Genomic DNA, 72,089 nt, shown 5'->3' with positions numbered 1-72,089 from the left:
ACCAATCAATTAATAGTCTTTTTCTTAACTATTAAGAAAAAATATTAAAAATAAATTTAATATGTAAACAGTCAAAAGAGAAATTAAAAAGGCATGATAATATTATTCATACAAGGAAAGTCCCATTTACTACAAAACAATCAATCATATCGTCGTACGATCAGTACGGAGTAGAGTAGAAAGACTACCAAAGATGTCACTTTATTGAGTACTAAAGACTATCAATCGTATCGTCAGCATTATTAGTTAAAAATTAAATTTAATAAATATTTATCTATTAGAGAGTAAAATATATTCACATTAGATTAGTCAAATTTTAAATATTTTGAATTTAGTTACAGTGACTTTAAAAAATTTTTTCAAATTTGAAAGTTATTGTATATACATCAAATACATATTTTATTAATTATTTCTCTCTCCCTTTCTTTATATCACATATTTTATCACAATTGATATATTAATTTGAGTTAGTGATATATTAATTTAATAAGAATATGATTATTAATTAATATATAATAGGTAGAATAGTAAAATATGATAAAATAAAATAAATTAATAATTAAAAAAATTAAATATTTTTAAAATTATTAGTTATTCATTACTATATAATGAATAAATATATAATCTAATGTGGAGATTTGATATGAATAACTAAAACCAAATTCATCTTAATTATTTTATTATTATATAATAATAAAATAGCTATTCTAATATAGAGATTTATGTAAATGAAATAGCTAACAGTCAAATTTTTCTTACATTCATAAAAAAATATCCTTTTAACTTTAACTAATCTAATAAGAGTGCTCTTAGCCCCCTCAACCTCCTTCTGCAATTTGTGATGCCCTCTTAAAAACCAATCATTAAGATCATACATTATCAATTTCTCATTTATTAACAGTCCTATCTATATATATAGATACGCGCGCACACTTAATTAATATCCTTTGCTTTGTTGTTTATTTTGGTAAATTAATTAACTTCTTTTTTGTTTGTGATTTGTTTTATTTCTAATACAAGAAACTTATATATATATATATATATATGTATGTATACTAGGACGGAGTAACATGCAAAGCACCTTTGTCTAGTTGGGTAAGACAAGATTTTTAATAAAAAAAAATATGATTTTTTACCAAAAAATAAATTAATGCATAAAAAAATAAATTTTAAGAAATATCTTTGGATAATGATAAGTTAGTGAAGTTTAATAATTACATGTTTTGATAGATTTTCCAACAAAAGATTTGATCATTCAATCTTTTTTGGGATTAATTGAGAGTACATTCAATTTTTTGTGACGTTGTTGCTTGAGTTGATCAAGGTCTGCACCAAGTTGAATCACATATTCTCTTTGTGAAGTCTGTGTTGCAACGTTCTCCAAATATGTTAAATTTATATAAGTTTATTGCTGGCCACTTTTGTGCATTATGCAATGCAGCATATTAACTTCTTTCCTCAATAATCATGTGATCACAATAACTTTTGTTAATTAATCGTCACTTATAACACATAGAAAGTGTATTCAATTATGAGTTAAATTTCAAAATGCTATTTATTGATCAATGATATATTGGATGGGACTTCCAAACATTTTTTCTTTTTTTAAGAGAAGAGGAGAGGGGAGGGGAGGGGAGGGGGGAGATGCAACGTAAAGCTATATATTCTTCTCATTTCTAGTTTTAAATGCTTTTTATTTAATTATGTGAGTTAGGAGTATTTCCATAGTTTATATATGTTTATGTTAGACAAGAAATGTTATGTCAAGTTTTATAGAAAACTACTATATATTCACAAAATAAAGTTTTGAACTCATTTTTACTCATCAAATGTTTGTGCCCCAGGAAAGATCTCTCAAAAGGTTAAAAAAAAGTTTGGTACTACCAAATGCAGCCATCATTTTAAGACACCCAGATTACAATATATTCATAAACACTGGCTTAAGAAAGGAAAGGAAACTCAACCACTCATAAATTAAAAACATGTCATCCAGATTAACATTAAACTCTCTTCTATTCGATCATGAAGCCAAAATTCTATCATGTACCTCTAGTGGATGGACAACCCCAGTGTAATTGTTTGAAAAAATCTATTAATGGTTTCTTGTAAATCTTGCTCGATGTACTATCTTGAAAAAATTAATAAAAAATGGCACCTACGGGCTTAGTTTCAGGAAAAACACTTGAATAAAGATAGCAAGTAGAAAGGAATAAAGTAAACAAACAACAACTTTTTGCTTGTTTACATGAATCATACATAAGTGATATTTATTAGACTCAAGAGGTAAATTAAATTTGGAGACAATTTGATGAACGATGCGAAATGTGAGACCCCAAAGATTAGTGTGTTTTAATTTATTTATTAGTATTTTTATTTTTTATCTTGTTTTATTTTTATTAATCACTTTTTAAGTTTGGGCCTTTTGTGTAGTGGGTTAAGATAGGATTCTTTTTGTGTTGTGATCTGTTATGGGCCAAAGGGGGTGGAGAACAAGCCCAGCCCGTGGCAAGTGAGCTCAGCCCCTCTTAAACACTACCATTTTAGCCAAAGGGTGAAAAGTTAAAACCTTATCTTATTTCATCTCCTACCTCCTACGTTGCACCCCCCAGCCTCTCTCTCCCCTTTCTTCTTCCTGCTGCAGAAAACCCTGCACGTCGTCCACCACCTCGAGCCGCTGCCGCCACACCTCGCCTCGACACCCCCACCCCACCTCATCTTCTTCCATCTCCCCTTAGGTCTCTCTCTTTCTCTCTCTCTCTCTCTCTCTCTCTCTGGTTCACCCAGCGGAACCCAGCGCCGTCTCAGCCAGCCCACGCCAACAGCATCACCAGCTTCCCTCACCAGTGTTATCCCTTTCCCCCAGCCACCATCCCTACAAACATAGAAAGGTTACAATAATCAGCACATAAGAAGTCCTAACAAAAGAAGTGCTTGCAAAATTTAAATGGCCTTCTTGCTCAACCAAAGGGTAGATAACATAAGAATCTGGCCAGTAACAGTTTGGGCATGGCATGCACGATGTGGCCCTTGGGGTTGTAGGTCAATTGCTTCGCATCTTATTCACTATTACACTATAACACCGCCTTCTCGTAGGCTATGAGTGTCATGTATCTTTCATAAAAGTTTACTCGACAAGAGATATTATATTTAATAACATGAATTTAGCATTTATTTCATAAAATATTTGTCTAATAAAAAGTCTTCCAAAAACTTAAATGAATAAACTGAATAAATTTATGTCATAAAAGCAATTTTATTCTAGAAAGTCTGAAACTAATCAATTGCTCCTTCTAATCCTGGCATGCCTGCTCGTGTTCATCATTCTAACCTGGGTAGTTAAAAGACATGAAATAAACTAAAATGAGTTGAAGACTCAGCAATAAATCCATCACAATGTAAACATAATAAACATAAGATTTTCATAAAAATTTTCATGATGAGAGCTTAAATTCATGAATGTTCATACTGATGTTTATGCTATGCATGACTGATTTATCTGAATTAACTGACTGATCTGACTTAACTGATTGATTTGACTGATCTGACTGGCCAACACACCTAACCCTGTGTGCGAGGCTGTGCACCGGCCCCATGTCTCGTGGCCGTGAGGGGAGCCGCTGATAGTATTCTGGCATACTATGGTAGACCACGCTTGAGTCTGTGGCTTGCACATCCACCTTGATCTGAACTGCATTGGTACAATGCATCTGAATGGTCATCTGATTAACTGATATGATCTTATCTTGCACTTGAACTTGAGAAAGCTTACGTGTCTTAAATACATGAGATGCATAACATAATACTTACATAATTATAATATATGGAATGAAACATTAGCCTAATTTAGATCCAATAAAATTATCCATAACTTATCCCTAATAATATTGGATCGGGTCGTTACAAAACGTTAACGAAAAAACTAAAGTTAACAGAAAGAATGAAAATTAACGGAAAAACAAGAAAAAATCACTGTAGTAGTTAGATAGCCACTTATATATATATATATACTAGTAAAGGGCAAACACGTGCATTGCACGTGTGCCCAATTGTGAAAATATAAAAAATATTTTAAAAAATAACATTTATGAAATCTAAAAATATGTAATAATAAAAAATAGGTTAATATATATAATTATAAAATGTAATAGTTTTGTCTATATTTTATAATTCTCATTGATCATAAAAATAATCACATATATTATTTGTAGAATATCTATGATTATAACATAGAAATTTGCACAAATATATTTATAATTACACAATTTTTTATTGTAGATAAAAAAGTGACTATTGAAATTAATGCGTTATGATCATAATTACAAATAAAAAGCAAGAGCTATCTCATAATTACAAGATAAAAAATTATATAAATACATTTATAATTACATACAAATTTCTTATAGCTATACGTGTTTCTTCTTTCTTCTCCTCCGATCGAGCACTATACCAATTTTTTTTGTAGCATTTTCTCTATATTCTTGAGAATTTAATTTTAAAGAATGTTATATACAAATTAGTTAGGAAAGTTTTAATAAAAATTGAATTATTTTTAAATAAGATCAGCCTAGTAGTTGGCATTCTTACGACAAGATAGGAATGTCGCAGCAATCTTACAAACTAATAAGAAATCAATAACAATCTGTCAAACACATAAAATACAAAGACTAGAAACAAGATAATAAAAAATAAACAATAGTACAATTATCTACATTTAAAGCATAAATAAATATCATCCAATCAATAAAACATGCTTAATATTAAAATCAAATTATTTAATATGATATTGAACTATTTACAATTAAAAATCTCAATACAGATACAATGAATATTGAGCAATTCTAATTAATAATCACAATTCCATATATTTGCAAGATGCCTTGTAGAAATAAATGCATTAAATATTATAAAATATAAATAACAACATCTATTTGTATAAATAATATAATAATACATACCTAGAGATAGGGGCAAATAAAATATCAGTGAAATTAGAGCCAAACGTCGAACAGGAAGACAAGCACAAAGTGACAAAACCAAAATGCCTGTTATAAAGAAATATATTATATAAGATCATATGATTATTCTAATAATACATTGTCGTTTGTTAAATAAAGCTATACTAACATATTAAAATATAATTTGTTAATATTTTTTATTTAAATTCAATTATAATAAGTGACTATCTAACTGTCAAAAACAAAAATAACTATATAATAAGAATAAAATTTGTGAGATTGCAAATAAAAGTTGTGTAATATCCTAAATTTTTTTTCTCTTGTTTCTATATTTTTTTTTCTATAGTTTTCAATCGTATAGCAATAATTGTTAAATAAGTGTTAAATAATTTAATCATATAATTATTTAACACATGAAAACATATGAAAAATTGATTACTTGCCACTTCACAATAAACAACAAAACGATAATTTAGATTTATACAATTTTTAATTTTAAATATTAATGAATAGAGTTTCATCTATATTTTAAGTTTTTATTTTTTATCATAAAAAAATCACATTTGTTATGTGCAAAATATTGATAACCATAACATAGAAATCTTAACTACAAATGGAGTATAGATTTATGTTTATATTTTCAGAATTTATTTTCTTATTTACAATACATATTATACACATGATTTGCATAATATTTATAACCATAATATAACAGTAATAAAAAACAATAAATGAAGAACAAGAACAACAAACCTGTAAAAAAAAATTGTAATAGAATATAAATTTTTACATCATGAAGTTTTATAATTATATTAGGGAAATTAATATTGTTAATTTTATTAATAGTTTTAATTTTATTAGGTTTTTTTTTCCCTCACTTGAAGCCCAAAAGAAAACAAAAAAGGAAAATCAGCCCTACAAACCCAGCCCAATCATCAGCCCAAGTCACCTAAACGGCGCCGTTTTCAGCACAGCCGTGTAATAGCCCTCGATGACATATACGTGATAGAAAACGACACTGTTTTGAGCAGAAATTCATCTACCCACCCCATCCCAGACTTAGAACGGCGCTGTTTTCATTAAAAAAAAAAACTCTAACTCTACGAGCAGCCCTATAAATACATCCTTATGAGATTGGCTGCCCTCATTTTGCCGCCTCTTTCCAGATTCTTCTTCCCTCTCTCTCCCTCTCTTTCTTTTTCTCACCTTTCTTCTTCTCCTTCTCTCGTCTCTTGTCTTTCCGTCTGCACTGACTCTCTTTTCTTATCTTGTTCTCAACAAAGAAACAAGATATGTAGAAAAAAAAATTTAATTTCTTTCGTCTGTGTATCTCATTTTGGTTTTTATTTTTTTATTTTTTTTCTTTCTTGCATGTCACTGCAATATGTTTCATGGGCCTGTTCCAGATTTCCATCAGAAGGCAAGGCTACAAGCGAAAAAAGGAATTTGATCACGACATGGTCTGTAGGTTTTTTTTTCTTGCGAATGTTTTATTTCTTTGGTTTTTCTGTTTTGTTTGTGTTTTCTACATACAAATCGGAGTCGATGTATTATTTTTTTTTGAGGTTGGTCCATCTCTGTATTTTTTTTCTCTATAGATATGAACAAGTCTTCATATATTTGAGGACATCGTGTTCAGATCTGAGTGGCGTCATTCGTTGATCTCCAAATTTTTTTTCCTGCTTACGTTTTCTGTTCTTTCACTTTTTTGTTTTGGTTTTTTATCCTTCCATCCTCCTAAGTAAATGAACAAAGAAGTGGAATTTTTTTTTTCTGATTTTACCTAAATTTTTATTTTGTTTATTCTGTTCCTTTACGATTATTCTGTTCTTCTCTATTTTTTCTTTGTTCTGTTTGACCTTTATTTTGTTTATTTTTTCTATGTTTTTTGTTGTATTTGTAAAAGTTTTGATTTTTTTGTTCGGTTTTGTAAATCTCTGCATCTATTATTTATTTATTATATTTTTTATTATCTGAAATATGAGATGTTTGAAGTCTTAGATGTTAATAGCTTTGAAGTTTTGATTCTTTAGATGTTTGAAGTCTGAAATCTAAAGATCTAAACAGATCCTTGTATATTTGAAGATATTTTGTTGAGATCTGAATGATGGTTTTCTTTTTTTTTAAATTTCTCTACATATCTAGAAATCTTCAAATCATAGTCAATGTTTATAGCTTTTTCATATATTTTTTTGTATTAAATTACTTTCCTATAGGTCGGATTCGATGTATATTTTTTTAGGGCGCTTTATTTGTTTTTTTTCTCTCTATATGCATGTTATGAATGTAAAAGTAATTATATCATGATGTTATAAGTCTACAATATAATTTTGCTAAGCTGTAATTAATGGTTTCCGTAATCATAAAAAAGATAAAAAAAAATTTCACATCTATAAGTATTTACTATTTAATGAAAGCAAAGGAAATTTCATAATTAATAGAGCATAAAACCAAACGGAAAGCATACTGAATTTAATCTGAAATTCGAAAGCCAAGCAGAAAAATTTGACAGTAAATTTTAAACGCTGAAGCAAAGAAATAGATTTCAAAAATTTAGAGCAACGACAACAGTAGAGAATGAGACGGTGACAATTTCTTTTATAGTAAACCGGAAGCGGTGGAAAAAAATTAAAAATAGAATCTGATAACAGCTGCAAAAGCAGTGTGAAACTTGAAGAAGTAAAAATCTGAGTAGAACAATACTTTCCTACAACAGGATAAGAATTGGAAAATAATTCAGCAGAAAGGTGAAATCCAGAACATACGAGAGTAGAGGGCAAAATGGGAAAGAAATGCTGACATATTCAGAACAGGATAACAACGAAAATAATTCGGCAAAATCCATTCGGCAAAATCCAAATTAAAACTGACGACAGACAGAGCAGGAAGGTAAAATACATAGATGGTGGAGGGTAAAATTGGAAAAAATAGTGGACGACAGCTACTTATTGACACTTATTACATATAAGATATATATATATATATATATATATATATATATATATATATATATATAGAAGAACTTGTTCCAAAGTCCCATGCTGTAGTCGCACGTTATATTAGTTCATCATGAGTACTTGACAGCCCCACTCAGTACTTAATATATAAGTCTTACCCAGTTTCAATACATAAATCCATCTTATCTCATCTTATCATTACAACTTTCTCAAACTCTCACATAAAATATAATAAATAATTCAATTTTTTTAAATCTCAAAATAAAAATTATATTAAAAAATTATATTCTAACAATATTTTATTCAACTTTTAACAAAATATTTTATTTCATGTGAATTGTATAACCAAATGATGCCCGATCTATGGCCAACTAATTTCTGACTTCTTACTATCGACCCCATCTTTTGGGAGCTAGGTTGTTTCTTGATTTATTCGCTTGGGAATGGGCATGGGTGTCAAAAAACAACTAAATAAAGAAACAGATCATAAATCATGCCTATCATTGACACTCTTGCTTTAAAAAATACGAAAAGCCTCAAGTAGATATTCAAGATTAGAGACCGACACATAAAATGAATTTTATAATATTTGTTATTATCGATGTGAATATTCCATATGTATATATACTATTAAATGATTGATAAATATTATAAGATCTCTACTACATATGCCTATCAAGTTTGGATAAATACGTTTTAAGTATTTAACTTAAGTCGTGTAGATGACCATAATCGTTATTATTATACCCATATCATATAATTAAAGTACAAAAAAAAAATGGCAATATTGAAACACTTTAGCAATAAGTTGGATATATGGTCCATGCGGGGCTGACTTGTTAGATAAAGGCATGGTTAGATGATGAGATGAGATGATAATTTTTTAAATAGTAATAAAATTGTTTGTAAATAGTAATGAAATAGTTTGAGTTAAAATATTTCATTGAGTTTTGAAAAATGAGATAGAAAAAGTTAAATACAAATATTATAAAAGTTAAAAATTTATTTGAATATAATTTGTTATTTTAAAATTTGAAAATATTGTATTATTTTTTATATTTTGTTTGAAAATTTAAAAAATTATAATAATTAGGTGAAAAAATTATAGATTTTAAATTAAAAAATATTTTATATTTAAGTAATATATCTAAAAAAAATTATAAAAAATTTTGAAATAAAATGAGATGCACTCATCATCTCACTTTCCATATATGGCCTAAGTATTAGATATGATTTCGTGCAAGGCTTTTAGTACGCTCTTAGTACGTACTTCCTAGCTAGCTAGGTAGTTCAATATTTGCCGTAGTACTTTCTTGTTATTTATAGTATTAGTAGTGGAATTAATAAAATTTAACCAAAATATAGTTAGAAAATTCACTTCATAAATTTAGCTAGTCACTTTTTAATAACACTAAATAATAGATTCAATAAATCTATCATTATTCTATTAAAATATTGATTATGATATTTTCATTTATTTTATTTCTAACACTCACTACAAGAAAATAGGACTTTTCTAGCGATTTTTAGATCGCTGCAAACAAATTCGCCGCAAATAATGACTATTGCGGCAAATTTAAATTCGCCGCTGAATTCTAGCACGGATTTGGAAAATGATGAGGGAGAATTCACTATTAAGTTTTTGAAGTGACTTTTATGTCGCCACAAACAACTTTTGTCACTGTGGAATTATTTATTGTGGCGAAAATTGTTGCCGCAATAGATATTCTGCAGCCAATTCATGTTTATTAGCGGCAATATCTGAAGCGCCAGAAATAGTATTTTACAAATTTATGGGACACGGTACAAGACTATTTGCGGCGAATTTTTGTCGCTGCAAATGAGCAGTGCCAACAATTTTTGTGACTTTTTGATTTATTGCGACAATTTGATGTCACCGCAAAAAACTAATAAAATCTAATTGACCCGCACGTCTTCCCTCAGTCATTTCCCTCTTGTCCCCCCCCCCCCCCCCCCCCTCCCACCTCTCTATCTACAATCCCTATTCTCCCTTAAGCCACCGCCACCGCCACCTCACCTCGACGGCCACCCCTCCTTCTCCCCTAGCCCCCCACCGATCTCTTTCCTTTTTCCTCCAAATCTGGCCTCACCTCTCTTTCTCTTGGATTTCTGTACATCGCCGCCGCTAGGGGCGTTGTTTGCCACCACCCACACCTCGATGCCATCGCAATCCTCTGTCGGTGCCCCTTCTCCTCCATGCAAGGTCAAGCGATACAAACACGCCCTAGAGCTCTCTCTCTCTCTCTCTCTCTCTCTCGGAATAAACCATCACCCTTCTCTGCGCACTCTTTATTTTTTCCAAGTTTATATTGTGGGTTATTGTCATTTACTTATTCATGTTCAGTTTTGTCCTATGGAAGCATTTAAAATTGTTGTTGTTAGAAACAGGGTCTGGGTTTTTTAAATAAAGAATTTTTTGGAGTTCTTTATTAATTTATGAAAAAAGATTTGCATTTCAAGTTGAATGTTGCGACTTTCTTTGGTTTAGCGCCAGCAGCTCGATGGTTAACATAAATGTGGCCATTTATAGTTGGTTCTGGGATCAAGTTTTTCTTTGCTTCTTATTATTGGAGAATGTGGCTCTCAAATGTCGAGCTATATTTTGGTCGGTTTCAATTGTGCACCATATATAAAAAGTTTTGAATCCTTTACAAATCTTTTGATATAAGTTTTGAAATCCTGGTTTTTTAGTCTAATAATGCTTTGTGTTTTTGCTTAATCTATATATATATATATATAGATTGGTGCCTGCAAGTCCTATGGATTATTATCTCTTGCTCAAGGAACCCTAGTTTCATTTGTTTTTGTTTGTTCCACTTGCATGCCTATGTGTGAATATCTTTATTATGCTTCTTGTGCTGCTTTTAATTTTTAACCAATTTCATCATAGTTATGGTATAGCTAAATATTCCTGTTTTGTTACATTTTGTCTATTGTCAATAATTAGTGGTGTCAAATTGGCAAGGTTTCATTTGCTGATCCTGTTGTAATCAAGCATGCATTGGAAATTCTCTCTGAAAGCTGTATATGGCATCTTATGTTATTGGGCGTAGTTTATTATTATATGTGTTTTAGGTTGATTTTATATGGATTACTTGGTTTGTCCTCCATAAAGGTTGACATCACTACTAAAAGAGAAGTTTAATTCTATTCTACTCATGGTAGTTTGATATCCCTAACTGTACACAAGTGATGTAGATGGTATATCATGGAGGTGGGGAAAATATTGAGGCTGCTCCTCAGGAAAATTAGTATGCACTTGGGTTATGTGCAATTAGTATTACTTTTCAAAAAAAGAAATATTATGCCTTAGTAAGTTTGTATTTTATTGATGAAATAGGTGCTCAATTGGTCTGAGTAGAATGTGAGGAGTCAAAACTAACAACAAATCCAACCTTGGAAGTACTAATTAGTAATTTATATTAAATTTATATTTAGATTATTGCAAATGCTTTTACCACCATGATGATACTACGCGTCTGATTCTAAAGTACGGAACTAGATTATTTAGATTCTTGATTACTCATCACTATGCATTTTTTACTTAATGTGCAAAACATATATCTGTTAGGCTATGATGTAGATAATTGCCTATGGATAGATCATATTTATACTACTTGGGGATTAGATTAGAAACATTACAAATTTAAAGAGGTTAATTGTAAGAACCAAAATGGTAATATAGGATATTTTACCCTTCTATATACATGTATATGTATATATACATGTGTGAATGTGTGTGTTTTTACTGTTTGTGGCATGCTGACAACAGTGGTGGAGATTGTACGTGCATATAGTTCAAACTATAGTATTATTTCTTTGGAGTTTGTAATTTTTTTCCTTTTGGAGCTAAATATTTAGGATGTCTGAGATGTTTTCCATACACAAAAAGTTTCTTCTCAACTATATTAACCTTGCTGTTATAGCTGTTTCCTCTAGTTCCTCATGTTAGAGTTTATTACAAAGAGTGCTCATACTTGTGGATAGTTTGGGCATGATGAATGATAGAACTTATATCTAAATTTTGTATTGCTTTCTTGTATTGAAAGTATTTTCATGCTTATACTGCTATAACAAAAAAGTTAGTATTGATTTAAAATCTGGGCTATTTTTGTTGTAGGTTGTTGGTGTCGACCTAGTAGAAATTCGGGCATGTATGTTTATAGCTAGAGAATAGTAGCTATAAATAATAACAAGTACTTAAATAATCTTGATTGAAGTTTCCAAACACTAACGTTATTCCTTTTTTTTTTTTTTCATTTTTGTCAAACCAACTCCAGGACTTCCTAAAGAACTATTTTGGCTATAGAATGATGAGGTTTTTATCTCTCTCTTTATATATATATATATATATATTATATATGTATGTATGTATGTATGTATGTATGTATGTATGTATGTATAAGTCATCATACACTTATATCCTTGCATATATATATATATGTGTGTGTGTGTGTATATATTGAAATAAGAGTTGTACAGATCTCAATATAAGAACTCTCATCTCCAAACTTATTATCTCTTAAGGTGCTTGGTTTACTAAGGGGTAGAATAGAGTAGTTTTAGTTTCATGAACTAAGTTAGAAAATTGCAATTATAATAGAAATGATGATAATAACTAATAATAACTAAAATTTCCGAGTCAAATTCTTTTTTAACTTAACCAACAAATGCTAGCCAAGGCTTTGGCACCTGGATTTTGAGTCAAAGTTGTTGTTGCTTGATTTCAGTGTTTTTCTTTAAAGGTAACATTTACAGCTTCTAAGAATGTTACTTTTTTCCGTGAAGTTGTAAGAAGTTGCCTAACTCTAATTGAAGAGTATTGTTCAGTACTTCCAAGTTATTTTCTCAATGTTTTTATTCAATAACTCATGAAACCTGACCTTTTGTGAATTGAAATGTTAGGAGTTCGAATATTGGTTCATTGTAACAAATAGCTCTTGTATTTTGACCAGGATTTTGCTTCTTATAAATCGGAGTGCAAATATATATATAGGTTAAGTAGACTATATGATTTTTTTTATAGTTATCAAACTTACACTACTTCCTGTCAAATATTAAAATGGATTTATTTTGTTGTGAAATTGGTAATCACTCTTTCTTGGCGATTTACTTGCAGAATTCATGAGATTTCTAACATTCTTAAGATTTAAAGTGGGAGATAAAATACATAAAAATTAGTGGCTTTTACAATATTTATGAGCATTTGATGCTATTAAGAAAATTCAAACTAGAAGCTAGATAGGGATTTAGTTCTTTTTCAAAATTATAGGATTTGAAGAAGAAGACTAAATTGAGAAAGTGACTAGTGATGGAGTTGAGCTAATTTCTGTATACTCTTCATGAATCAAGTTATTCTTTTTTCAGTTCATAAAGATATACTAATGCTAATTTACTTCTATAGTACGTGGTTAGTTGATCTCTCTTTAGATGACACATTGAGTAATTTCAACACTTGGTCACTCAATATTTTCTCATTGATGTAATGTTTTTAAGTTTTGATTGATATGTACTTCTTTTTGTGCATTCTTAAGTACTGGTTGCAAGAAAGGAAAGCAAAATACACATATATTTCTTCTACTTCCACTTCTAAGTATTTATTGCTCAAGTACTTGAGGACTTATTTAGGTAATCTGTAATTTTTAGTGGCAAATGTGTTTCAATCACATAATACTCTGCTATAACTTTTTTTTTCCTTCTCTCTGCCTCTTTTGGTTAGAAGCCATACACCTTCATAAAGTTTCATGCTCAAAATTGGAAATAAAATGGCTCTTTCTCTGCACTTACTAGGATTGTGTAGAGATGTGAATACAAAGATTTTATACAAGCTAATATTATTACAATTATATAATCACTTCAATTTATCTCTCATTATTGAAGTGTGAATACAAAAATTGTAAGCTGATAGTCACATGAACTAAATATTAGTTTATTTATGCAAATATTTCATGTTTAATATGGTTCTCTATTTATCTCCTCTGCAACAATGACTATTCACTTGGCAAGAAATGAGATGACATGTATTTTATGGATGTAGGTTCTTAACCAACAACTCATTAAGTGGGGAAGTACCTTAGTAGGTATTGGATAGGAAGAAGAACTTGTGAGTCTACTTTAAGTTGAGTATCTTTGGCTGTGTAATTTTCTATACACTAGTGGATTTCTTGCTGCAATTACCTTTTTTTTTTTTTAATTTTTGTTTTCTGGGCTGTGAGATTGTGAGACTCATTTGATAAATTGTGACATTTTATGCGATTTTCATTCTTTCTCAATTGAAGAGGTACTACATGCCTTCTTTGGATCATAATGACCTTTTGGGTTTGAGTTGGAAATAACATACATTCATACATTCGTATTGATGTCTATGGAGTAGTTGGTTGCTGTCATGTTAAAAAAGTACACATGAAAAACAGGAAATATTATGGCAAGTGATATGCATTAAGTTTAAAGGAGTCAGCTAAGAAAATAAATGTAGGCTTATTGAATATTGATACTTATTTCTAATCTTTTTAATATGAGAAGATCTTCTCTTTTTAATCTTTTCTACTTAGTGTATTTACAAATAAACCAGATTATTTGTAAGTCTGTTTTGTGCTTCTCACTTGGACAATTGTTTATTTGAGCAAGAACATATAATTTGGATGTGTATTATATTTTTTCTGTATTATGTTTTGTGCATTTTTTTATTTTCTGAAACACCTTTTTCGACGAGTAAAATTCGTCAAAAATAATTTTTTCGTGGCATAAACGTATTTGCGGCGATATAATATCACTGGAAAAAGTTTTTCTAACGAAATTTACCCGCTGGAAATCAGTAATTGCAACGATAATTCAAAATCACTAGGAAATATATATTTCTAGCGATTTTATAATCGCCACAATTGAGTTTTCAAAACCGATTAGTCAGTTGCAGTGATGTTTTGAAAATACTGAAATGATGTATTTGCTGCGATTTTAGTCCTTTTGGTGATGATAAAAAATTGCCAGAATTAGTTTTTCCCAATTATTATGAACTGAATCATAGATCATAACTACGGCAATATTTTGTACTTTTAGCGACAAATAAAATCGTCGGTAAAGATAACCTTTTAGCAGCAATTTTTTGCTTCCATTGGGATAGATCAGAAGTGACTCTCGAACATTTGTTTTGATAGTTTCTGGTCTTCTTCTGTAATATTTAATTCTGTTTTAGTTCTCAACCCTCGTATGAAAGAAAAGTTGAAGCTCACAAACGCTCTCTGCAGTGATGCTAGGAGTTCAAACAGTGCTTATAGAAATGCATCCTGATATACATGCTCACGTCGGAAAACTTGATGGAGAATAAATGAACTAGCCAGGTGAGTTTTTTATTAAAAATAATAATTTTTTAGGAGTTAATGAAGATGAATTTTTTATGATAAAATAATATTTGGCGCCAGGGCTGGCCAGATTTGGCAATGAAAATAATGAGAGCTAAAATTACTATTCATTTGTTGAGTTCATTATAATGGATTATTATGCAACCTATCTAAACCTTAGCCAAAATTTGGCTAAGTTGAGTCCACTACTAGTGCTTTAATTATAATAATCAATCTGACTCTGCAGAACTACTCTGATTTCAAAATTAACCGAATTAATTAGAGATCAGCCTATGATCATATATAATTTATGTATTGCCCTAGCCACACCATGTGTGATCAGACACTGCGATATTGGCAATGAACACAGAAATTAATGTAATGATGTTTCTTGTACAAGGAAAGAATATGCTACCATGATATATGATCATGTACAGATCATACAAGATAATAATTTATAATTAGCATATTTCTTATTTATAACTACTTTCTTTAATTAATTTACGATCGAGCTATTGATCTACTTGTAATTCCATATACGTATAATAAACGTCATATTTATCAGAGTAAAAATACGAATCCTTTTTTATATTAATAATGTGTTTAATAAACAAGATTTACAAATATATAGATTATTTCCTTTACGTTAAGGAAAAAGTTATACTTACCGTTGGAGGCTCCCGCTTGGAGCTCCCGCTGGGCTGTTTTTATTTTTTATTTTTAATTTTTTTTACTTCGTGATTAAGTAAATATTTTTTTAATAATATTGTGAATTTTTTTATTTCTTAAAAAATATTTAAAGATATTAAAAAAATCATATAAAAAAATAAATAAAAAAACATAAAATGCATTAGCGGGAGCTCCCAGCGGTGGGCGTAAACCCACCCTTACGTTAGAGCATTGGCAATGGCCATTGCCAACGCCAAGTGCAAATTTTACCCTTTTTGGTCACAAAATTCCTACATTGATCTAGCTATAGCCATACTTTTTAGTTTTGAGCTACAATAACTTTCCCCACCTAGCTATATTTGGCTAGACACTATTAAAGGGCCAAAGGAGTTTTTTATTATTTTTCCTCAATTTCCCTCCCTTTTCCTCCCTTTCTGGTAAATTTTCTTGCCAAATTACTTTTCTTTTATGATGAGGTTTCCAACTGTGGGTACATTTATTTTCTATCATTATCAGTTTAATACACAATATAAAAATATAAATAGCAAAATATACTTATTTTCTATCATAGTTTTTCTTAGTTTTTTTATTTTTTTGGTTAATACTGAATAATTGGTTTGTGAATCTCACAATGCTATGAATGTATATAGCAATCTGGGTGCGTAAAGTTAATGTGCATCCGAGTGACTTACCGTACTACAAATTAAAGTTAATGACTCTACTTGTTGGCAAAAGAAGAAGTGTTGACAAAAATTAATTTGTTGGTTTTAAGAATTGTTGTATAATTGTTTTTTTATCAAATATTATTAAAATATATGAAGTGTATTTGTAAAATATAAAAAAAAATTTATCAAATATTATTAAAATATATAATATAATATTATTATTTTAATTTTAAAATGACTAGTTCAACGTGAATTCAAATAATTAAAAGTTAATACTATAATTAAAATATAAAATTTTAATTAAATTTTAAACTTGACAATGATTAGAGTATTGTTTATGCTCTTAAAGGGACTTTGATGGCTAAGATGTCACGTCGTCCCACAAACTTTAGTTCCACCTGTCAATGTTTGTACGTTTGTGTCGGTAAAATTTGGATTTGCACCATAATGGCCTTTGGATTTGCACCATAATGGCCGGCAGGCATGACATGAATCAACAAGCTGGTAAGTAATATTGGCACTACCTCAACCTTTTTGCCTTTTCTTACCTCTTTTAAACGTCGAACTTTTACCATAATCCCGATTAATTAATTAATGCTCACCAATTGATTTGCATGCATTCGACTGTTTAAGCCCAACGAATTAAAAAGGCATGCAAAATCATGAGATCTATTGCTTGTTAATGTGTCTCTTCTTGATCACGTCCCACCCAAATCGAGAAACAAGCCGAGGAACAAGCGCGTACGTTAAGAGCTGGCTGTACGACTACGTACGTGGAAATTGCATGTTGGACCGAGCTGATCCAAGACATGGGCTAGGCTAATTAGCTTCGGCATGTACAAATGCCTCGAGTCTCGACCCAAATTCCCGCCCTCCTAATTTTCTTACGCATATTTGGGCAGTACTGTACGTGGCTTTCCATGCAGTTTGATCTGAAGAAAAATGACACTTATAATTGTAATGATTTTTATATTAAGTAATGTCTTTAATTTACATCAAAATGATTTATGCTATTATTTAAGGTGTGCAAACTTTATACACTTTTTTAAAAATAAATAAATAAATTTGACACTCCTATTAAAAAAAAAAAAAATTCTTTAATGTTGGACACATGACTACTTTTTCTCAAAATAAGTATGCTTGCATATCTTAAGATTATATCTAACATTACTTTTAATTTAGATAATTTGTAAGCACTAGAATTATAGTAAGTCATGATGTGTTTCCCTAATTTTTCATAAAATAATAAAATAATTTGTATAAAAGCTATAGAACTATACCAACCATCACATTAATTTTATCTAAACTCCCCTACAAAATATATATAATTTTAAAAGAGAAATGATTTATATCAGCCTCAAATAGATAAGTTCCGCACAAATTTTTGTAAAAAAGTAGATCACACTTTAAAAAAGTGTAAACAAAATATGTTTTATTAATAAGATCTAATTTTTCACAAAAAACTTGTATAAAGTTTATCTATTTAGAACTTGTACTTAGGCATTATTCAATTTTAAATTTATCCAAAGCCTTCTTGTTTTGAAATACACGCCTCAAACCTTTTTGGAAGAAGCGGGATTTGGCACGTACCATATAAATTAATGAATAATGATAGGTTTACTACTTCCTACTACATCTTTATTATTGCATAGTATATTTGAATTTTTTTTTATTATTCTATTTTAAGTATTTTTTATAACATCTTTATTTATTAAGAAAAATTTTAAAAATATATAATTTCACTTACAGTCACTTTCTTAACTAGTGAAAGAAAATAATAATAATAAAAATCTAAAAAAATAAAAATAATAATAAAGGCGTAGTATGAAGTATTGTATAAAATAAGGACACGCACAAAGAAGTTGACACGATCGGCGCAAAGTGGGCCCGCGAGGGCGCAGTAGGCCCCACAAAATCTTATTTCAGCTTTTTTATTGGCGAAGGAACCTACGCGAACCATCTGAGACTCCGACTCCGAGTTGAACTCATGTATTATTCTTCTATTCCCAATTTCCCATCCTCCGTCTTCATCTTCATCTTTATCACTATATCTTTAAGTCGTTCTTCGATTCATTTCTGCTTCAGAATAATTTTTTCGAAGGCTTCTGCTATCTGCTCTCACACCGGAGACATGTATGTTTCCCAGTTTAATTAGCGTTCTTTTTTTTATATCTTTTTTCTCCTACCCAAGTTTCCGACGTTCGCTTTGTGTTGTCAAGGTTTCTAGCTTTTTTTTTTTCTTCGTTGGTTTGTTGTTGCTTTCGATTTGTAGAAGTTACTAGTTCATGGGACTTAGTGAAGTAATTATGTTGGACCATCTTCACGAGAATCTCCTTATGATTGATTGTATTGATCGTATATGCTAGTTTTTACTGGAATCTCAAAGATTCATATTCCAGGAAGAATCCGTTCATTCAATTGAGCATCGACCCTCACGAAAAAATATGCTGTATAGTTGGTTCTAAATGATTTGTCTGTCCTTTCTTGGTTTTTCCCCCTGTTCTGTCCCAGTTTGAAGCTGATTGGGTTCTGGAATTTTTTTTAGTCAGCCGGTTTTGAAAAGAAAACATTTTCCAGGAAAACAAATGCCAAGACAAGAATTCTATCTGGAAGAATCGAAAAAATCATTCTTCCTACTAATATAATTAATTTTATATACCGTTGCAAGGTAATATTCACTTGAGGATTAAAAAATTCCGGGAAATTTTCAGCAAACTAAATGCAGACTCGAATAATTGTTGTCGTTGGACGGTCATCTTGGCTGTTTACTGTTGACTTCTTATATGTTCTTTGAATATGTTCTTTACACTGGTATTGAGAAACTTATTTCAATTTTGCTAATGAGACGTTAATATGTCTTGCAGAAGTCCAATCTGATCTGTAGAAATTGAAGCCTTAAGATGGAATCTTTTTTTTGTTGCTTTCATGACAAGGATCCAGGAGAAACTGCTAATGTATCCAGTCAGGGAAACTGCACTTGTCCTCTGTGCTTCACTCGTAACTCATTCAGCAAGGTATCATGTCCATGGGAGTCCTTCTACATTGACCTTTTGTTTCCTGCGGAATAGCTATTAGCAAAAGGATTCATGTAGATCTCAATAGTACTTATATTTTTCGTGAAGCCTTCAGTTACTAGGAATGCTTGTTCCATGCATCTCAATGAATCACAACACCTGTGAAATAGCAGAACATTGTCACAGCTAGTAAATGCAACCAGTGATATAGTTAGAGGAATGCTAGATACATTTATAAGGTGTTTAAATTTCGCGTAATTCATTTGAAAAAAGTAGAATCCACCGTTAAAAGTAAGTTTTTTCACGTGGCTCTCATGTTTGCCCACGTTTTTCAAAGAGAGTGTGAGCTTACACACCCTAGCTAGACTGTACAAATTATTTCCCATATAATCGTCATAAGTATTTGAACTACTGGCCATGTTTGTATCATTCTAAAGTTTAAACCTTTTGTTGCTTTCTAATAACATTCCATTACGAAGAAGTAAAAAGAAAACTATACTTTCCACCCTTAATTAGAAGGTGTTTAACGCTTTGCATCCGAACTATCGATGCTTAGACATATTGCACTCCAACTACCACTTTTGGTCAAAATAGCGTCATTCGTCCGCAAGTCTAACGTACAGTACGTTAAGATGAAAAAAATAGGTGACATGGTGTAATCTTGACTGTCAAACCACCCCTCCCAATTGAACTACTTCCCATATAAGACTTCAGAGAAGAGCATTGCTACAGACACGGATCCCTGCACACAAACAAGAGACATGAACAGTGATTTTATCATTTCTGCTTCAGAGAAATGCTAGTCCTAGGTCATGGTATCTGGATTGTATGCCTGCTGTGGTGAAGCTTATTGTGACATGATTTCATTATGAGCCAGTCCTTAGATAATCAGAAGCATGGAAGTATCTTGCCACATTTTCTCTATAGATGTGAAGTTAATTAATTTTCGTAGATCATTTTGTTTAATTCGATCTTGACCTTGATAATTGAATGATGGTAGTTCATTGAATGCTTGGAAATTCCCCATGATCTGTATCCAGCTTTTCTAATGTAATTATGTACAGTTTGCAGCATTTTTCAGAGGTGGTCAAATGCATGCCCTGCATTCGTCCCCCCAGGAGGCAGCTTCCTCAACTCCAAATGGGGCACCTGCATATACAGAACCTGCGACTATTTTATCTCATCCTGGAACTTTGGTATCGAATATCGATTTTAGATCCTCCAATTTGCAACAGGATGAGCTGGTCAAAGGACTAAACAAAGGTAAAGGTGATTCGAGCATTCATTCAGAGCTCAGTTCTAGTACTCACACTGGAGAAGAGCTTTCAACAGATTCCTCACTGAAGTTCTCATTGGAAAATACGAAAGCTGGAGACCTTTATGATGACCGTGCATTACCAGAAGATCATGAAGATATATGCCCTATATGTCTTGAAGGTAACCTCTTTTTTTTTGGATCCAGTACCTTAATCTGGCAAGGTGATTATGTGAGAACAAGTGGTCAGTTTATCCTGATTTCTTTGTCCAACTTCTGAGCAGGATATAATCTGTGTCATCTAGCTAGAAGATAGAAATTGTTGTATGTCAAAGAAAAAGTTTTGCTACTCTCATTTTCTCCGTGACTCTTACCATGCTCTTCTGTTGACAGAATACATACCTGAGAATCCTAAGATTTTAACCCAATGTTCTCATCACTACCACCTTAGTTGTATATATGAATGGATGGAGAGAAGTGAGACCTGTCCCGTATGTTGCCAGGTAATTAAGCAATTTCCTCTTCATACTTCTTAGTAAGATATTTAGTTTCATAAATCAGATTCGTCACTCGTGTTGCTAAGAACCAGAAAACTAAGCAGGGTTTGCTTTCATTCTAACGTTTTCGATTGTTCCCCAATTTTTCATTGAAGTGCAAATGTTACATTGCACTGAACTCTGAAATATGAACTGGTTTTCCAGGTGTTGATACTCGATGAAACAAATTAATCTCAACTTTCTCATTGCATGTAAAGAGTAGAAAATTGAAGATGATGAAGATACATGAATTGCAGAAGCAGAAGAGGTCGAGCGGAAACATGATCCTAATAAGTTCTCATAGTTCAACAAATGTACGCGAAAGAGACTAAAATCCAGATTCTTTTAATACATGCATGCTGAAAGACCTTCCTCTCTATGTCACGTTATATCAATTTATTAGTTTTGGTTGAATGGAATTTTTTTTTTTTTTTTTTTTTTTTTTTTTTTTTTTTTTTTTTTATAGGTAGTTCTGGTTGAATGGATTATAGATTAATGATACCAGCATATTTGATTTTTCTCTTTTTCAAATGTCCTTTTGGCATTCCTGAATTCTGATGTATTATTATATATAGAATTTATTTTGGTGTTCACCCTAACAAAGTGGTACTAGAGCTTTGGTTGATTATTTTGTTAATTATCGGTGTGAATTAAATATGGAGGATTCATCTAGTAGTATGATCAAACTCACTTCTTCCAATTACTCAATTTGGAAGACAAGGATGGAGGATATGTTCTATGTTGCAAAGAGTTATTTGAGGCTATTGATTTGGCCGGAGTTAAATCAGAAAAGAAAATTGATGATGAGTGGAAGAAATTAAACAGGAAAGCTGTTGGTCATATCAGGCAATGGGTTGACCAAAGTATCTTTCATTATGTAGCCAAAGAAGTAGATGTTTACAGTCTCTGAATGAAATTAGAAAGTCTTTATGAACTAAAGACTGCACAAAACAAAACTTTTATTATAAGAAGGCTTGTGAATTTAAAATATAGGGATGGACAAAGTGTTGCAGAGCACCTCAATAATTTTCAAGAATTATTGAATGAGTTGTCTACCATGAAACTTGTCTTGGATGATGAAGTTCAGGCTTTACTTTTGTTGAGTTTTTTGCCAGACAGTTGGGAAACTTTGGTTGTCTCTCAGTAATTATTCACCCAGTGGTGTAATGACTAAGAATATGGTGAAAGATAGCATGCTCAATGAAGAGGCAAGAAGAAAAGAGCAAGACATTCCTTCTCATTCAGAGGCACTTGATACAGAAAAACGAGGGAGGAGTAAAAGTAGATTACCTCGTGGTGATAATAGTGGTGACAAGGTAAGAGGAAGATCCACTTCAAGAATATGAATAAAATGCTTTCATTGTGGTAAGCTTGGACATATGAAGAAAGAGTGCAGGGAGTTTAAAAAGGAATAGCTGAAAGAAAAAAATGAAGAGCTGAAAGAAGAAAAAGAAAATGCAGCTGTTGTATCTGATAATGATGTGTTCATTGTTTGTGATGATGCTCATGTTAATATTGCTTGTCAAGAATCTATTTGGGTAATTGATACAACAACTTCTTTTCATATTACCTCACGTAAAGATTTCTTTTATTCCTATACCAGTGGTATTTTGGTTGGGTTAGTATGGGAAATGAAGCGAAGTGTCAGATTGTGGGCATTGAAATGTGCAATTGGAAACTAACCTTGGGTGCAAATTACTTCTCAAAGATGTCAAGCATGCTCCTGATATGCGTTTTAATTTGATCTCAATTGGAAAATTGGATGATGAAGGCTACCATAATCATCTTAGAGATGGAAAGTTGAAACTTAGTAAAGACTCTGTTATTCAAGTAAGAGGAAGGAAGGTCAACACTCTCTACAAGACAGATGCAAGATTCATCAAGGATGATATTATTGCTGCTGAGAATGAAATCTCTACTGAATTATGGCATAAGAGGCTTGGCCACATTAATGAGAATGGACTTTAGATTCTTGCAAAGAAGCAAGTCCTATCCAATATCAAATGTACGCAACTAATGCCATGTACTTCTTGTCTTATGGGAAAGCAACGAAGAATTTCGTTTAAGAAATTTTCTCCTTCTAGGAGTGACATTCTTGATTTGTTTCATACTAATGTTTGCACTATGAATGCTAAAAGTCTTGGTGGTGCATTGTATTATGTCACTTTTATTGATGATTATTCTAGAAAAGTGTGGGCTTTTCCATTGAAAACTAAAGATTAGGTGCTAGATGTGTTCAAGACACTACATGTGAAAGTTAAAAAAGAAACCGGAAGACATTTGAAATGTGTTCGGGCAGATAATGGACATGAGTACAGAGGACCATTTGAAGAATATTACAGAAGTCACGACATAAGACTTGAGAAAACGATTCTTAAGACACCACAGTAAAATAGTGTAGTAGAGAGAATGAACAGAACAATTTGTGAAAGAATCAAATGTGTGATCTCTCATGCAAAATTGCCTAATTCTTTTTGGGGTGAGGCAATGAGGACAACAGTTGACTTGATCAACCTTTCTCCTTCAGTTCTTTTGGATGGTGACATTCCTGAAAAAGTTTGGACAGGAAAAGATATTCTCTTGAGCATTTAACGGTGTTCGGCTATAGAGCTTTTATTCATATTCCTAAAGATAAGAGGTCTAAACTTCATAGCAAATCCAAGCAGTGCATCTTCCTGGGTTTTGCACATGAGAAATTTGGTTACAGATCGTGGGATCTAGTTAAGAAGAAAATTCAGAGAAGCAGATATATTATTTTCTTTGAAGATCAAACCATTGAAGATGTGAATTAGAAAAAGCATGAATCTCTAAATGAAGAACTTGTTGATATGGATTCAATTTTTCCTTTTTCTGTGATGCATGATGAGCATGGAGGAGATGCATTAGAAGAACAGGTTGATACTGTTGAAAGAGGTGAACTTGAAATTGAGGATATGAGATCAGATCAACAAGTAGAGGGATCTCCTTCAGAACCACATGAGATAATCAATTAATAAGATCTACCAGAGAGCATAAGCCTTCTACCAGATTTCTTGCTGCTGAGTATGTTTTACTTTCTGATGGGCGAGAGCCAGAATGTTATCAAGAGGCTATGCAGCATGATCAGAAAGATAAGTGGTTGAGAGCTATGCAAGAAGAGATGAAATCCTTGCATGAAAACTATACCTAAAAACTGGTAGAACTACCAAAGAGAAAAAGAGCATTGAAGAATAAATGGATTTTCATATTGAAGACTGAGCCAAACAAATCACTACCAAGGTACGTACGAGGCACATTTGGTTGTGGAGGGATTTAGTCAGAAGAAAGGCATTGATTTTGAAGAAAATTTTTTACCCGTAGTAAAAATGTCTTCTATTAGAGTTGTTTTGGGCTTGGCTGCCAGTATGAACTTAGAAATTGAATAGGTTTATGTGAAGATTGCCTTCCTCTATGGTGATTTAGAGAAAGAAGTATATATGGAGCAACCAGAGGGGTTCACAGCAAAGGGTAAAGATCATCTTGTGTGTCGGCTGGAAAATAGTTTATATGGATTCAAGCAGACACCTCGACAATGGTACAAGAAGTTTGACTCTTTTATGAGTAAGCACGAGTATGATAAAACTACTTCTGATTAATGTGTATTTGTTAAAAAGTTTTCTGAATATGATTTTATTATTCTCTTACTATATGTGAATGATATGTTGATTGTTGGTCGTGATTCTGGAAAAATTAATAAATTGAAAAGAGAATTGAGTAAGTCTTTTGCTATGAAAGACTTAGGCTCTGCAAGACAAATTCTTGGTATAAAGATCTCTCGTGACAGAAATAATGGCAAGTTGTGGCTATCTCAAGAGAGTTATATTGAGAAGGTATTAAACAGGTTCAACATGGGTAAGGCAAAACCAGTGTGTTCTCCACTTACAGGTCATTTGAAGCTTAAGTTCAAAGTAGAGTCCTACAAGTGAAAAAGATAAAGAAGAAATACAGAATGTGCCTTACACATCAGCTGTGGGCAGCTTAATGTATGCCATGATGTGCATAAGGCCCGATATTGCTCATGTTGTTGGAGTTGTCAGTCGATTTCTCTCTAATCCTGGCAAAGAACATTGGGCAGTTGTGAAATGAATTCTCAGGTATCTCAGAGGTACTTTCAAGGTATATTTGTACTTTGGAAATGGTAATACTATGCTTAGTGGGTTTACAGATGCAGATATGGATGGAGATATTGATTCCAGAAAGTCCACTTCTGGGTACATGATTACTTATTCAGGGGGAGCTACGTCATGGCAATCCAAACTGCAGAAATGTGTTGCTCTAGCTACCACAGAGGCTAAGTATATTGTCTTAACTAAAGCTAGCAAAGAGTTGTCATGGATGAAGAAATTCTTAGAAGAATTGGGTCAAAAACAAGAGAAGTATATTCTCTACTGTGACAATCAGAGTGTTATCTATCTCAACAAGAACTCAACCTTTCATGCAAGATCCAAGCATATTGCTGTGAGGTATCACTGGATTTGTAATGCATTTGAGATGAAGTTGTTACAGATTGAAAAAATCCATACTGATGAAAATGAATAAGATATGATGACAAAACCACTGCCTATGCAAAAGCTCAAAGTATGTAGAGCAAAATCAGGTTTAGTGGAACCTCTCACATAGTCATGAGGGGGAGATTTGTTGTGGTGGATCCCTCCATGTGAGGGAAATTATGACATTAGCATACTTGTAATTTTGCTTGTCATACACATATATAAGTAAAAATGAGATGGCGGCTAAAAGGGGGACGTACCTACATAGAAAAGAAAAAGTGAGAAAAGGAATATACAGGAGAGAAAGTCGTTCGGGCGTGTACGAAGTTTTTCTTTTTTTTCTCACATTTCCGTGTGACATTTGAGAGATCATCCATGGTTCGATTTTGATGAGATTTCAGTATGTTGTTCATGATATCAACAACTTCATTTTGAATAGTGCCGATCGCTGAGATTCATCTTCGTATGTCCACTAAAAATACTCAATTGGTGAAGTCTTTCTTGTCACTCTTGTGATTTTTCTATCTGTATAGTGATAATTTTGTGTTGAACCAAGAATATATAGATATTTTTGATGTATTGGTAGCCTTTAGATATTGTTCTATAGAAGACACGTACAATCTGTAACCTCATTATCGTTGAAAGTAAAAGTTTAACTGGACTAGGTCTCGTGGTTTTTCCCTTCGCATTGAAGGGTTTTCCATGTAAAAACTTCTTATGTCTTGCTTGTGAGTTTATATTTACTACATTATTAATTTAATTTACACATCGAAATGGTAGAAAAATATTTCGCTGTGAATTTTGGTGTTCACCCTAACACATGTTAGTACATTAGTTTGTATATTCGACATCATGACCATCTTTGGAAATGAAAATTGATATAAATTCTGTGCTAGGATTAAAATCATGAAATTGATGTAAGTTTTATCCGAGGATGAAAATTAGGAGAAAGATGAACATGCAAAAGTTTCAAGTAGGAGACTTTGTCTATTAAAAGTTTCAGTAGTTTTCACTCTGATATAACTGATCAAGTACAGACAAATAGTGAAGCCAGTCACCTTGACACCTTTTCACATAAGATCTAAAGTTTCAGCTTCATAGGTGGGTACACAAATACCATCCAGTTAGCATTTTAAAACAAAATCCACTTGCGAAATAAAAGAATAGAAATAATGAGTGCATGTTCTATGAAAATACAAAAGGAGATATTCTATATATAATTCATCTCAACAACAGAGCAATGATTTCATTCATGAGCTAGCTAGCTCATATTAAATATATGTTTCTTGTCTCAAAACAAGGTCGACAATATATTAGGCAGCTAGGTATAATTAGAGGATTCAGAATTTAATTACTTCCCCACATTCAAAAACAAACCAAACATATAAATATATATACCCAGCTAGAAGTAGCAGTGTCTTTAATACTTCCTTCCCTGATCAATTCACAGGGCAAAGCATCCAAGGTGACATGAATTATAAATTGGTTCAAGAGTGAGGTCGAGCTCATGATTCCTCCGCATCTCTGGCTCTTGTTCCCAGTCAGTACTGCCACTGCATAGCAGACATCCCAAATAGCATCTTAACTACACTGCCTCAAAACAATTTTATATATGTAGTCGACTTTCTAGTTCCAGACAGTAAAAAAACATGAACCATGGGATTTGGGATGCATCCCATACTCTCGAACTGATCATATTCACACTTAAAATATATAATAGGGTTAGGTCCAGTTGCATATAACATTGATATCATATTACTCCATTGATCAGTAGTAGTACTGGAAGTGATCATATTTGACTATGTCCTCTATAGAATGTTGAAAGTAATATAATTTTTAGGAAAAAGCTAAGGATGTGCATTCCTGTTGTTTGCTTTTTTTTTTTTTTTAAAGGAATGCATTCCTTCGGTGCAACCATTCGGTCTATGTAGAAGGACCCTAATTTTTGGGATGCACAGGAGAAGCTAGCGTAGGGAAGAGGAAGGCATTGTTATTATTTGATGTCATTGGCACGTCGGCCGGCCGGCCAACTTTCACATTTAGTTACAAATATACAGTACTGTATGGTGTAATAGACAATATATTACTCTGTCAGAGAGAAAAGCTTAATTACCCTATGTTTGAACAGGGAGGTTGCTGTGGTAGTAGGAACGATGATGATCCATTAGGGCCATGGTTTTGCTGCTCCCACTGTGCCTGTGGCGCCACAATTTCCTCCTTTTCTTTGAGCTATTGAGAGAGAGAGAGAGAGAGAGAGAGAGATTATTTATTCTTTTCAATAAATTTGGCTAAAGCCCCCAGCTTGCTGAAGCAGCTATATATACTAAATTTGCGTGCATGCATGCAAAAATATATAGACGGGGTACGTCACCTTCTTTGCTAGGACGGTATTCTGCTCCTTTATTGCCTTCTCCTGCATGCATATTGCAGCCAATTAGCACAATGAGATATGAATTTCGGACCGATTTACACACTGACAGAGCAGTCGACTACTTGTTGCGAACATATATAGAAATGCAAAAGCTCTTGGGGGAATTTATAATAATCAAGATGTGCCAAAGTCGATCGACCCCTTCAAATAAAATAGTATGCAGAAATGGGAATCATATATATATATATATATATATATATATATCCTCGGTGATTTGCAAAAACCAAGATGATTAATGTGCCGAAAGGCCTTGCCTTTCTCTGAAGATCCGAGATTCTCTCATGCATGAGTTGGGTCTGCAAGAGAGAAATATTTCAGTTCCATATTAATTATATGCATCACCGAATTAATTATAGAGAAATATTAATAATATATAATATATAATTAGCTAACGTACTTTTCTTGCTCGAATGCGTTTAAGAGAAGCATCAAGCTGTTGCTCTAAATTTTGTAGCTCCTTGTGACTTAATGATCCCAGATCATCTCCCAAATAGTGTCTGATCAAAGAGGTTTACATAATTAACAACAAAAGCGCGCGCGCGCACTCACAACACACACATATGAGATTTACTATGCATCAATCACTATATATTCACTTTCACACTCCACATCTATAATTTTTTCATAAGGTGTGAAGATGTTTTTCATAAGATATGGAGATAATGTTTTTCATACAGTGTGAGATGGTGAGTAATGAAGAAGAATTTATATATATATATATATATATATATATATACATATATATCATCTATGAATTGGGGCCGGGGATTATATTTTTTATTTTTGAATTAGTACCATCGTCTGACCTGATAAGATCAAGTTGTTCAACAAAAACTTTGGAGATCATTATTAATATTTAAAGTACTGACATTATTGGTACTCTTTCAAAAGTTCTATTATTTATTATTGTATATATAATACCTTAAGGTATATATGGCCAGTATGCTAATTTAGTTAGAATATGGATCGGTAATTTTCAATATTAAATAAGTTTAGTTATTCATGCACCTTGTAAAGGCCTACATGAACCAGTTTTTATAATGGGTAGCTCAAACTATCAAACTTCATATATATATATATATATATATATATATATATATATAAATTATAAAAAGTTGTATTAAAGTTCACCATTGATATTAATTAGATTGACTATACAAAAAATAGGTCAAATGGCAAAATTATCATAATTTTTTTATAGTTGGATAAAGTAATATAATATAATTAAAACTGATGGTTTAAATTAGTGTACAAGTAAATAAATGCAGGATACTGCATGTAATTGATCCGATTCCCTAAATAAATTTAATTAAGAAAACATGGCACATGACTGGCACGAGTGTAATCAATTAATTAAGCTAGCTAGTACGTACATACCCCTGGTTTCTTTGCAAAAGCTCGACCTTAGCCTTAAGTCTAGAAAACTCCAAGTTCCAATTCCCCTGCATGCAGTTCATTGCGCGCACATGATCAATTAAGACTTAACAATCAATTTTCTTCTATGAGAAAATTGCTTATATATCAATGAAAATAATCATTTCTTAATTACTAAAATAAATATATTTTCATCACAAATAATCATTTTGATGACAAATAACTCATTACAAATAATTATATATGTATATATATTTTTTTATATTTTTATAAGTAATAAACAATTAATAGTATTAATAAAGGATAGGCAAAGCCCAAATGCACAATACAAATATGTACTGTATATATATATATATATATATACACGACATTAATATACCATGCATGCATGTTACGTTTTTGACCAATGAACTTAGATATTGACAAATTATTACCTGAAATTCAGAATCAGTAGTGACTAGCTTCCCCTCTGCATAAGAATAGCTCTCATAGCGTTCAAGTATCTTTTCCATGCTGTTGCATTAAGAAAAAAATTAATTAATATTATCTATCGTCATTAATGCACATGAACTAAAATACCAGTTGGTAACTCATGATGATGATATGCATGGGAAGCTTTAAAATGCATAATCAAGAGAGAACAGTACTCATTCTACGTCTGAAACGCACGACGACGTACCTTAGGTCAAAAGTTTCTTATAAGTTATCACGTTTAGAATCTTCATAAATTGCTAAACTAATATATCTATTGAGAAAAATCGAGCTAAAGTTTTGTAGATCGATTCATTCTCGTCGTAAATAACCAATCATAAATATCAGTTTTCTTGTAACGTAGCTGCGGCGAATGTCAGCAAAACATATACATGCATCTAGGAGATATATATATATATATATATATATATGTTAATGCTACTTAATTTGTTGATCTCCTTACGATCGAGTACAGAGTGTTGCTACTGTTAGGAGTCAAAAGCTAGCCACTAGCTACCGCGTTCTTATTATGATGTTAATTAGAACAGTGGAAGAAATCATTTGGTGGATCATGTTAAGCAAAGAAATTGGCCGGGGACAAAAGTAGTTGTGGCTGTCAACAAGAAAATGGCCCCAACAGAAAGTATGTAGCAACTGTACCCCACCAGTACTATATACTATAGTAACATGATATATAATAATATTATTGATTCGGAATATAGATTTTTTTTTTTTTGGCTGAATCATGAATATATAGACATTAATTTATTTACTTGGTGATCACCGCAACTCCAACAAGCAGTATGAAATAAATATAGCATGAAGTACCTGCATGCAACAAAGAAACGGCGGCCGGAAATTCTAGTAACAAGAACAGCTAGCTAGAAGGCCATAACCATTTCCAAAGAATATTATTTATAAGTTCATAACATTTCCAGCAAGAACATGGATCGAGCTGTATAGCTGCAAATAGCACAAAAACTAGAGACTCTAGCAAACGCGAAGCAACGTACACGAATAAGAAGTAGCAAGCTAATTAAGCAACAAAGAAACCAGCTATATATTGCAAATATACAGGTAAAAATACACATTATCTGCAGCTAGCAGCGTAACTTCCCTAACATGCAATGGATAGTAACATAGAACATAGCCATCCGCCAATTCCTCGTTGGTCTCTGAAGCACAAATTTCCCGGCCCTCAAGTTGTGGACTTTATATATATGATCTGGGGTGCTATCAAATATATATAGTACCCGCAAGGACATGAACTAACTTGTTTTCTCCTCCCATGCATTGAACAAGCGGGAACTCCTTTTTCCCTCCAAATATGGTAGATAGCACCAGAAACATCCCCCTAGTAATTAATTTAGCTGGCTCTGAAAACTAAGATTTCTGCCATCCATGTAACTAGCTCCCCCAAGGCAGCTGGCCATTGCAAGCGGGGAATGTTTTAATTATTTGTCACATCAACATCAACCATGCATATTCTTTCAGTTAGCAAAGGTACATGAAAAAGAGGTGATTGTGATTGTAACTCTCCTCAATTGCTCGACGAGATTACTACATGCATGTCTGATGATTATCCCACCAAACCACACTAGCTTATGCCTTGGGAACCCCTGCCCTTTTGATCTAATGCCTAATGGTCTTATCGGCACCACTGATGGTGAAAGCGCCGCTTGGATCACTCGATCAACCATTTAACTTAATCCATCCAAGTGATATTTGGCTTAACATTAATCAACTGATACAATTTTTGGATAGCCATCCACAACTCACTATTGTCATCAGCGAGCCAATTTAAAAAAGATCATATTCTTTCAACAAAGGTACATTGAAAAAAAAGGTGATTGCGACACTAGCTCTCCTCATTTTCTCCATGAGATGACTGATTCATGCATGCAAGCGTCCAAAGATCATTTTTAATGTTCCAATGGAAGGCCCAAATCATATGACCTATACTCCAAAAAGACTAGTTAATGATATAATTGGAGCCTCATTGGAACCTTATAAAGAGCAAAAACTTCCCATTCTCAAGAAATATGAGATCTCATACACCACCTACATTTATCCTTATTATATGGCGTATCACAATCTCCCTCTTTAAATTTCCGATGTCCTCGTTGGGCCTATCTTTCGTAGGTGGCATGGCTCAAGTCCCATATTTCTAGTTGGGATGGGCTCCGATACCATTTATAATGCCCTAATGGAAGACTCAAACCACATGACCTATACTCCAAAAAGACTAGTCAATGATACAATTGGAACCTCATTGAAACTTTATAAAGAGTAAGAACTTCTCATTCCCAAGAAATGTGGGATCTCATACACCACCTATCATTATCCTTATTATGGGGTATCACATCATCCCACCAAACTACACTAGCTTATGCCACGGGATCCTCTTCCCTTTTGATCTAAGGGTCTGATCATAAGTACTACTGAAGGTGAAAGCAATGCTTAGATTACTCATTCATTGAGCTTTGACTCTCATAGTAATATTTGGCTTAAAACCAGCCTATAATTAATAAATTTTGGATAGCCATCCACAACTCAATATTTTCCTTGGTGGCCCAATTCAACCCTGAACCAACAAAAATCGTATCTACTTTCACTAGGATATCATACCTTGATGCAACAACAACCTCCCTACCAAATCTGTCAATAAGTAGGTTTGTAGGGTGGTAGTTATCAGTCCAAAGAAGTGGAAGAGTCATTCTCAATTAATGGTGTGTTTATTTCAACCCCTGACTAAAAACCTTAAGAATCTTGCACAACGACCACAAGCAATCATGGTGTTTTTGTTTTGTAGTACTCTAGGATAACTATAGGGATGGTGAATTTGGGATCCTAGATTGTTTGAGAGAAATGATTCCAAATGGCTTTAATTGTAATATTAATTAGTCATTTTACAATATAGTCTCAAATGTGACTTAAACTTTTTTGGATCAATACATATGGTATTAGACCTACTCCCAACTAGAAGTGTGAGATTTGAGTAGTTATCTAAGGCAATAAGAATGAAATAAAATACATGCCATGATCTAGGATGCAACAGGCTTGATCATGACTTCCAATCCTGTGGTGTAGAACTCCCTTTACTAGCTTGGAGGTAACAACTTGTGTACAGATAGATTTCCCTTTTCAATTTGAAGATAGTTGTTCTGTTTTGGGTTACTAGGCATCTACTCGTGATTTTTCTTTTTTTATTTTTATATGCCCTACAAACTTATCCAAATAGTGAGCCTAAGTATGGCCCAAAGAGCATCAAAGTCAATGAAGGAGCGAGATTTTGTGAAGATGTTAGCTAATTAAGGAGAGGATGAGGCATGTGGGGTTGAAGTACAACATGAGCAATTTGTTCCCAAGCTTAGTTGTGGCCAATTTCAATGTGCTTTGTACATAACAGTTGTGTAAAATGCATTGAAATTGTTGCAAAAAAAGATACATGATGAGTGAAGGCAAATGCCAAAGGTCTTAGAGTAAGGAGTATGGTTCGGTTAACTTAGCAATGGCATGAGCCATGACCCTATATTAAGCTAATTGTGTGCTGAGGTGAGAGAGAATGTTTTTCATTTTAGCACACTAAAAAGGTGGAATTGCTTTCCAAAAAGGTGTAGTAGCCTATGGTGGAGCATCACAAGACAAGCGAACCAACCCAATCAACATCAGCAAAGGCATATCAAAGAATGTGCTTGGCAATTTTATAATGGCTCTCAATTGATTGTTGCGTTAATTGTGATACAAAGTTCACGTTGAAGTAAAGATAAGGGCGAGTGCATGAGATATTGGATGGCACTGACAAAACTGCAATAATAGTTAGGTAAGAAAATTGGATATCAATTTTTGTCTCCTTTGTTTTCTGGGACATTGACATGGAAATTGGCTTTCATTTTATCATTGGACCACGTTGTGTGGAAGGGATAAAAACCCCCTCAGCCCAGCAAGTTGAGCCCAACAGGAAATAAGAAGTCTGTCTCTTAGCCCAATGACCTACTTGTCCCAGAATCCCATGAGAAAGAAGAAGCACATCTCACAACCCAAGGATCAAGCCGTTTTGGCCAAGAGACCCTCGAAATGATAAAAACGGGGATCGAGGAAAATGATGAAGCTCCGACAAAGAGTTGACAAAGGAGGGCGCCACCCATGTAGGCCGAGAGGTTGCTAGCGAAACTGTCAGAGGTTCTCGCCAATTAAGTAACCTTCCTCTGATACGTAACATCACAATGGGTGTCTCAAGCACGCCCCAGATACTCATGGGTTACAGCTTGAGGATGTGCGGGACAAGTAAGCATCACCTGCACCTAGAGAGTGGAAAAGGCAGGCGCCGCCGACACAGGCTGAGAGGTCGTCGACGTGCTTGTCAGATACCCATACACTACATCGCATTAAATGCTCTAGGTGGTCAGAGCATGAGGATGATGGGACTGCACCCTGGCGATGGGTGCGAGATATTCCCCTATACCTAGTATAAAACCAGACCACCAGGTACATACTAACTCAAGTAATAATCTTCTATAGGAATTTCGATCAAGAAAACTGACTTAGGCATTGTAGGGTCTCCTGATCACCCCCGAGCCTTCCTTTTAATTTACATTCGTGCAGGTTAGTTGTCCACCTCCCAGTTGTCTGAAGAGACCCTGTGGTACGTACGAAACACGTCCAAAACATTGTGGAATATCTAAAACATACTTGGATCGAGACAAAATTAAACCATCAAAAACTAGAGTCACTTGGGTCCTTAAAAATAATGTAGTGGGCCAAGATTCATCGTATGATCAATTCGGTATGAAGGGAGATAATAAAATTATTAAGGAAGGTGCACTCAACTTGTTAATGTCATATTTTTCTTTATAAGTAATCAAGAAATTTTATTTATAAGAAGAGAAGGCATAGTCAAGTATACATGAAGTATACATGAGAAGTACCTAATTAGGGTTTGCAACCGAAAGTAGAAAATCATGGACATTTAATCCATTAAAATCAATGACCCTAGCCCATAAGAACAAAGTTTTAAAAAAGAGAACTTTAAGTTCATCTATTGTCCTCTCACAACCCTTGAAGTTCTATCATTTGTCTCTCGCCAAATGCACCAAAACATTTATATAGGAGCCATTCTCTAGATTGTTGCCACTTATGGATTAGCTTAGAGGCTTCTCTAGCTTGCTAGAAATTCTACCAGCCTATTAGACATGACCCATGGTAATCTAATTCCTGAAAAAGAAAAAAATCATCCCACATGCTCTTCACCACCTCACAATATAAAAGTAAGTGATCTACTGATTCATCATTCTTCTTACATATGCAACACCAGTCCAACATCATTATCCGACGTTTTCTCAAATTATCTGTTTGTCGAAGGAGGCTAACTATCCAAACAAAACAAAACTACTTTTAGAGGAACTTTCGTCAAATTCATTCATGGAAAAGTGGTCATACCCTAGCTAGTTAGAACTTGCTAGAACAATCTGACTTTTAATCTACATTTCTTGGAATGGCTTCAATTTATCTTTCATATGGTACCCTCAGGCTCTGTTTGGATGTTAAGAGTATCTTAGATCATCTGTGAATAGCAGTGAAATAGTTTATGAATATTAGTGAATAGTTTATAAACAGTAGTGAACTGTTTATGAATAGTAGTGAAGTAGTATGAAAATGGTTGAGAACAATTGTGTTCCCAAACACAACCTCAATCACTTTTATGAAATGCATATAAGCAAAGAACTGGTGATAACCTCCAACTCCCAATCTTATGCTACCCTAATGAAATCTACATGCCATTGAGGGTACGTAGACAACTGCATCCTTCGCTCATACAAACTAAAAAATGGTAGGCAATGTGTCTTTAAGGCTTTGTTCACCATACCATTTGTCGTCCCAAATTTGACACGAGAACCATCACCCACTAGAATATGTACATGTCTTAGGAAGATCTCTCGACATTTGCTAATATTTTTCCACAAACCAGCCTATATCAACTGCATACCTCATTCAAGCACCATCCTCTCCAAGCAGCCCCAAACTTTAAATCTATAATCGTTTTCCATAAGGCTCTCAATTCTTGTTGGAACCATCACAATCATTTACCCAAAAGAGTTTGGTTGAAATTCATCATATTACAAATTCTCACTCCACCCCTAGATATTGGTGTGCAAACAATCAACCAATTCACCAAATGAAATTTAAACTCTTCCCCCACCCCACTCTACAAGTTGTAGTTTTTCAATATGGTTGGCAACCTTAATGGGGAGCAGGAACAGGGACAGAAAATAGGTTGGAAGGTTAGAAAGAGTAATTTAATCAGAGTAAGTCTACCCCTTTTAGACAAATATAACCTCTTCCAAAGCCAATATGCAATCCACATTTTCAATCATGGCATTCCAAATCCCTTTTGATTTGAAGGAAGCACCCAACAGTAAGTTAAAATACTTCATCGGTAGAGAAGATACCTTATATATATCCTATGAGACAGGCACCACATTGGGGAAAACCACCATCAGCACTAATTCAAACTTTGAAAGATTAATTCCCAAACTAGAGAATAACCCTTAAAGATTGAGTCTGCCCAAGATTTGCTTCACAGAAGATGAGAGGATCATTGGCAAAAAAAAAAAAAAAAAGAGAGAGAGAGAGAGTTATGAATAGAGCTATAATCACCATTCCCCTCCGAGAAATCATAGAGAAAACCACCTTCCACGCGGCCCGAAATCATCTTGTTTAGAACTTCCGTGGCGATAATGAAAAGTAATGGAGAGAAAGGATCATATCATTAACATTTGATAAAATAACAAGTATTGTGTCATGATTCAAACAATAGTGCCTATTCCATAGAGACATGTTCCAATAGGAATCCACTAGATTAAATAGGATCTTGTGGGGTGGATTAGGAGACGAGAAAAAATTCCACTTGATTAAATGGGACAAGATTTGCACTCCCCTATCTTGTGAAAGCTTGGGGATTAGAAAGCTGAGTATTTTCAATAAGACCTTACTTGAGAAATGGTTATGATGGTACCATTAAGAAAGCGAGGCTTTATATAGGACCGTGGTTGATGCCAAATTTGGAAGTACTTGGGGAGGCTGGATTTCTAATAAAGGGCCAGGATCGTATGGTGACGAGGAAGATACTCGCGAAAGGGCCTAAAGTTGGACGATTGTTTCCTCTGCATTCTTCCATTCTTACTGTTATTTCTTTAGCTTGTAACATTGTAAACAATAAGAGTGAAGTATGGCACAAACGGTTGGGTTATCCTAACTCTATTGTTTTATCTCATTTAATAAACTCTAGCTTGTTAGGCAATAAAGATCAATTTTCATCTCATCTTTCCTTTGATTGCTCCACATGCAAATTAGGTAAAAGTAAGTCCCTTTCATTTCCCTCTCATGGTAGTCATGTTGAACGGTGTTTTGATGTGATTCATAGTGATGTGTGGGGAATCTCTCATGTTATTTCACATGCGAATTATAAATACTTTGTTACTTTCAGTGATAATTATACCAAGTATACCTGGATTTATTTTCTATGTTCTAATTCTGAAGTTTCCTCTCCCTTTCAACAATTCATCACCTATGTTGAGACTCAATTTTCATCAAAGATCAAAACTTTAAGGTCTGATTCAGGTGGTGAATATATGTCTCGTGAGTTTCATGAGTTTCTCCAACAAAAAGGTATTTTTTCTCAGCGTTGTTGTCTTTATACACCTTAGTAAAATGGTGTTGTTGAATGAAAAAATAGACTTGTGTTGGATGTTGTTCATACGTTATTGGTTCAATCCTCTGTTCTGCCTAAATTCTGGGTCGAAGCCTTATCGACGGCGGTTTATTTAATTAATAGATTGCCTTCCAATGTCTTGAATTTTGACACTCCTTACTTTCATCTTTATCATCAGCATCCTCGTTATCTTGACATGCATATTTTTGGTTTTGTTTGTTTTGTTCATTTGACATCCCATGAACGCCATAAATTATCTGCTCAATCTGTTAGGTGCGCCTTTATGGGTTATAGTATTTCACGCAAGGCTATGTTTGATATGATCCATGCTCTAACAGATTTCATATTTCCCGTTACGTTGTTTTTTTTAAAATCAGTCATTCTTTTCTACTCATATTGAGTCTTTACCTAAGATGCATGTTTTGCCTCATCAAACCTGACTGATTCAAACCTGAACTTGTGTATAAGTGACGATGACCAACTTTGCCCCTTCTTGAGCCTGATCCACCATCTGACCCTACTCAAATTGCCTCTTTACGAGTGATCCGGACTTCCACATAGTTCCTTGACGATCAACCAAAGTATCTCGTCGCCCTGATCGGTATGGTTTTTCACATACCTCTCTCCACGCTACTTTGTCTTCCATTCTCATTCCTTCATGTTATTCCAAGGCAGTTAAACATGAATGTTGGCGTGAGGTGATGGCTGAAGAACTTCGGGCTCTTTAGGACAATCACACATGGAATGTAGTTCCTTGTCCTTCTACTGTTAAGGCTATCTGTTGCAAGTGGGTTTACTCGATTAAGTTAAGTTTTGATGGGACTCTGCATCGGTATAAGGCATGGTTGGTTGCACTTGGCAACATACAAGACTATGGGGTGGGCTATGAGGAGACTTTTGCTCCGATTGCCAAGATGACTACAGTGCAAACCGTTCTGCCTATTGCTGCCTCACAAGGTTGGCCCCTTCATCAAATGGATGTAAAAAATGTCTTTCTTCACGTTGATCTCAAAGAATATATCTACATAATCATTCCACCTGGATTGTCATCTTCTTCTTCATTCAATGTCTGTAAGTTGAAACGCTCATTATATGGGCTGAAACATGCTCTCTGAGCATGGTTTGATATACTCAAACCCACCTTGCTTCAACTTTCCTTTAAGCAAAGTCAATATGACTTCTCTTTGTTTTTCTGCAAGTCATCCACTGGTATTGTTCTTCTTCTAGTTTATGTTAATGATATTTTTATTACAGGGCCAAATTTTGCTTTGATTACTAGACTGCAACAGCATCTTCAGGCCTCATTTCATATGAAAGATCTCAGTCCTCTTACGTACTTCTTGGGGTTGAAAGTCCATACTAATTCCTCCGACATTTTTCTTAATCAACATAAATACACTCAGGATTTTATTACATTGACAGACCTTCAGGATACTTCTTCAGTGGATACTCCACTAGAAGTAAACACGAAGTATCATCGTGAGGAGGGAGATCTCCTTTCCGACCCGACCGTGTTTCGACAGTTAGTGGGTAGCCTGAACTATTTGACTATTACTTGACGTTATATTTCTTTTGCTGTCCAGCAGGTTAGTCAGTTCATGCAAGCTCCACGTCATCTACATTTAGCTATTATTCATTACATTATTAGATATCTTCGAGGGTCCCCTAGCCGTGGTTTGTTCTTCCCCACTAGGACTCCTCTTCTCCTTGTTGCTTATATTGATGCTGATTGGGCCGAATGTCCTGATACACGACAATCTGTCACGAGATGGTGCATGTTTTTTGGTTACTCTTTAATCTCTTCGAAAAGAAAGAAACAGGATCATGTCTCTAAATCTTCTACTGAATCTGAATACCGTGCGATGTCGACTGCTTGTTTGGAGATTCTCTGGCTTTATGAGCTCCTACCTGAGCTTGGTTGTGCTCAGTCGGATCCTACTCCTCTCCATGTTGATAATACTAGTGTCATTCAAATTGTTGCTAATCCTGTTTTTCATAAGTGTACAAAACACATTAAGGTGGACTGTCATTCCATTCGGGAAGTCTTGGAAGCTCGTATTATTTCTCCTCCTCATATTTTCACTGACTTCCAGATAGCTGATGTGTTTACCAAGGCTATGACACGACAACATCATCAATTTCTTGTAGGTAAATTGATGCTTCTTGACCAACCAACATCAATTGAGGGGGGATGTCAACGGGAATGTAGTTATCATTGTAAAAATTTTAGTCATACGTTCCTTATTTAGACAATATTTTGTATTCCTTATTTAGACAATATTTTGTAGCTGTAAATAGCTTTATCATAGCCTTGATTCTGTAAATTAGGACTTTTATAGCTTCCTTATTTAGTTAGATTTGATTGTTGTAATGGCTGATTTTCAACCTTGTAATTAGTGATATTGTTCTATATAATAAGAACCCTCGTAAAGAGGTCATTGAATCCAATTTGATAAGTTCAACCTACCTGTTCCCTAACTGTAGACATTGGGCATGAAGGGGATTACGATAGGGAGTGGTGACGCCTAGAAAGCCTAAGCTCTAGTAGCAAGCCAACGAACTCACTGGCAACAACCCAAAAACAAAGTGATCGAAAGATCAACAGAATGATGATCTGTATATTTTCACAATGGTTTTCTCTCACAAACCACAAATATTATATTTTTTATAAGTCACAATTATTATATTTCTAAAAATATGTCAAGGTTCCCTTATTAGAAAGAACACGCATCCTTAAAAATCGTTCTTCCAGGCTTAACTTAACATCTCAAGCAATGTATAGCAAATTAATGACGAGTAAGTTTAATTACAACATAATTAATAGTTAGATTTAGTGAGTTACTTACAGCATAAATCTCACATACATTAGTAAGTTTGACCTGGTAAGTTGAATCCAATGGTAGAGGTGAACAAAGACCATTGGGACTGACTAGAATTGGATGTTGGATTTTGGAACTGATGGAGAATCGATCAGTCGACAGTCCTTTTTTTTTTTGTTCGGTGTCAACTGGCAGTCCAAATCGATTAAAACCGATCAAAATCAGTTCGGTTCCGATTTGAACCATGTTTAAACTGGTGAACCGACCGATATAATATATATTATTTTATCCTTATTTAAAATGACGTCGTTTTACTTAAATTAAATGAGGTTGTTTTATAACGGTTTGTTAGAAAAAAAATAATAATAATTAAAACAATGTTATTTCGTTTAATACACTAAACGACGTCGTTTTGGGTTAGGTCCTCGCCCCTCCCCCTTCTTCCTCATTTCTCCTCTCCATCATTTCTCTCTCATCTCTTAGACCTCTCTCGGTTCTCCCTCCATCCACCATTCAGCTATTAATCGATGACTCTCATCGCCGACCCTCACTCCCTCACGTTCCATCTCTCTCTCTCTCTCTCTCTCTCTCTCAAACCTTCTCACACTTTCGGTAAGTTACCTAACTTGCATTGAATATTTGGGTAATTTTTCTATCAAATCTTGAGTATATATGTTCTTTGGCATTGTTGAGCTGTAATTTCATTTCCAGTTAGAATTTATGTTCTTTCATTTTCTTCCCTTTTCGCAGCGGCCAAACAGTTGTTAGATCCTATAACTCCTAAGATGTAAATTAAAATTGGACTCTAGATCAGTAATTAAAGGTCAAAAACGGACACTTAAATTGTTGAACAACCGGAATCGAGCCGGTTGATCATCGGCATGTAGGCTTCATGAACTAATTCGGATTTTTATCAATATACCATCTTTCAGCCAGAATTTTCTCTCTATTTTATGTCTCTCTCTCTTTTTTTTTTTTTTTTTTTTTTTTTTTATCTCAGTCGCATAATTTTGTTGATTTTCTAGTTGTCAGGATAATCTTAATTCAGTCCGCGGGTGTCAACTGGACCACATTGACTGCCGGTCATCAAACAGTGTATGCCCAATGTGCTTAAGCATTGATGCTTGATTCCAAGAAACCAACTGAAGCACTCTCAAGCCCCTTTCTTTCTTCAGCAGACAAACAGACACCCACAATGGCGCGCGCACCAGCTTCTCACACTTGGGGAAAGTACCAATTATTTGGAAAACCAATATGAATGAATTGCAAACACAATCCTTGGCCAAGAGAATCTTATAATTAATCTCCCACCCCCAAATAAAAATCGTTTGTTGTGAACTAACTAGATCCGGCATCAGCGCCCTCAGATGTTAGCCAACACCTTCGCAATACATTGAAAGATTGTGTTGCAGCAGGAATTAGGTCGAAAATCCTTGAAAAAAGACTGGTTCACCATTCACTGCATGAATAGCTAGCTAGCATATGCATCAACCACAGGCGCCGCCATGCCCATTCGAGAAATCGAAACTAAACCCATCCGATCCCGGGGCTTTGATATCCTTTATGGGAATTAGGGTTGCCTTCATCTGTTCGTATATATGTCATTTCCTTAGCCAACACAAATTGCTAATTGTTATCCAGCTCTTCTAAGGTCTGCATATTTTTTTGACAAATCCTTGTCTTCCTGCTGATCAGAAGATTCTGTGAATGGGCCTGCAGTACTGCACCAGCCCTGAAGTGTCCCTCGCTAGTTCAACCCATTTCTCCCAGAGACATTTGAAAACTTGGATCATAACTCTAAGACCTTTCAAGTACGGTAGCTTCTCTAAGTGGTTTGACATGGTATCTTTAGCACATAGCATTGTTTTCTCAAGTGAAATCCATACTTAAAAGTACTTCAGCAAATTGTATATGTACTTTGTGTAATAGATATAATTTACTCTTTAGTTTGGCGTTTGTTAAACCAGGAAAGAGTAGTCTCATCTCCCGAAGTTCAAGGTCTCTTTCAGTCAGATATATATGACCTACCCAGGGCTAGCTAGCTTTAGTTGGAATAAGGCTTCAGAAATCTCTCCTAGAGCTTCGGAACTATATATAATATCATGTGTGTGTGCACTATTATATTAAATCAAGCAATTAAGCGATTCTGTCTCTAATAAAATTATTGCATTTATGACTGAAAGAGAAGGAGCTGGAGGAAGATCAAGAAGAATCGGAAGTAGAAGAATACCAAGAATCTGTGGAGTACTCAAAAAGCTTTCCCTTGTTTGAGAAGACAATCAAACCGACCTCAGCATCACACAGCACAGAGATCTCATGCGCCTTCTTGAGCAGCCCACCTCTCCTTTTGGAAAAAGTAACCTGACGGTTGATTTTGTTCTCTATACGTTTAAGCTGAACCCTACCCCTTCCCATGATCTCAGTTTCTCAAGAAAATAAGAGGAAAAAAAAAAAAACAGGATCCAAGAAAATCCCAAAAAAGAAGGAAAACAAAAACCACCTGCAACTGAACACAAACAAACAGTTAATTTGGGATGGTTGGGGGGGCGGTCTTTCTTCTTGCCAAATGTGAAAATGTTAAGAAAACAAGTTGCATATATATAGAATGAGGAGTGGTTTGAGAACAATGCAGAAAGCGGTTTAAGGGAGAAAACTAAATGGTTTTGGAAAAACCAGGGTAGTTTTAAGGATATGTTGTCGAGTTGGGATTGGTTGGCTGTACCTGGTAGCCCTAGTGGCTGCTGTTAGCTAGGGATCAATATCTTCTTTATTTTTTTATAAAAATAGAAGGTCTTTATTTTTTACGGTGCCAGACAGTCAGAGCCAGGGGTTTGTATAGGAAGAAAGAGGGACCACAACACTGACACGCGTACTACTGCTCCTGTCAACTTCTTTGCGTTAACGGCGCCCGCATGCCTACCGCCTACTTGATGTGTATATATATTAAGACAAATGATAAATATAACACTTTATATAATAATATCTTAAAAAAAATAATATTTTATAAAACTAATATCATTGTACAAAAATATCTTTATTTTATAATATGTATTGTAAAAATGTTATGTAAAGTATTGTATATTTATCACTATTCATATATTAAAAAGAAAATGCTAAATGTTACTTAAAAGAAAAAAACTTACCAAAATAAAAAATATTTTTTCACGTATCAATTATTGATAGAATAAAAATTATAAAATTTAAAATTTAAATTTAAAAAAAAACTAACAAAATGAGTCTTATAAGTAAAAATATAAATAAAATTATAAGTACATATAATACTACTCATATTAAAAAAACACATATTTTTCACATAAACATCTAATTATCATAAAAATTTATGTTCATTTTAATTTTTATCATTATATTTAATTTACCAAAAAAATTGTGGCATTTAATTTCTTCTAATAAAAAAGATGGTTCTTTTTTAACAAATATGGAAAAATAATCATATAATTAAAGAATTGCTAAGCTACTAGATACAAAATTAATCCTTAATTATGATTTTCAGTTTTTTATAAATTGAGATCACAGCTTTCAACTTTTACAATATTGAAGTTCGAGGAACAAGAAATTTGAATTAAGTACCTTCATCAGTCTCCCGTTAAAAGAATTGCGCGCCACATGACAAATTGATACTTACATCTCTAGCATCTATTTCCCTAAAGTTGCATGTTAGAAAATAATCCATGTCTTGGACTAATGTTCTAATGTAAATTTAACTACTTTCAAGGATATGGGATCAAGATCGACTCATTAGTTGTACTTGTATCTATATAGTTTGTGTTATTTCGAAAGAGTAATATTGCTAGGTATAAGTTACAAATAGATAAGTCTCATATAATCTCTTTGTAAAAAAGTAGGTTCCACTAACAAATAATAATTTTTTTTATACTTTTTTTTAGGTGGGATCCACTTTTTTACAAGAGTTTGTATGGACTTACCTATTTGAAGATATCATTTCTCATTTTGAAAAGTATGATCTACACAAATATTAATTAATAAATATTTTATATCATGTTATCTTTTTCTTACTTAAAACTCTCAAACTCTGTTATTAGTGTCCAAGCGTGGAGGTTGAGCAACAAAGTCATGTACTCCTGACGATGGGGATATATAATTGTATAGCATTACCTCTACTTAAGTTAATTAACATGAGTACCTATATTTAAGTATTTGCTAGCTCAAAAGGTACTCGAAATTTAAGTTAGGGCATTTCCCCCAATATGTGTGGAGCTAATTTCACCTAAATAATAATATCATGTAATCCTAGCTGATCTCACCAAACCCGCCCACGCCAGTCCAGTACGTTATCCACTAGATCGCCCCATTTTTTTTCTCATTCCACCTATATATATATATATATGTGTGTGTGTGTGTGCACGCACACGCGCCTTGTCAAATAAGCTCTAAAAGATTCATACTTGCCAAGGTCGTTTGGACCAAATGGCATAAGACATGGTCTCCAAATGAGAGAATTAGGTTTGAACCCTCCACCTCTTATATATAAAAAAATAAAATAGCCATACTTGATGAAATCTCCAGCATTTTGTGGCTTTTCTAATATTGTGAATCGTCCTCTTTCCATGGACTATTTTGGCTTCCATGCTATGAAATCATCACTTATCTCAAAATTAGTTTATCTTGATAGGAAGATATAGATTTTTATTATTTAATTTATATTTTAACAGTCTCTCTCACATGTAAGTCACACTCCTCCTCTATGAATGAGTCCAATACATAGAATATTTAATTAAAATGAGGTAGAGTGTAGAGTCACAATTCAAACTCAAGAATACTTCTGCTCTGATATCATGTGAAATTAATATTTGTCCCAAAATTTAAAACAGATGGAAAGAGGTAGATTTTTATTATATATATAATTTATATCTTAACGTCACATGCATGTTGCATGCATGCCGGCAGGTTCTCTTAATTCTTATCCAAGACCAGTGATAATTTATGACTACTACCAGCTTAATTATCATATTTATTGACAACTATAAATTTAACTTCGAATTTGACCAAGCCTGCTAGCCATTACGTACTAATTATGGGGTGAATTTATAAATAGCATTGTTTCATGATTATGAATTTTTTTAACCCCGGTCAGCCACTATTGATTAAGGGGATCGATCGAGTTTCTTGAAGAGTAAGAGTGTGTTTGGATGTTGAAGTGAGTTGAGTTGAGATGATAAAATATTGTTGGAATATTATTTTTTAATATTATTATTATTTTAGAATTTGAAAAAGTTGAATTGTTTATTATATTTTATGTTGAAATTTGAAAAAATTATAATGATGAGTTAAGATGAGTTGAGAGTAATTAAACATCCAAACAAAACCTAATAGTACTCAACATCGATCAAGATTAGTAATTCAATTGCATACACCAAGTCATGTGCGCATATATATATATATATATAGAGAGAGAGAGAGAGAGAGAGAGAAATGATATTGTAGTCGTGGAGTATGTAAATATTACACAATCTTTTTGAAAAAATAAATGAATATGGGATTCACATGAAAAAATTAATTTTTTAATAATAGAATCCACTCTTGTTCAAAATGATTGCGCAGCAGTTGTGCACACCATGATTGTGTGTAGCATTACTTTTAATTATTTGTCTCATGAATGGTCAACCTCAAAAGACAACACAATATCGGTAGACTCTCTCTCTCTCTCTCTCTCTCTCTCTCTATATATATATATATATATATATATATATATGGGTAGGTCTTGATGTCTTAATGATAATAAAAGTGCGCAAAAAGTAATATTCAAATCTCTTCTAATCTCCTAATCAGATTGCATGCAATTCCAACATGGATTTAATTATTTATATTTATCTTAACACTCTCACTTATGCTTTGGCCAACCCCTCTTTCAATGAGGGAGCCTAACACGTAAAATATTTAATTAAATGAGATACTAGAATGTAAAGTCAAGATTCAAACTCGTGATATTTGATAATATGTGAAATCACTACTTGTCTCACAGGTTTAAACTGATAGGAAAGAGTATATTTAAGTTTTAACCATTTATATTTACCTTAACAGTTCTCCTCACGCATGGGCCAGACTACTCATCAATGAGTGAGCTTAGCTAATACATGAAATATTCAATTAAATGGAGTACTAGAGTATAGATTTAGGGTTCGAATTCTGGATCTCTGCTCTGATACTATATGAAATCATCACTTATCCTAAAAAATTAAATTAATAGGAAGATGTATATTTAATTATTTATATTTATTTTAACAGTTCTCATGTGTGGGCCAAACTCATTAATGAGTGAGTCTAACAGATAAAATCTTTAAGTAAATGGGTTGTAGTGTAAAGTCAAACTTTAAACTCTGAATCTTTGCTATGATACTATCTAAAACTACCATTTATCCTAAAAAATTATAGAAATATGTATATTTAATCTTTTATATTTATCTTAATAGGGCCCTTTAACTCCCATGCAGGTGATCCAGACAAGAGCTGCTCATCTATACTAGGGGTGAGGGTCCCACAACCCACTATCCCGACATGCACCTCTACTCAGATTGTCTACAATTGAAATCCTAATCACATTAGGAAACTTGTCACTAAAGCCAATAGATGCAATTATCTTGTGCTGATTGGGTGCATGGCAAATTAAAAGGTGACACGTATATGAGATATTAAATCCATCTCGACACCAATTATATAGGAATTCTCCGAATAAAATGAATATGTATTAATTGACACTTAAGATCAAAGAGATCTCTACGTGCATTGCAGAGTAAATCATTCAATCATCGGAAGAGTTGGTCTGGTCAATAATATAGTATAAATAATAAAATTATATTTTTTTATAAATTTAAATTTTTGAGATTAATAATAATTTTATATAGTATCAAAACAAATGTCTTTATGAAACCGGCTTGACTCTATATTCTGTCAATTTAATTAAATATTCTACGTATTAGACATACTTATTAAGAGAGAGATTAGCCCACATATGAGGAAAAATATTAAGAATATAATACAAATAATAAAATCTACCTATATATTCTCATTAGCTTAAATTTTTGTGACAAATAATGATTTTACGTAACTCTCATATTATTTGTTTGAATTCCATTATTTTTGCTATCACCTTTAAGTACCGATCGAGACTCAATCAATGCTGTGGTCGAATGAAATTATTAGCGATCAACAGGCCCTTAATATGTAACTTAAATATTATATATGGACTTTTAATATCACCTATATATTATATTATATCTTCATAAGTTTTTTTTTTACCAAAACTAATTATTTTTCCTTAGTAAAGGTACAAATTAATGATGATAAGGACTCGACCGATCGAATTTATATCCATAAGGAAACAAAATTGTTGTGTTTTCTCAATTATCATTATTTTTACGGTACTCATGACTAATGAATTTACAAACAACAAACCAATTAAGCTGGCCGGATCGATCTGCATGGGGATCAAAATTAAAAGCATTTTCAGAACACAAGAAATTATAAAGAAAAATGATAGTTGTAATCGTGAGTGTACAAGCGTTACACAATCACTTTAAAAAAAGTAAATAAATACGGGACTCACATAAAAAAATTAATTTTTTAATAGTGGTTGTCACTCTTTTTCAAAGTGATTGTACGACGCTTGCACACTTTATGATTGTATATATCATTATTCAGATGGATCTAGCTAGCTAGCTAGGCAACCTCATGAAGGAAATGGGAATGATGAGAAATGATGCATCCAATATAATGCATCCAATATTCCTAGTACATCATGTACAATTGTGCGGTCAGTTGGATATATATTGATGAGAAATGATAGTTACAGTTATGAGCATGTAAGTATTGCGCAATCAATTTAAAAAAAGTGAATAAATAAGGGACCCACATAAAAAAAATAAATAATTTTTTAATAGTGGACCCTACTCTTTTTTAAAGTTACTGCATGGTGCTTACGCACTCCACGACTGTATGTAGCATTACTCTATATTGATATGGGCGTCATGATCTATCTCACAATTATTATAAGTCAACCAAACAAGGAACAATATTCTCGCAAAAAGTAAATGAATAAGCCAAGGAAAAACAAAAACTCTATGTGTAGTCGTTTTTTGTTGCGACACTTTTTTTTAATATAAAATAACTATTTTGGTCAATTAAATTAGTGGAGTGTGTAATAAATACGTAAAAGTAACTATATGCAGTAGAACTCAATAATTAATCATCGACTAATTGATTGTTTAGATTGTGCTTAATTATTAATGCAAGTGCATCCTAATCCCTTTAATATAGGAAAATTATATTCATCATCTTAATTTATACCACACATTTACTTATTTATATATATATATATATATTTTTTGTATGTGATATAAAAATGATGAGTAAAATAACTATTCAATATATATAATCAATTTTGGTTCAAATTTTATTTGGATCTAGTCAACAGGCCTATTTCTCTTTAATTATAGTGGGCCTCCATTCACTTTACATATTCAGGCCTTGTTGAGTCGCAACCAACACCTCAAATTCCCTAAATTAATCAGTACGGTCTACTTAATTTACTTCAATACGTTATCATATTATTATTATTATTATTATTATTATTATTATTATTATTATTTCAACCGACATACAGTAGCTTACGTTATTGCAATTAATGCAGGTTAATATGATATATACCCCAATTCTTCCAGATAATTATAATCTAGAACAAACGGTTGGTACGTAAAACTCTCTGCCCCACGTAGTACAGTGGGTGGATATCTATTTATTGCTATTATTTTATATCATGCATGTTATTATTAATTAATTTGTAACTTCAACTAAAAAAAAAAATTGAAAGTTTAAATTTAATTATGATCTTAATGATGAATATAATATGTATATATATATATATAACTAAGTTAAATTAAGTAAGCAGTGAGTAAAATTTTTAAATGCATGGGCATCATTAATGTTGATAGTAATTTCATCTTCAAATTTTGGTTGATGAACACCTAATTAATTGATCTTCTCTTCCCTCAGTTATTTTTACTTTTATATACTTTTTGTTTTAATTATTATGGATTGAGAAAGATCAATCAATAATTTCTTAAAAAAAATTAAATTATTCTAAATTAAATCACCTTTATAATCAATTGGTTAAAAAAAATGAGGACTAGTTATTAATATAAGACTTTACGTTAGAAAATAAAAAATGCAAGCTACGATCGACGTTCTTAATTATAAATTATATATATTATATGCAAATAATTAGTTGAGTCTCGTTTTATGAAATATATATATATATATATATATATCTTTATATATATAAAGAGCCTATCAAACGGAAGTTCTTGTTTTAACGGAGTTACAGTAATTTTAATTGTTTTCTATTAAATCCGTCTGAGTCATCGAACTTCACTTTTCTCATTGGTTGCAATAAAAGAATATTTATGAGAAATGAAAATAACGCTTCTAGCTCCAAGCGCATTTTTGTATTCATCGCTCTCGCTTTGTCTTCCACATGAGTGTTCCAAATGTGCCTTGTCAATGGCTTATGCCAACCCCAAAATCTCCCTCAGAGTGTTCAAATCCCTCCTTCAGCATTGCTCCAAAGCCCTCTCGCAGCTCTATTCCTCCACTACCACCGCTAGCCATAACACTCATCTTAGACTTTTCGAAACATTACTTCTAAAATGTTAAATCTGTCCAGTATTTCTCATTCTTTTTAAATTTTTTTTAGGTTTTTTGTGGTTTCAAAGTTATATTTTCTTGTATTAAGATTAATTTTATTTTTTTTATGTTTTTATGAGGGTTTTAAATGGATTCCTAGGGCTTGACGGAAATCGCAATCAACAGAAGCCTGCTCGACAGAAATTTGCTAGCCGGATTTTGTGTTAATGTTTTTGGCATCTCATACTTCAAATTTTGATTTCTGCGCGTTTGCTGGACCTTTGTTCCGTGCATTTTTCTATGGGTTTTGTCATGCGAATATCTTATGCTAAATTGTGACGTTTTCTATTTTTCCTTTTTCTACTTCATTTTGTGCAAAGATAGTTGTACCTCTGAACACATGACAAAAAAATATGAAAACCACATGGGATTTAAGATATTCTACATACAAAACCAAGCATAGGCATCCTAGATCTCTATTTTTTTACTTTTTCTAATTAGTATCTTTTAATGGTTAGTAAGAGAATCATCCTTAGCTATTTTTTGTCTATTTGTTGATACAAATGATTTATCTATCTTCTTATGATTGACAGACTTAATAATCGCGCCTTTCATGGATAATCTTGTATCAATATATATGGATTTGGAGGCCACTTTCTGTGCCAATCTATTTCAACGTATGCCTTCAGGTACAACCACTAATTGTACCCTTATCTACTTTCTTGTGGTTAACTAAAGATTTTAATCAAATCACCTAATATAATTCCTGAGAATTGAAATTTCTGGCCCATTACACATAAAGATGGAATGGATCTTGATAACTTGTAAAATAAAATGGTAAAAGAAACAAAAACAGAACAGATGAAATGACTGCCCCTTGCGATCATATTAGAATTATCATTCAAATTCAGCTTCATTTGGTTCAAATGTTGTGATCATGGTCTTTTCATGTTTCACCTGTGTGCTTAAATATTTTATTGTAGATCATTGCCTGATCTTGTATTGTATACTCTATTCATTACTTATGTGTTTTTTTTTTCAGCACTCCTACTGGTATTGAGATACCTGATGTTATTGACCTTCGAAAGTATTAGAGAAAGGAACCTGAGAGGTGACCCACATTCTGTTGAAAGTTATGCTTATAGTGTTTTAGCATCGGGCAAGAAAGTGAAGAGGTGAGGGACTTGTAAAGATAGGAGTAACTTATATTTTCACTTTTGATCTTTTATATCTTTTCTTTCCCCCACTTCTCACATGCCATTATTGTGAGAATCAGATTTTCTACAGCATAATTTTAATTTCATCTACTCTTTTCATGTTCAAACATATACTCTGAAAAATTATATTTTGTAACTATTCTAGTTTTAATCTGTAGTAAATAAATGGCATGGAGAAACCAAGATAAAACAACTATTTATCTTGTGATTCTCATATACTTAATTATCATCTACTTAAGAAAAAAAAATGAAAGCGTGTAATTATTCATCATCTACTTAATTATGATTAACTGTCAATTTTTTTATGTTAGAAAAATTTTTTTTTTCTAAAAGCATTACATTATTAATCAAAAAAAATTCTTAATAAAAACAATATTAATTCTTAAAAATAATCATATAATTAAATTAGGTAAACGTGTTTTGCACGTTACTTTCACCTAGTGTGTATATATAATTAGAGCATCCAATATGAATATCCAGACTGCCAGTAAGCCACATGCATGCATGTGAAATGCATGTCTATCTTATAAGAAAAATGATTTGTACAAGTTCCAAATAGATAAGTTTCACGCAAGTTTTTATAAAAAAATGAACCTTACTTTAAAAAAATGTAAAAAAAAAAAATCATTCTTTCTTAATGTGATCTATTTTTTTATAAAAGGCTTATGCATAACTTGTATATTTGGAATTTTTACCTAGTATTACCCATTTTTTTATTGTATTGTTGAACTTTTTCGATAGATTTGTGTGTATATACACACGTACATATATCATCATCATCATCATGTTTGTGCGCGCGTTTGCAAAGCCAGATTAAGGTTCCGTTTGGTTGTTAGATTGTATTGAGATAAACTCAATTCAATCTAATTTAAGCTGATTAACATTTAAACACCTAACTCACAAACTATTAAACTCATCTTAACTCAAAACCTTTTTACACATGGGACCCACAACCTTTTTAAACTTAATAGTTCTTTACACGCTAAATCCATAACCTTTTTTAAATCTCCATAAATATATTTAAACTCATTTTAACATCCAAATATATTTAAACTCATCTTAAATAGATTATACAAAACTTACTTCACCATCTCAACTTAATAGTAGTGAGATGGGTTGTAAATAGTAATAAAATTTGTGAGTTAAAGTTGATAAATAGTAATGAATAATAGTGAGATAAATTGAGATAGATTGTGAATCTAAATCGAACCTATACGCAGCTTAAAGCTGCGTGCACGTATACGTGTACAGTAATGTAGCTAGACTAGACTGGACTAGTTGCCACGTTTATCTGGACGTACATGCATGAGTGGGAAAGTTAGAGACCAATGAATCCAGCTTAGAATAATAATTAGTTAAATGCATTTATCTGTCCCGCCCTCCATATCCAAATAGTCTTCAGTTCTTTTATATATCTTATCACAAATTAATGTTTGTTTCGTTCTCCAAGTAGATTTAAAGCAACAGCTAGCTAAATTGATGTATCCCATCAATTGTACATTGCATTCCAGCTGTAATTAAGACTACTTGGAGACTTTTATACGTACAGTGATTTTGGGGTACAACTTAGGGTCAATGCTCCTTAATCATTGTCTCTGTAGGGGGGCACAAGGTGTCTCTGGTGGGTCCAATTATTGAATTGTATAGCCAAAACTATTCTGAAATATGGTATGTTGAGTCAGTGCATGCTGTCTGCACAAAGCCTAGCCTTGATGATGTGATCGATCTGGGGAGCTTTTTCTTGTGATTTATGCATGATTGGTTCAAAACTTCAATCTATATATGAGAGCTCCACATCAAGCCAACTTTGTAATTTAGTTTCTGATCCAATGTTCGATCTTATACTGAAGAGGACAAATGAAGAAGACCACCGGGAACATTATATATATATATTTATATATATATATATATATTATATAGGGCTAGCTAGCTAGCTAGCTAGAGATCAGATGGGGACTCATTGGAAAACCATGGCCATGGGTGGTAACTTTTAGAATGGATGGCGCAGGAGAAAGGAAAGCAACAAAACGTTATGATCTCCAACATGTATCTAACAATGATCTTCATAAGAGATTAATGGCTGGCTACTAGCTAGGGATGAAGACGGCCATGCATTAATGGGGACAAAAATTTGGCAAAACATGAGTGGCCATGCAGTACCCTTCATTAATAATCAGGCCCATAATTAATTTGCTTTTTTCTGATGCTCCCAGCTTTATAGACCTTAGATCGATCTGGGCATGCGGCAATATAGTAGACTTTGTTCAATGAGTTTGGTCCCTTTCAATATCCTTCCTTATACAGGCGATTTGTGTATGATTTCCTGGCATGCTTATGGCCCATGTGGTTTCAGGATTTAAAGATTAAAAATAGAATATGATCATGCAAGCATGAACATCTTTTTTTATATATATAGGCATCTTAGACATAATTATATGCATTGTACGAGGCCTTTTATAAAGTATTCTGAACTACTTCTCTAACTAGCTAGCTAGGCATTTAAAGAACAAATCACGTACACATGCATGAACCTGCATTGATTTAATTAATATGATATTGTTAGAGCTAATTAATAAGAAATCTGATCCCTAGCTAATAATTTCATGGCCTGCTCAAAACAGTCATGTCATATATGTTTTACTGATGCAAGGAGTACTACGTGTTTGTGAAAAAATCTACGTACGTACCTGTTTTAACAAGTTAATTTGAAACAATGCATTAATTAATATCCGTAAGTCTTCGTTTAGTTTTAGATCGTGATACAGGAATTAGTTGGACTGTCACATGCAATATCCGGAAAGGATGGATCATTGGGAGATAGACATGACATGAGTAGGCCATGCAGCGTGCAAGTCTTAAAATACATCTTGATAAATGCGGAAAAATTGACTTGTCATGTTCATCATCTTCCTCATGAACTGGGTTTTGGAATTCTGCTACCGATCGAGCTAGTTAGCTAGCTAGAGATAGGTTGGTTGATATTTATATATATATCACAAAGATGATGACCGTCCACATGTTTATGCACGTTGATCATCTCATGTATTTCTTTGGTTTGAGTCATGATCAGATTATCAGTACGTACGTACTCCATAAATAACTCAAATTTAATTCAACTAAATTTAACTTGCGTTGAATTAGTTTAGCATATAAATCATTCGTGATTATGAAATTATAATCAATTATTACACGATACAATATGTACAAAACTCGACTCGAGTTAATATATAATGATAAGAACGAGTAATTCGATCCATCGTATAAATTAGATTGAGTATCAACTTGTTATAAACTTACTCTTGTATATATATTATAAGATACATACATATATATATATACATATATACACACACACACACATAAGTATTATGTGTATGTATATAATTTATATTATAATATATTAACTCTAAAATAACAATATATATATATATATTAAAAATCTTGAAGACTTGTTTTTTCCCGAATGTGTAAGTTAATATTTGTAATTAAGTTTGTGTTTTTATTTTGAAATTGTAATATTCATGTCTTTTATTAATTAATTTTGAGATTCGACTAAAAAGTCAATAAAATTGCACTTTTCATTTTTTTTTTTTTTTAGTTATGATCATTTTTTAAGCTACAAGATTATAAGAAACTAAAAAATATATAACTTTTGAGTGGAGCCAACTAAATTCAATTGAGTAATTGGCTCTCGATTAAATTCTATTCACCAAGTTAGGACTGAATTTTCAACAAATCGAGTGATCATATTCGAACAAGGTTAAGATTCCGTTTAAATTTAGAAAGTATTTTATCTAATTTAATATTATCTCCATCATTACAACTTTCTCAAATTTCTACACAAAATATAATAAATAATTCAACTTTTTTAAATATTAAAATAATAATAATATTAAAAAATAATATTTTAATAATATTTTTTTTAATTTTTATTTTTTATCTAAAATCATCTCTCATATATAAATCCAAACGAGTCTTAAAAGCTGATTATTGCTTTCGAGTCGAGTTCGAAACTGCGGCCTGAATTCAAACAGTACGGATACAATCCTAGCGCATACAGCTAGTTGTTGCCTTTGCCCGACAAGAAGGAATGGGGTTTATGTTTGATGGGCCAAATGATCTATTGACTAACCCAATATATATCTTGAAAGGAAATGAAAGCTGATTTCACTTAACACACATATATATGTGTGGTTCTTTATAACACCAAAAGAAGGTCAGTCCACAATAATTCTTTTGTTCTTTTGGTGGGACTTCCCAAGCAGTTGATTATAATGTTGTAGTATTACTAAAGAAATTTTTTTTATTTTTCTCATACTCGATTGCATTTAATTAGCTAGAATGCATCATAAATTAGCTGGCCGCTGGCAGTAAATATAGATGGCTCGGGAAGAAACCCCATTGCAGTCATTGCACTACTCAGTGCGATCCACATGATATTTTCTTTTTTTTTTAAAGAAGAAAATGGTACCTCAATTTTATTGATAGCTCTCACTTGTGACAAAAGAAAACCGTGGTTACAAACTTTAGATGCTTGGGATGTACAAATAAGCAAAATAAAAAACCAACTCCCAGACATCAAAATCAACAAACAACAAACTACAAACTAAATGTACAGAAAGACAAGATCAAAACAAAAACCAAGACAAACCAAAACCTGCAAGAAGAAAAAACCACACAGGCAAATAATGATAGAAAGTCAGATGGACTAAAAACCATGATCACTATCATTGTACCAATCCATATCAAAACCTCCTACATCTCTCTTGGCAAGAAAACCAGCCATAACATTTGCTTCACGATAAACATGACTCACACGATAGTACTCCATGCACTCTAAATAAACAAGTAAATCATCTCAATAATTCTCAAGAGCCGCAGCATTTCCTTCACGATAAACATGACTCACACGATAGTATAACTCCATGCACTCTAAATAAACAAGTAAATCATTCCAATAATCCACAAGATACGATCCACATGATCATGCATGCAGTATCTACCACTACTTCAATAAACTATCTGTTCAAAGTTTTGTTTATCCTAAAATATTGCCCTATTAATTTGTAGAAATCAATATATATTTAGTTTATATATATATATATATATAATTTACATAGATTATATATGCATTCATACATATTTATACTACAAAAAGTATAGTATTTATGACGAGTTATTTGCAATGAAAATGACCATTTGTGATGAGCATAAAACTCATTTTGACAAAATATGATAATTTTCGAAAAAAAATAACTGACAGCAAATAAGTAATTTTATAATGTGCACCCTATGTGAAATGTTGACGGACAGTTCAATTTATTTACAGGACGCTTAGTCATCATCCATGTGATTAATTATGCATGCACTTATGTATAAGTTTGTACGCAACCGAATTATATTTTGTTTTCCTTTAGGCAGCATGTTACACCGTAATGAATATCTTGAAGTTAACCCGTAGGTTGGAAAAAGACAAGAGGCTATTTTTACTAAAACACACACACATAATTACTTTCATTTTCCACGGGCCATAGGCATTTTATGGCAATCAAAGATTTCTTAGCAAACAAATAACTTTAATTCATTTAGGTAAAGGTTCCCAATGAATTAGATCAAGAGTGGCTTCCAAGCACTCAAAAGAGGAGTGGGATATGTGATAATGATATGTACTCTTATAGGTCAAGTATTAGTACATGTCCCTTGTGACTACAAGCCTAGCTAGAATCCAAGGAAACAAAGCTCTTTGCCCCATAGTAGTGAAGTAGTGTGAGATTTCACTTTCCAAACACAGTCGCATATGGTTTTCACAGCATGATTAGGACAAAAAATAAAAAATAAAAAATAAAAAGCTAGTTTCCCTTGTTCCACGCTCTCTTCTTTAACCAAAGCTAGCAGCTAGCTAGCACGAACTTCACATCATGTGGGTCTCTACCAAAAACTTCCAAAAACATTTCCCGTTTAAATATAAAAACGGTTTTATCTCATCTTATTATTATAATTTTTTTAAATTTTTACACATAAAATATAATAAACAATTCAATTTTTTCAAATTTCAAAACAATAATAATACTAAAAAATAACATTCTAATAATTTTTTTTCAACTTTTAATTTTTATATAAAATCATCTCATAATCTCATCTCACTGTTCAAACAAGAATTTAATATTTTAGACTCAGCAATTGATTATGATCATATAAGTAATATATATATATATATATATATGTATGTCTTTATATAGATGAGAGAGAGATAGCTTTTCCTGTCACACACAATCATTTCCAACCCATTAACCTCTCAACAATCTCATAAACCTCCCCCTTTAAACTCCCCTCAACATAAACACCTTTAAAACCTGTGACATAACTTTCAAACAAAATGCCATATTATTAGTATCCCATCAGAGAAAGTTTCGAGTTTCAGCCATGTCCATCACAGCCCTTTCAGACCCAGATAAATTCTATAATAAATCATTCCATGGAAGGAATGATTCTGGTGAGATTGACGTGTTCGAGGCTGCGAGGTACTTCTCCGGATACCATGAAGCTGGTGGCTATAGTGCTACAAATTTTACTCAGAATAAGAGCATGAGAGATGAGATCAGGCCACAGGGTAGTAGAGTAGGCAGAATGAGCTTAGACGTTCCAATTATGAGAAACTCTCTTCCTCATCGACCACAACATGGGGTGGAAAAGCAAATGAAAGAAAAGAAGTTCAAGCAGCCCAGCTCACCGGGTGGACGACTGGCTAGTTTCTTGAATTCTCTCTTCAGTCAATCAGCTTCTAAGAAGAAGAAATCAAAATCGGCCGCACAGTCCATGAAAGATGATCAAGAGGAGAGTCCTGGTGGAAGAAGGAAGAGGAGGAGCAGCATTAGCCATTTTAGCAGCTCAAGTACCGCGGATTCCAAGTCTATACATTCTGCTTCAAGAAATTCAGGCTTTAGAACACCTCCTCCGCCTCATGCGCATGCACAAACACCTACAAAGAGCTATAGGGATTTTGGAAGCTATTCAGAATATCACAAACAAATGATGTCTTTGTCAAAGTACAACAATGGGCACGCAAGATCCACGGCTTTACATAATGATCAGGTCTTGGATATTGACAAAATCAGAATTAACAAAGACTTAACTTGGTTGGATGAAAAAATGGCACTCAGCAATGGCTTTCCAGGAAAATGCAAGAATCTCAGTAAAGAGTATTCGGATAAAGGTGGGATTTGGGTGCATAAATCTTCACCGGAGGAGAAGGGATTCAGGAGTTTCGGTGAGGAAGATGATGGTGCTGAAAGTGATTCAAGCTCTGATCTGTTTGAGTTGCAAAACTATGACTTGGGTGACTATTCAAGTGGTCTGCCTGTCTATGAAACTACCAACATGGATAGCATCAAGAGAGGAGCAACAATTTCCAACGGCATTCAATGATACTGTATATTGCCTCTTCATGTTGATGTTAGGATCTGTAATATCAAAGAAAATCTCCAAGATCTTACTTTTTTTTTCTTTTTCTTTTTCTTTTTTTCTGTTATTGATTTCCGCTTCTCTCTCTGATAGCTCTTACAGTTCTTTTATCAGTTTATGTGCAATTTGGTAATGTTTTGCCTTCCATTTTCTCATTTCTCTTGCTTTTTAGGGGCTATCTTAATTATGGAATATTGCAAGAACTTTATGAAAAATCCACCACTGGAGTGGCTTGGATTAGACTGTACGTTAGATGACGGGAGATTTCCACTAAACTAAACAATTAGAGAAAGAAACAGTCAAATACATCTTCACCCCATTTGGATTATTGCATATCTTTATCTTTTGACTTTGGAGGTGCAATAATAAATACAAGCACATTATCTCCGAGATGCTAGGCTTTTTGTTTTTCTTTGGTGGGGAATTGGGAAATTAATTTGCCTCCAGAATTCATGCACATCTTATATACATGATAACCTTCCATACACGAGACGATTGCGAGCGGAAGCCAGATCAGATGAAATGCCGAGATAAACGTTTAAAATAGGTCTCAAAGTAATGCAAATTACAGTAATCATGAATCACTACAATAAATTTTGGCTTTTGGGATGAAATTTTTTGTGACAAAATGAAAATCGTCCCAAAAGATGTTTTTTAGGGACGGAAATCAGATTTCGTGCCAAAAAGTTGACAGATTCGTTATCCGTTTGAACATATTATTTTCCGTTCAAAATAAATATATTGGGACGAACACATTTGTCCCTGTTTGAAATATCATTCGAACGGGTACTTAACAGTTCGAACCAAAATAAAGTGAACCTTCAAACGGTTATTTGGAACCGTCAAACGTTAAATTGGCGGTTTAAGTTACAAAATTATAGAAGAAATTTGAGTAACCGTTCGAACAGTTAATTTGGATGTTTGAAGTTACCATTCGAATGTCATTTAATGGTTCGAACGAAAATTTTGGTGGGTTAGATGAAAAAAAGTATGGCAGGAATAGCAAACACGTTCAAATTTTTCTATTTGTCCGTTCAAAAGGTGGTTGAATTTTTTTCATTTTTAATTTCCAAAAAGTTCCTTATTAATTTAGGTAAATATTTATTTTATATAATAAATATAGCATTCAACTAATATAAATAAATAAAGGAACTCAATAAGTAACTTAGAAAGGAACTCAATATCATAACTAATTTAGAAAATGAAAAGACGATGAATATTTGAATTAATTATACAAAATACAAATAGTTATGATTGTCCATACAAAAACTAAAAAAATACAAATAAAAGATATACACTACTGGCCCAGATCTTGTAGCACCGCCTCAACTCCAGTGAGGCGTGTCTCAATATCTGTCACTCGAAATATGAGCTTCGACTCTATCTCAACGTGGACGACTTAGACTGTATCAATGATCTTTGATGTTTGTACGCGCATCTTTGCATGCACGATATATGCAATCTCCTCACGAGTAGCAGTGTGTGATGCACCATGTGTAGATACCTCACCTGATACGCCATGTGCATCTCCCTAAGTGTCGACCGCCACTTTAATGGGTGCACGAATAAATCTAGAGTGTCCCGTGCTACTAGACAAGGTCGTGGAGTTGATCAGTCCAATCAGCTCCCGAACACTCTCAAACACATCTGGCATGACTCCTTTCGCTAAAAGAAATCGTGTGAGCAGGATTCCAAACGGCAATATATATGTCGTAATATATGTGGTCTCTGATCAAATCCTAGCGAAGATATATCTTGCTAGGTCGACAGGCACCCCACGAGCGACCCGTAACATAAATTATGCTCGGTCCATGCTTACCTTAGTCTTGTGTAGTCACGAATCAATGTTGTTGGCTATTATAATGTTCATGATCTTGAAAAAACTAGATAAGTCCTCCTGTTTGATGCTATTACTCTCATCAAAGAGAGGAGCATCTGGACCCACAACCAATTGACGAACATCATGATCATTAGAGGAAGAGAGGTTAGAGATCGAGGAATTGAGAACAAACCAACATGAGTTAGTGGCCCAACGAACTGACTTGGAGATGCGAATGAAACAACAAGAAGAGCAACAAGCAAAGTTCAGGAGAGAAATGCAACTCAAAATGCAGATGTTTATGCAACAACTCAAACCTCCAAGCAACTAATTTAATTTATAGATCATATTTTGAACTATAATCTTTTGTATTATGATAACAATTTGTGACAGTTTTATTTATTTTGTTTGTATTTATGAGACTACTAGTTATGTTTGATGAACATGTGTACTAATGTATTTTAAGCCGTTATTTGTATGATTTATGTTTTTTATAAATGGGTTAAAAAAAATATTATACTGTTAAAACGGTTATGAAACGTTAGAACACCAATTAACAACCAACCATTCGAACGATACAATCAATAAATTCGAACGTTCCATAACCGTTTGAAGATTACACTAAGCGTTGGAATGCTCATTGAATATTATACTTTTTCCACGCGGAATTGATGTTCAAACGGTAAACTATATAAGTTCAAACTATAAACTATTAACGTTCAAACAATGCATGACGTTCGAATTGAAATTGTGACATTTGAACTGAAAATCTACCCGCATTCATTCGAAAAGTAGAATTTTATCGTTCAATCGCTAATCTGAGACGAAATAAAATCATAAAAAAAAAAAACCGTTCAAACGTCATTCAAACAATTTCCTCCATTTTCATCCCAAAAAGCTCTTTTTAGGATGAAAATCGAATTTTCATCCCAAAAAATCTTTCGGGATAGTGATATTGGACGATTTTGTGGTGCTTTTTTTTCATCCCGAAAATTGCTTTGGGATGAAATAGTATCTTTTTGAGATGAAAATATTCGTTTCAAAAGATACAAACTGTTGTAGTGAATTGAATAGGACTATGAAAAAGAACTTTGGCACGACTTAAAACAGTTATATATATATATATATATATATATTTGGAATTAGGTAATACAAAAAATGCTTAACATCTAACGTATTTTCTGCTAAATTCCTACGGCCAGCAAATTGGATCTTATGGGTACTTTAGATACTGGTGATTTAACAGTGCGCGCTGTTCATGCATGCTAGCTGCAATGTCTAATGGAGATTAAAGTTCAGAACGTCTAACTTAATTGGAAGCAGCCAAGCAGGAACATCATAAAGTACTATAAGTTCCGTACAATTGGGAACACAAGATCATTTCCTCTGATCTGTTATAAGCTCGCTAGCTGCACATCTTTTTAGCTTAACTCAAATAATTAAGAGGGTTGATCATATAATGAAATAGGTCTAATCAGAAGATCAACATAGAAAGGTAACCTGCAGGGCAGGCAGGCAGCTTATTCTATAATCTAATCAATAAATATTAGGGGACAGAATCTAACAAAGAGAACACTAGCTAGGAGGAGGACCATCGATCTAACACCATCTATATATTTTGGAATTTATAAAGGCCCGACTTTTGAAGTTAGTATATAGATACTTAAAAGCCAAAAAATTATTCTGTCATGACATCATGATTATGCTTGAGAATTTTTCCTTTTTTCTCAAGCCATCATCATCATGAAGATATATGGCATAGCCTGTTGATTACTACTATCTGTATCCCAACTTATATCATATCCAAGAGGACTAAGGGACCCCAAAAACCTTTTGTTATTTATAAATTTTCTTTAATGCTGTTCCAATAATGAGATAGATCCACGTACGTGATTTTAATATATTAAACTCTCTGTCAATAAACTCCAAAAGCTGGCATGCATATATATATATATATATATATATATATATATATATATATATATATAGGTTAAGCCAGAGCTGTAGAATAGACAAGTTGGGAGGGCAGCTACGAGCTTTATCACTATGCTGACGGATAGTTCTCCATCTTCACCAAAAACAGCTAGCTAAATCAGTTTACTGAGAGATCACAGTTCAGTTCCATGAATGGATGCTTGAGGGTTTACTTGAAAGTTTCAAATAGGAAAGAGAAATACAGACACATGAAGTACTATATATAACATTTTTTTGTTTTTTTCGTACATAAATATTTGGAACATCCATCATTTATGCCGTGAGACTTACTTCATGTGTCTGTCAGTACTTAAGACTCACAAGTATATATGAATAAGAAATTGAGATCTAGGATCGACGTTCATCCAAATGTATGTGGGTGGGTGCATAAGCGCCTGTTAATTAAGTCCGGAGCTAGTATGGTACTAGATGATGAATCATGAATCCTAATTTGGATAGGCAAGGCTTTTAGAGAGAATGACATGTACTTAATAATGATGCATGATCAGCATGCACCAAAAAGCTAGCTAGCCCTTTTGATGAGGCATGGTATACTCAAATGATGATGCATGGGGCACCAAAAAGAAAAGGTTTAGCCAAGCATGTAACTATCAGAGTGGCCGTGAGAGGGCCCGAAAGTGTTATGATCATTCAAAGTGAGATGTTCTCGATGAGAAGTTTCATGCCCACACACAGTCTACACACTACTGTGCAGCTTGAGCCTTGATGCTTACATAAGAGGAAGAGATCAAGGAAAGACGTGCAGACCTTTAATTCGTTGTCCATCTTTCATTTGTCAAGAAATGAGTTTCCAAATTGATTTTATTTTTTTTTCCATCGTAATTTGCGTAAATATGACGACTCTCCATGCCTGCTGCAAATAAGATCTAGCGCTATCGTGATCCATTTCTGTGCCAACAGTACTACTACTGTTTACTAACAGTTTCAGAAGAGGCTAAAGACCCTCGACAATTCAACATGAGTGAAACAATAATTCAAAGACATTGAATGCTTTCAACAACCAATCAATATAATTAAAACAATCAAATACCATAGAAACAAACACCGAAATATATCAACTATTTATTCGTCATAACTAAGGTCATGACTAGTATTAATTTGGTTTATAAAGAGATATTATAAAAGACAACTTGCAATTAATTCATGACACGCGTAATTTGATATGATAGATTAGATTAATGCTTTTGTTATTATAAAGTAAAAAATTTGACAAATAAAGATCACAAACTGATATAATTTTATATGATGTGTTATATTTACTTTATAATAAAAAATAATTTTATAAACTGATGCACCAATACATCAAGACACGTACTTAGTTTGTGAGTTAATTACTTTTGTAAAGTTATTTTGTGACTAAAGCATTTCGCCAAAATTAAAACATATTAATTTATAAACTTACTTTTATAAGATTTATGTGTAAATCTAACATTCTTTTCACCGTTGTTAATTAATATAGAAAGAGACAAGATTGAGATAGGTTATTTGAACATGATAAACAGGTTCTTATTAGAGTATGAGAAATGATATTTTGCAGTCATGGATTATACAAGCATCATCCATTTTTTAAAAAAAAAAATAGTAAATATAAAACTAACATGAAAAAGAAAAATTCTATGTGCAGTCGGGGTTATGCAGTCAAGGGGAACTAATCTATGTGGCGGGTCACGTACCTTTAATGGAATGGGACGTTTCCTAAACGAAGCTACTCAAGCATGGCTATACTAGTGCAAAAGCATAGAGATAACTATGGTTGTAAGACTATTGGTCTGGACCGAAAAAAATTGACTAGATCAAAAGTCTTATTGGTCGGTCTCAGAGTGTGGTTTTTTTGGACCGAAATCAAACCAAGACCTACTGAATGTATATATAAAAATATTTTTTATATATAATATATTATTTTGTATAGTAGTTGTATAAGTTAATTATGTCATTTTCATCCAAAGGATCACAATTGACTATATATACAATAAAATTATTTAATATTTATTAACCAAAAATAAAAATATTAAAGAGATCACTTAATTTTAATTTTACTAATTTAATTAATTCTTTTTATTAATTTTTCTGCCAAAAGAAAAAAGAGAAAAAAAAATATTCATGGACCAAATGGACTGATAACTAAAGGTCCAATCCAGCAAAAATGATGGACCGAAATTTTCACTATGTGATCTCCCGAACCTAACCGATTACACCCCTAGAGATAACTTCTCTCATTCTTCTCCCCACGAGGTCCCTCCAACGTCTCCATCTCTCTCTAATTCTCTTGTAATGGGTTTCGCTTGTTCATTGTTGTGATTTTGTTTTTTTGTTTCTTATTTCTCTTAGACTAAATCTGGCCTTCGCTCCAAGCTGCTCAACCATGGTTGTGGTACAAAAGCATAGAAATAACTCCTCTCTTTCTTCTCTTCACGTGGTTCCCAGCGTCTCCATCTTTCTCTTGTTATGGGTTTTGCTTGTTCACCATTGTGAATTTGTTTTTTTTTTTTTTTTTTCCTCCCAGCTTAAAAAGCTGGAGAGGCCACCAAAAACCGAAGAAAAGTTGTTCTGGAAGAAATCTTCTAGGTTTAACCAAATGCATTTCGAAAACAAACATTAGGGTTTCCCACAATTTTTTTCCTTTTAAAAAAAATATCAGACTTTTCCATATCTTTTTTGCCCCCAAACGCTCAAAATCTCTAAATCCATACTTGAAAAAGTCCCGCTGACAACAAAATTTATGCCGCTTTGGTGCTCGAAGACGACGATAATGATTCCTTCTTCGAAATAGGCCGAAAATTGTGATAAAAAGGATTTCTACTATCTCACAGAGAGAGAGAGAGAGAGAGAGAGAGAGAGAGAGAGAGAGAGAGAGAGAGAGAGAGAGAGAGAGAGAGAGAGAGAGAGAGAGAGAGAGAGAGAGAGAGAGAGTATGTCTGTCTTTCTTTCTGGTTTTTTTTTTCTCTATATGACATGGGATCCAGCCATGCCAGACATTAGTGCACCGCGATTCCATTGGGACGGCTGTACGTAGCGGTAATATATGAAGGGAAAATATTTATTGCAGCTGGCTGCAGCACACCCTGTGCTACGTTTAAAAAGAAATATAAAAAAAAAAAAAATTGCATGTGGAGTGTGTGGAGAGTGTGGCTAATGCATAGCCGCACTCATCTATGAAACAATTATTTGAGAAATATTATTTATCATTCTCACACCATACATTAATATGTGATTTATTATTTTTATTCTTTTATTTAAATACATATATTTACATATCAATATATGTGTTTAAATAGAATAATAAAAATTATAAATTACATATTTGTATATGATATAGGGGATGATAAGTATAATTTTTTTAATTTTTTAATATTGTAAACGTACTCTTTTTTAAAAATAGTGTGCGATATTTATACAATTCATAACTATATCTAACATGATTACTCTCATACACCGTATATAGGCTGATCACAAACTTCTACCAATCAAATAGCTGCCTTTTTAGTTTTTACTTTCGTTGAAGCTAAGGCATGGTATAGATCGTGGAGATGATCTAGGACGTGATCATTTACTACTCATGTAATATCTTTCCAACTTTTGATCGATCTCTTTCGCTAACATGTACACAAAACGACGTCGACCGTATTTAATTATGCCAAAATTGGAGGCCTATCCCGGCCCCTGTTAGAAAAGATTGATGAAGCCACGAGCACTTGCGATCAAAACTCAAAAGATAGATTTTTATATTAAATTATTGATTGCATTCTTGAACTATTAATATATTTTTTAATTTTCCCCGAAAATTAAAACTGATAATTTGTGGATTATAAACTACTGAACTATCACAAATTATACCGTTTAAAAGCTAATTATTAAGATTGAAAAAAATTAAAATATTAAGTGATATAATAGAATAATGAAAAATTATTTTCATCAATCACTATTCATTATCTCACACCCCACGCTCTATGAAAAATACACATACATCCTATGAAAAACACTCACACACCCTATGAAAAGTTATAGGTGTGGAGTGTGATGTGAATAGTAACTGATTTATAGCAAAATTCTAGAATAATTCCTTCTCATCAATCTCTATTCACTACTCCGCTCATCACACTCTTTGAAAAACACCCCACACTCTATGAGAAAAAAAAAAATTATCAAGTGTGAGGTGTAGAGGTGAATAATGATTGATCTATAGGAAAATGCAGTATAATATCAACTATCAGTTATTAATTTTAATAGTTTTGATATATGGTTTAAATTTTTATATAAAAAAAAGGGTTTAAAAAAGCGTAAAGTTTTGTTTTCCCAAAAATAATATAATTTTTCCGTATGAATTCCATAAGAGATGTAGAGAACAAAAAGGCTAGGATCGAGCTACAGATTGAGTCTATTGAGGCTCCTCCTGCCGGCTGGGCTGGGCTCGAATGGGCTGGGCAAGGCCAGGCTGGGGCCTGTGTTTTTCATATTTGTAATACATAAAAGCCCACTTTAATCAGCTCAGTTTCTTGAATAAATGGAGAAATCGTATCCAATTAGAATGGCCTGATAATTTTGTGGATTTTGCACATTAAAAGGGGTAGATTTTAGGTTTGGTCATTTCTCATTACGCCAAATGAACAGTTTCACATTTTTCGAGAAATTATAAAATAACCAAATAATCATCTTGAACCGATTCTTTCTAATGTTCTATCCGTATTGAACTCTTTACTTCAACGAGAGTCTCACATGTTATACCCCAATCCTAATGCAAACCGTAATGATGTCGATATCAAGATTTTGGATAATCTAAACTTCACAATTGAATTTATGTTGCCAAAATGAGCGTGAAATGGACTTTTTTAGATAATCAACCATAATTGAGTGCTAGAAATGCATGCCAATTTTTTAACTTAGGGTACGATTGGTTGTTAACAGTATTCTAGATCATCTGTAAATAATAATAAAATAGTTTATGAATAATAATAAATAGTAAAAATAGATATAAGTCTTGTACAAAATTTTTGTAAAAATATAGACTTCATAAAAAAAAAAAAAAAGTTTTTCACATTTTTTTTATAGTGAAATGTATTTTTTTTTTTTATAGAAGACTTGTACGGAATTCATGCATTTCAAACTTATATATATATAATTTCTATTTTAAAAAAATATGGACTCATGGTATACTTAATAGATACTTTTAAACAGGGAGCCAAGATTGGTAATCTGATGAACCAAAGTGCAGTTCGAGGGAAGACAAAGGAGAGGCTCATCATATACAGGCAACACCATGTAACATGGTCTAGCTAGCTAGCAACAAGATAAGCAGACAATGAGCGACAATCGTAGACACCGAAAAAAGCGGAGGGGAATCATTTTCAATTCACTTTCCAAGTTGATGGCATCACCACTACTACTTACATCAATCAGTGTGATGGCTGACACGACACCACCATCTTCATCTATTACCTCTTTCCTACCCAAATCACACTTCTTTTTGACCCCTAATACCTCTCCCTCCACCTTCACTTTCCTGTCGACTTGCTGCCACTTTTTTTGTTTGCATCCTAGCAAGGGTATGGCTTTCCTACTGCTGAGATTATGCTATCTGGAAAATTCTGCGCAAACGAGATATAAATATTGTATGATTGACCTGATGTGTTGATGTTTTTTTAAATTAAATTAGATAATTAAAGAAGATCTATATTCCTCCTAGATAATAATTTTTTTTTTCTTTTTGACATCTTAGCAAGTGTATGGCTTTCATACTACTGAGAGCATTCACATCACATGTTTTATTTCACTTTTATTCTCAAATTATAAAAAAAAAAAAATTAGAGAGGACCTGAAAAATCACTTCTCTTCTTATTCCTTATTTTAAGATTTTAATTTAGGAGATAAACAGTAATTTTCAAAATCATTTTTTTATATAAAGAACCACTGTTCATTCTTTAAATTATTTTTTATTAATATTTTATTTTAATAAATAAAATAAATTATTCTTCCAATCATCTATACTTTCTCTCATACTCATATTTATTATAATTTTAAATAATGATTTTAAAAATAATTTAAATAATTACTAAAATATGAAAAAATTAATTTTAAAAATATTATCATACCCACAAAAAAATTATTTAAATTTTTGTTTAACATATTCACTAGAGTAATAGTTCAAAACATAAGAAAGAATATTGAGTAGTTAAGTTTGTAAATAGAAGTAAGAGAAAAAGTAATAAAGAATGAATAAAAGAATATTATTTTTATAAAATAGAGAAATGATAAAGAAATGAGATGTAGAAAGTTTTTTGACGATAAGTAAAATTTAAGATAAAATTATAGGGAGTGTTATTTTTAGCTAAAATTTACGAAAAAATTTAAAAAATCGGATGAGAATGCTAGGTTAAAAACTTATGTTATCTCAGAAATTATACACCAACAAGATATAAATATTGTATGATTGACATGATGTATCGATTGTTTTGAAAAATTAGATTATACCGTTCAAATAAAATATTTTAATCATAAATAAATTATATAAAAGTAAATTTATAAATTTATAAGATTTGATATAATATATTTATTATAATTTTATGCATGTAGCGGTATATTCTTAATATTAATCCTCTAATTTTTCCTAACCAGAAAGTCATATGTTACTAAAAAAAAAAAAATCTATTCATCATCTTAATTTTTATCATCATTTTATCATTTTATAATGTGATATTAAATAATAAATTTATAAGTAAAATATAATAAATAATTTTAATTTTTTAATATTATATTATAAAATAATAGAAAGATGGTAGAAATTAAAATAGTGAACAGGATTACTAATGTTTCTCAACCTATTTGGCCGCAGACAAGTGCATTATTGGCGTGAAAGTCTGTCAACATTAATTAGGAGTTGACGTATCAATTTATAAATAGTAAAAAAAAACTCTTTATTATCAACTCTTCCTCGTCGCAAAACTCTTTGTCATCAACTCTCCTTCTCCCTTGGACTTGGACCAACTGCCCTTTCAAAAAGAAAGAGGTGAGAGAGAGAGAGAGGTTTGATTAACAAGTTAACAAATCAGCTCTGCCACAAACGGCCAAGATCACCCACATGGTGGGCCGGGAAAACTCTCTCTTTCACACATACACACACTCTCTTTGTGGTGGATACCCACTTTTTTTTATGCCCCATTTGGCATTTTGTCTCGTCAGGGTTAGTGGGCCTTCTCCCTTTAACCAAAGTGCATCTTTCCTCTTTAACCAAATTTCATAGATCTTCTTGCTGCCTACTGATAGTGACGGACGCACCTTCCTGGCGCAAATTAGGTCCTCAATTCCACACATTAAGAGTGGAGAAAGGAGACAAAAAAAAAAAAGCATTAGGTGGGTACCCCATCTCTAGCTTGGCAATTGCCAATGTGTGACTGTGACACTGTCTATCCCCCACCATTATTCCCCCAACATGAGCCTGCGTAAACACCTAGCCATTCCTTTCCCCCCTCCCCTCTAGCCTAATAATGTTTGTTTTCTCAAATACATGCTATCTTGAAGAGCAGTAAACCTCTTCCTATATTTCAGAAAAGATGTTTCCTCACCCTCCAAAAGCTACGTAAAATAACAAAAAATTGCCGGTGGGGACTTCACTGAACTGTAGGAGTGAAAATGTTCACTTTTTCAGCGCGTAAATGATAAGAAATGAAATAGGCGAACCTCGTGTAATTATTTTAAAATAAAATAAAATTTATTATTAAAAAAAAATTATTTGAGTCTCGTATTTATTTATTTTAAATAATTATCACAACTATAATTATAATTTTTCATAAGATATTTTGAAAGAGTACACCAACACCGCAAGCAAAAAATAGAGGTTATTTCTATTCATTCTCTTTTTATAATAGAGAAAATAGAGAGTCGAGAGCAATGAAAACGATGTTATGACACCAAATCGGAATCTTGCTACATCGGAGACTGTTTATTCGCCAATCCCAAAAGGTTTTTTTTTTTTTTTTTGTAATCTTCATGACGTCTTTGAATCTTATTAGCCTAATGACAAATTTGGAAATGCTGAGACCAGTGGTAAAATGGTTCAAATTTCAGGTAACCCTTGAGGGTTTTCCTTTTTTTGGTCCCGGTTTCCTATGAGAACACTTTTGATCCGTCGGTAGTTGCATAATGGACAACTTTTTTCACGGAGTAAGTGGGTGGGTGGGCTGGCTGGCTCACTGGCTTTTGAGTTGGCGCAATAGTCATATGGGAAAGTTAAAAAAGGGAGACAGTGTCAGGACTACTCTGAAGATGTCACAGTCCCACCCACCCACCCCTATCCCACAATTCCCACTTTTGCTTTTTCGATTGGGGAGACGTGCAGGATTACCCAGGGTATCCAGATGGCACTCAGGGGCCTCGTCGCACTCCCAAAGGTCAAACAGTAATGTTACGTAGCGCGTCGCAATTATTTAAAAAAAATGTATAGTATATTATTAAAAATTTAATTTTTTATATAAATATCGTATTTATTTTTTATTTTTTAAAAAATTTACGTAATGTTTGTATAATTTAGATTATAAATATCATTTATCAAAATCAAAATATGGAAAAATGATATTTATAAAAGGAAAAATTATATTCTTTATCTTCATATTATACACATTTTTTTCTCACTCGATTAATTTAAGAGAAATAAAAATAAAAACAAGTGTCATTTATTATGTGTAGGATGATGAATAGTAAATTTTTTTTATAAAAAATAAAAAAATAATATTTGTAATTATAGAAGATAAGTGATTCATCTAAATAAATAAATATTAAATGCATATAAAAAAATTAATTTTTTAATAATATAATCTATTTAAAAAAGAAAAATTATATCGCACTTGCACAATTAAAAATTGTAGCTAGAATTACTATTCCCCTTTTCCAGTCATTGCACCGTTGGTGATTCCGATGCAAGTTCAATTCCCCTCCCGATAGACATCTAATTTCCCATTGACCCATATGGTCAATGGCAACCTCATAATGGCCAAATCTACCTTAGTACCATCTCCCTTCCATCAACTTCACGAACGATTATCTGTGCCTAGCAGTCAACAAGCAAAACTCAAGATCTCCAAATGAAATGGATTGTCCAGCATTGACTCGGTTCCATTTCTTCTTTTAACAACTATCATCACTGCCTCTTAAAAATAACTAAATAATGTTAAATACAGTAATAGCTTATACAAATACTGCGCATTCATTTTAAAAAATTAATAGAAGT

The 72,089-nt window shown here is 32.9% G+C and overlaps 3 protein-coding genes across 4 annotated transcripts; 2 read left to right on the top strand and 1 right to left on the bottom strand.

Annotated features, from left to right (window-relative positions):
- The first annotated feature begins 18,570 nt into the window (after positions 1 to 18,570).
- On the top strand, positions 18,571 to 21,836 carry LOC121258049 (E3 ubiquitin-protein ligase At3g02290-like). Of its 2 annotated transcripts, XM_041159389.1 has the most exons (6): positions 18,571 to 18,737; positions 19,469 to 19,618; positions 20,683 to 20,881; positions 20,951 to 21,055; positions 21,267 to 21,376; positions 21,575 to 21,836. In XM_041159389.1, the coding sequence occupies exons 2-6, from the start codon at positions 19,505 to 19,507 to the stop codon at positions 21,599 to 21,601; spliced, it is 555 nt and encodes a 184-aa protein (XP_041015323.1). In that variant the 5' UTR covers positions 18,571 to 18,737; positions 19,469 to 19,504; the 3' UTR covers positions 21,602 to 21,836. The 2 variants fall into 2 exon arrangements, with proteins under 2 accessions (XP_041015323.1, XP_041015321.1); XM_041159387.1 differs by having other exon boundaries at positions 20,683 to 21,055.
- A 5,307-nt stretch (positions 21,837 to 27,143) lies between these two features.
- LOC121258232 (truncated transcription factor CAULIFLOWER A-like) lies at positions 27,144 to 43,326 on the bottom strand. The gene is made up of 8 exons (XM_041159662.1): positions 42,954 to 43,326; positions 30,157 to 30,235; positions 29,726 to 29,790; positions 28,746 to 28,845; positions 28,603 to 28,644; positions 28,289 to 28,330; positions 28,031 to 28,146; positions 27,144 to 27,470 (listed from the first exon to the last, which is right to left on the bottom strand). The coding sequence occupies exons 1-8, from the start codon at positions 43,136 to 43,138 to the stop codon at positions 27,362 to 27,364; spliced, it is 738 nt and encodes a 245-aa protein (XP_041015596.1). The 5' UTR covers positions 43,139 to 43,326; the 3' UTR covers positions 27,144 to 27,361.
- A 14,514-nt stretch (positions 43,327 to 57,840) lies between these two features.
- Positions 57,841 to 59,191, top strand: LOC121258869 (protein BIG GRAIN 1-like E). Its single transcript, XM_041160399.1, has one exon. It carries the CDS (start codon positions 58,021 to 58,023, stop codon positions 59,020 to 59,022), a length of 1,002 nt encoding a protein of 333 aa, XP_041016333.1. The 5' UTR covers positions 57,841 to 58,020; the 3' UTR covers positions 59,023 to 59,191.
- Positions 59,192 to 72,089: the final 12,898 nt, after the last annotated feature.

This window comes from Juglans microcarpa x Juglans regia, chromosome 3S (genome assembly GCF_004785595.1).
Source record: "Juglans microcarpa x Juglans regia isolate MS1-56 chromosome 3S, Jm3101_v1.0, whole genome shotgun sequence".
In the NCBI taxonomy this organism is placed as follows: domain Eukaryota; kingdom Viridiplantae; phylum Streptophyta; class Magnoliopsida; order Fagales; family Juglandaceae; genus Juglans; species Juglans microcarpa x Juglans regia.
Note: the sequence above shows the minus strand (reverse complement) of the source record. Positions and strands in the feature narration are given on the sequence as shown.

Excerpts from the sequence above, each read along its gene's own strand:
- LOC121258869 (XM_041160399.1), top strand. The coding sequence starts at position 58,021 with ATGTCCATCACAGCCCTTTCAGACCCAGATAAATTCTATAATAAATCA.
- LOC121258049 (XM_041159387.1), top strand. The coding sequence starts at position 19,505 with ATGGAATCTTTTTTTTGTTGCTTTCATGACAAGGATCCAGGAGAAACT. Across the intron at positions 19,619-20,682 it reads CTCGTAACTCATTCAGCAAG|TTTGCAGCATTTTTCAGAGG; the intron begins GTATCATGTCCA and ends AATTATGTACAG. Across the intron at positions 21,377-21,574 it reads CCTGTCCCGTATGTTGCCAG|GTGTTGATACTCGATGAAAC; the intron begins GTAATTAAGCAA and ends CTGGTTTTCCAG.
- LOC121258232 (XM_041159662.1), bottom strand. The coding sequence starts at position 43,138 with ATGGGAAGGGGTAGGGTTCAGCTTAAACGTATAGAGAACAAAATCAAC. Across the intron at positions 29,791-30,156 it reads CTACTGATTCTGAATTTCAG|GGGAATTGGAACTTGGAGTT; the intron begins GTAATAATTTGT and ends AACTGCATGCAG. Across the intron at positions 28,846-29,725 it reads CTTTTGCAAAGAAACCAGGG|ACACTATTTGGGAGATGATC; the intron begins GTATGTACGTAC and ends CTCTTTGATCAG.